Source organism: Panthera onca, chromosome A1 (genome assembly GCF_046562875.1).
Source record: "Panthera onca isolate mPanOnc1 chromosome A1, mPanOnc1 haplotype 2, whole genome shotgun sequence".
NCBI classification, from domain to species: domain Eukaryota; kingdom Metazoa; phylum Chordata; class Mammalia; order Carnivora; family Felidae; genus Panthera; species Panthera onca.
This window is the reverse complement of record NC_138339.1, coordinates 591,442-643,020: the sequence shown is the minus strand read 5'-3', so window position 1 is coordinate 643,020 and position 51,579 is coordinate 591,442. Positions and strand designations below refer to the sequence as shown.

Genomic DNA, 51,579 nt, shown 5'->3' with positions numbered 1-51,579 from the left:
GTTTGCTGAAATTGTAATTCTCAGAAGGGTGGGGTCGGCAGAGAAAACCCGTAATTAGACGCAACCCCGTGTTCCGAAGGCCTACAGTCGGACCCCCGACGGACCGAGCCACCCAGGCGCCCCTCAAGGGAGTGAAACTCCAGCGGGCACGGCGTGGATGAGCTTTGGAAGCACAGAGAAGCCAGTCAGAGGTCAAGTGTCGTTTGGTAACATTTAATGCGAAAAGGCCGGGATGGGCCAAGCCAGAGACCGGAAGTGCGGGGTGGTGACAGTTCCTGGGGCAGGCAGGCAGTGAGAACCGGTGACCGGCCAGGGCACAGGGCTTCTCTGGGGTGGGGGTGGGGGGGTGATAAAAGTGTTCTAAAGGGGGTTGTGAAGTTTGCACAATCTGAACGACGAAAACGAGGCTGTGTGTGTGTGAGCTGTCGGTTCCCGGTGTCTCCCGTGGGCCTGACATGTGGTGGACACACAGCACTGCTGGGGAGCAGAGGCCTGCCCTTGGGGGCAGGGGACCGAGATGTCACAGGCACGGAGGTGGCCGGGTGGGGGGAAGGCTTAGCAGAGCCCAGGGGTCCTGACTCAGCCACGGGCCCGCAGGTACTCACGGGTCAGGTTATGTAGCTGAGAAGCCTGTGTCACACCTTATCAGAGACATTTAGTGAGTCCTGTCTCTGCCAAGAGGGATCCCAGCCCCCCGCCCCCCAGGTCCGAGGGGCCATTGTGTCCTGACGTCATCGCGGGGGCCTTCTGCACGGCCGTGAGCATCAGCCTTCCGTCCGTGCCTCAGAGGCAGCGTCAGCCGGGGCCCGGCAGGGGTGTGAGGGAGGCTGTACCTCTGGTATGGGTGGGGGGGGCGGGGCGCTGGTGTGCCAAGGGCAGGAAGTGGGGGCCCCCGCTGGAAATAGAGGGGAGGCCAGGAAGGGGGCTAGAGGGCTGCCTGTGGCCAGGGAAGCCTAGACTCAGGCCTCAGGGTGACGGGGCCTCTGGACATCGGGAGGAAGGCCCGGGAGATCTTGGAGCCCCGGGTGGTCTGGGCTCCAGGGCGTGTGACCAAATGCTCTGGGCTGCCCTCCAAGCTCCCACCCCGCCTTCCACCTGTGTTTCCAAGCTGGCGGGAGGGCAAGGACGTGAGGACGGGCGGGTTGGGGGACACGGCCGTGGAAAGGCAAGACAACAGGGCACCCAGCGGGGTGTGAAAGGTGAATTCGGGTAAATAAGACCAGAGGTTGCCCAGAACCCCACACATACACACCTGGGCTCTGCAGGTGACCCCGGGCCCCCCTGTGGGACTCAGAGGGCAGGAGGGACCATCTGCACAGCCTTGTCTGCAGTGTCTCCATCAAAGGAAAAATCTGTGACCACAGCAGGAGAAGGAAGTAAAGCCGTGTAACACTCAAAATAACCCCCAGGGGAGGGGGAGGGGGGAGGAACTGACTTCACCCAAAAGAGACACGGAAACATAGCGCGAAACATAGCGCCGTGGCCGTTCGAAGGCAAGGAAGTTGACGAGGCCTCGTCTGGACCGGCAGCCCAGGTCAAGGGTCGGAAAGGTCGCTGTGGTCACTTGCCTAAGGCAGGGGCCCCACGGGGGTGGGTGGGAGGTAAGGCAGGGGTGGAGACCAGGGCCTGAAACCCCGTCCATAACTGAAGTCTTCACTGGTGGAGACCACGAGGTCACCGCTCCCACAGTCACTCGGGACTCGGGATTCATGCTCTGTTGATATGGGGGTCTCTCCTTCCCCGGGCGGGCCCCTCCAGGACTCCCTTGCCCCGCGTCCCAGGCGGGCAGGCACCCCCTCCCTGCAGGGCTGGACTGGGCTGGGCTGCACCGTCCCCTCCGCCCCCACCAGGGGCTGTCACCCACGTCTGGTGCCGCTGGGGCCCCTTTCCCGGTTGTGGTCCTCGCTGGCCACCCACCCCTTGGCTCCGGCAGCCAGGCCCGGGGTCCAGCCCCCACTGGTGCCTCTCCCGGGGCAGCTGGTGCATCATCGCTGACCGCTGAGGGAAGGGCTGCAACTTGGCAGTGGGACTGGTCTGCATCCGAGCGGCCTGTCCCCAGGGTTCTCGAGTGAGACATCCCACGGAGCACGGCCCCCAGCTCACAGCATCTGTGGAGGCATCTCGCTGAACCTTCTGCTTTTCTCTGCTCCTCGTGGGTGGCAGGAAGCACACTCACCACCAGCTCAGAGGCCGGAAGGTGGCTGTGGCTCTAGTGGCCTGCGCCCCCGCCCCTGCCTGCCAGAGGTCATCTGTCTGCCCAGGGGCGCCGCGTGGGTCTCCATGCCGGGAGGCGCCCCACTGTGGGAGTCCCCCGCTGTGCCCGCCCGCTGTGTTGTCCGCTTGAGGATGTCTGTCCCATGGGCACGTGCACCCTGGGTGCATCCCAGGAGGGGGCTGCTCTGCCACAGGGCCAGTGCGTACCCGCGGCACCCAAGGATGGAGGCGGGACCCACCGACCCGTCACCATCTGGGGAAAGACGTGGCCCACGCTCGTGGGGCCACCGTCGTCACAAGTCTAGTGGCTGTCTTTGCAGGGGCCGTGTCTGGGCCTCCCGCCCTGGTCCGCCGCTCGCTTTGGCTGGCCTGGCGCACCGAGCTAATTACCGCGGCCACTCTGTCCTGACGGTCAAGCAGGTCACCTGGCTTTTCATGGTCTCGGCCCTTTGCTTCTCCACTCACTACAGCATCCGGTGTCGAACCACCGCAGACAGCCGGCTGAGATTTCACCTGGGACCAAACCACTGCTCCGAGCTGGCAAACCCGGGCACGCGCCACACCCCTCCGTTTGGATCTTTCTGGACGACTTCCGATAAAGTTCATAGTTTCTGTGTTGAGATCCTATACCGAGGCTGGGAGGCCCCAGGGAGGTCCGTGGGGGCAAACCTGGCCGAGGCCTGAATCCGGAGCCCGGAGCTCTGACGTCAGAGAAGACGGATGTCCCCGCCCAAGGAGAGAGACAGAATTGGACTCGGCAGAGACAACTTCCACTCCGGCCTGACGGGTCCGCTGGTCGCCACACGCACTGGGAGGCGCGGAGTCAGACGCCAGCGCCTCCGGAGACGCCTGCGTGGACCCACCTGGAAGTAATGCTTCGCCAGCTCCCTCGCGCCCTCAGCCCCATCGAGTGGCACAAAGTTAACCATCATACCATCTGGAAAAAATCAATTTCTAACCAGTGGCTGTGCTGTGGAAATAAAATCGCTCTTTGACATCGACTTGTGTCTAGAGGCTTTGCTAATCTTACTCTCAGGCATCTGAAGACGCTTCTGGGTTTTACTCGGTGCCACCTGTGGGGAATCCTAGCGGGTGTGCCGTTCGGACAGTACCTTTGCTTCCGTTCTTTGCCCTGCTGCTCAGAGGCACTGGCCACACACGTTCCCTGTCTCGGATGTGGGCTGGGCTGTTTTCCTGTTCGTTTGCAGACACTCTAACTAGGTCAGGGGACTCTCCAGTTCCTGGCTTGCTGGCCATCGGCTCTGCGTTGTGCGGGGACATCGCCTCAAGAGGCCTCCCCGCCTGGACCCCCTCTCCCCCGTTCTGGGGGCTGTCCGGTCCGCTGGGCTCAGACCACTCCCGGACGCACGCAGCAGGGTGCTTGGTGGGGAAGGGTGGGTGAGGCCCCCAGTGCCCACCTGCGTTCCGGACCATCAGAAAGCGCCCAGACCTTCTGCTTTCGCTGGACCTCTGGGCCCACCGTCCCGATGGCCTCCTCCTGACACTTCCCATGGCAGGTCACGCCCACGCCAGAGGGGGCTTGCGGGCTGCCCTCCAGTGTTCACTGGGCTTCTCTGGTGTGTCGGTGACGTGCCTGGCACCGAGGATGAGGCGTGGGCCCTCCGGGAGCCCGTGGAGCAGAAGCGTATGAGGTCCCTGGCAGCAGGTGTGGGTGAGGCGAGCAGGCTGGCACAGACACACAGGTCTCCCCGAGTACAGACAAATGTGTAAGTTTTAGGCAGAAAAGAGGAAACAAAGCAGGGAAATGGTCCCCTGGTGGGATGGGGTGGGGGCTCCCCCAGGGGCAGGGGTGGCTTGGGGGTCTCCCGGGGGCGGGGGTGGGACGTGGGCCCCAGGGAAGACGCCAGATCCTCGAGATCCCCGCAGACTTTACAACAGCCACGACCCAGGAGGACGTCCTGAAGAGCAGACGGGGGCAGATGTTATCCCGACCTCTCCGAACAGATCCCTGTGTACAGAGAGCCACCGTCTCCACTTGAACCCTGGTCCTCACAGCCCCAGACGTGGTACCGAGTGTCCCGTTAGCACGAGCCAAGCTGGGGACGTAGGTTTTCGGGTTGCTGACGTGTTTGAACTTGAGAGCAGAAACACGGGGAGGAGACCCCGCAAAGACAGAGTCGCGTGTGCCTGCACGTGCGTCAGTTTTCCCTCCACCCGTGCACGCGGCGGACGCGCCCCGGGCCCGCCGGCTCCGCACACCTGTAGCCTCGCGCTGCCTGGGGCGGCGGTCTGCCCGTATCTACCGGAAGATCTCGATTGCAAACGGGGCCCGACGTGTTGCAAATGCACACGCTTTCGTTGTGCCTGAGGGGGGACCTCACGCGTCGACCACTAACGCTTCATCCTCAACAGCGTGCCACGAAGGCCAGTGAAAGCCACCCACACAGACACGCAAGCTGCCGGGGAGTCGGCGTGCCTCTCCAGAACAAAGGAGCAGTAACTTCCTGCCTCGGTGGGAGCGCTGGGGCGGGGTGAGACTTCCTGCTGGTCCACAGCCCTTCTCCTGACGCCCAGAGGGAATGGGGATCATGCCTTCCCGGGGGGGGGGGGGACTTGGCGGAGGCCGGGTCTGCCGCCACGCCGCTTCGGGTCTGCGCCCACCAAGCACGAGGGGCCGGCCTGCCGTCCACGTCTGTGTCCGCGGAGATGCCAGAGGCCCCTCCTGCAGCCCCGCGGCCCTGCCTGGCCTCCCCGCCCCGCCGCCGCGTTTCCTGACGACGCCCCGTCCTGCGCGGCCACCCCCCTGCCGCTGCCCCCTTTGGACTTCCTCGTGAACAGATTACAGGAAGGGCCACGTAACAGGGAGCCCACACCGGACGTGTGGCGTCCGAGCGGAGCCCCTTCAGCACCACAGGGGCCTCGTCTGGAATCACAAACAAGAGTAGATACCGGCTGTGTTTCTCCACCCGCGGAGGGGCGGAGGGTGTCTACGGGTCACGCGAAGTAGCTTCAAAGCTGAGACGCCGGTGGCGTCCCACGTGTTCGTGCGGACACGGCCTCTGTGGGCAGCACGGCGTGGGGAGGCGGGGGGCAAAGGAGGCCCTCCCCACCAGGTCCATCGACGCCACCTCCGCGGAGCCCACGCCGGGGCCGGTGCGCGCGGTTGGCACTAGGATGGGTGGTGCTCGTGGCGCTGGACCGCGGGCACCGCATAGCCCTCCCCCACCAGCGGGGGCGGCGGGCCCCGCACCCCCTCGTGCTCCAGCACCGCCTCGGGGGGCGAGTGGCCCTCCCTGCCCCTCTGCCGGTAGCGCTTGTGGCCGTAGGGCTGCGGCGGGGGCTGGGGGGGGCGGGGCTGGCCGTCCTGGGGGGCGGGGGCCGGGGCCGCCGGCAGGTGGGAGCCGAAGGCTCTCCCGGGCTTGCCTCCGCCGGGCGCCCCAGGTGGCCTCCCTGAGCCCTTGGGGGACCTCAGAGGCTGCTTGTCCTGCCCCTTCAGGCGGGGCTGCGCGTCCAGGGCCCTGGCGGGGTCTGCAGCCGGCGGGGGGTCGTCGGCCAGCGGCTGAGACCTGCGGTGGTGCGCATCGTGTGCGTCCGCCTCCTGCGAGTGGGCCCTGCTCTGGGGGTGCACGGCCTTGCCCTGATGCTCCTGCTTGGCTGGTGCCGGCGGGGACCCTGCAGACACGGGGCACCCCTGAGACCCACCCCTGACACCCTGCGCAGGCCTGGGACGCAGGACACCCTGCGAGACCTCTGCGGGGCCCGGGACATTTCACACCGGAGCAGGGACACCCCACACACCTGACTGGGACGCCCACGTTTGGATGCGGGACTGTCGTGAGCTTTGTCGCAGGGACCCGGGGACCCTTGCGGGGACGGGGCTCCTGTTCCCGGGGCGTCCACACACGGGACTTCAGACCCCGAGCGCTGGTCTCCGGTACCTACCGGGTCCGAACTTAGACGTGTAGTTCTCGATCCCGGCCAGGTCCAGGTAGTGGTTCCTCCGCTCCCTGTTCTCGTCCACGCGGCACGGGCCCCGTGCACAGCAGGGGTGGGGGTCGGCGCCCGGCCTCCTGCGTGCACCGTGGGGATGAGGGCCCGAGTGCTTGCTGCCTCACGGGCCACAGCAGGCCCCGGGGGGACTGGGGGACGCCTGGGCCGGGTGGTCTCCGGATCCCAGGCAAGGGGCCTCTGTCCGGCACCCACTGCCCCGGAGGGGAACGAGAGAAAGGCCCTCGAGGACGGCCAGGTCCCCAGCCAGCCCCGGGGACCCCAACAAGACCCCAGCAGCACCACTGGGAACCCCATTCGGAACTTCCGGGGGCTCCAGTGTCCTCCCGGCTAGAGCCTGCCGCCGGGATCGGGCCACCGCCGTGGGACCTCCGCACAGCCCGGCCGCCAAGACACCACGTGGGACCGCCGGGCGCCAGAGCAGGTCAGAGGCAGGGTCCGAGGCCAACCCACCACTGCCCTTCAAACCTCACCCAGCACTCAGACGCCGAACGTGCTCAGCTCCAGCAGAGCGCCAGCCGCCAGAGGGGCCCCCAGATGGTGCCCTCACCCTGACGGCGGGCAGGGCCAGCATCCCACCGTCCGCACCCAGATGCCTGACTCGGTGGCTCTGTCCGGAGGGGACAGCCTTGAGGCCTGCGGGCGGCAGGGGTGAGTAAGCTGTTCCCACTGAGGACACCCCAGAGGCAGAGCCCCCCCTCACCTGACATGTGCCGACAGCCTCTTCTCGGCCCCCCGGGGGTCCTCGCTGAGCTCGCCCTCTGTCCTGCAGTGAGTGGGCTCCCGGTCTGCTGGGGGGGCAACCCTTCACTCGCTTAGTCGTTGACTCGCTCAGTCACCCACTCACTCACTCACTCGTTTACTGAACAGACAGCTTGCCCTTGGCGGGGATGGGGCACTGACGGTACACAGAGGTGACGGGGAACCAGAGGCTCAGGAAGTGAGCGGTCCGCGCCGTGGGGACGGGGTGCGCAGGACAGGCTGCTAGAGGGAGGAGGTGGCTGCCATCTAAAGCAGGGTCTCGGGGGTGTCCGAGCAGGGGAGCCCCTCACCTTGGCCTGGGGGAGGACTCTCCTTTCTCTTGCTGGACGACTCGGGGCTGACGGTCAGTTTCACACGGAGGGTCCTGCTGCTGCCAGAGGAGTGGCTGACGGAGGCGTCGACGGCCTCACAGATGGTGTGCATCAGGCTGGACACGTCCTGAGGACGGCCATCAAGTCACCAGCACAGGCAGATGGGCGGGCGGCCCTCTGCTGCCTCCGGGCCGTCTGCCTGATTCACACGGCCTCCCACGCAGACCCAGGGACGCCCACAGAGCTTGTCTCAGCGGCCTTTTTGTGCCCCCGAATTTAGCCCAGCCCGTGCACTGGGCAGCCTGGGACAGCCCTGCTGTTATTGGGATCGCATCTCTGGGACCCTTTCCATCTGAAACTGACTCTATGTTCAAAAGACTTAGGAATCAGATAAACTGTCAAAATTTTGCTCTTTAAGCCAAACACGTCCTGCACGCACAGGCCAGCAGAGGGGAGCCCCTGGGACTCTCGGCTGCCCCCCAGCCCTGACCCTCCTCACCGGCCGCCTGGGAAAGGTCCGGGCCCCCCCCCACCCCCGGCTCCCTGCAGGGCAGGGCTCTGAGAGGGCAGGCGGGGAGGGGGCAACCTCTGTGTGTCTGCTGTCCCAGCCTTCCCCGGGGGCCGCCTGGCACCTCACCTCCCTGGTGGCTTTGCCATTGTTGTCGAAACCATAGAACGTGAACGTCCACTCCTGACGGTTGTCCTCCTTCACCGAGATGTCGCACTGGAGCACCTGCAGGGCACACGGGACAGAAGGAGGCAGGCAGGGTCGTCCTCACCCCACACGGGGGGGGGGGGGGCCTGGGCCCTGGGCCCTGCCTGCCCTCCAACACCAGCCCCTCCCCCACTCCAGGCGGGCAGGCACAAACCGTTAAGTCGGGACCTCCTGGGATGGGGGAGCACCTAAAGGGGGGGAGCACCATCCTGGCCCAGGGCCTCCTGAGTTGGGGAAGCACTATCTGGGCCCAGGACCTCCTGAGCGGGGAGCACCATCCCGGCCCAGGACCTCCTGAGGGGGGAGCAGCATCTTGGCCCAGGACCTCCCGAGGGGGGAGCACCATCCCGGCCCAGGACCTCCTGAGGGGGGAGCAGCATCTTGGCCCAGGACCTCCTGAGGAGGGGAAGCACTATCTGGGCCCAGGACCTCCTGAGGGGGGAGCATCATCCCGGCCCAGGACCTTCTGGCAGGCGGGGAGGAGCAAAGGCCTACATCGAAGTTCAGGTGCCTCTTGCCCAGCCCTCGTGGGCCCTCGCGGCTTGCTGCTTTCTCTCCATCAAGCACGCCAAAGAGCTGTCCTGTGCTGCCTCGGCCCTCGGCTTTCTCAGGGGTGACTGCCACTGGAGGGAGGAGAAGGCTGGGAAGGGTCCTTTCCGGGTGGGGCAGAGGGATACGGCAGGTGTGGCCAGGGAGCCCTGGAGTCCTTGCCAGCCTCTGGTCCCCTCCATCAGGGTCCGAGCTGAGAGCCCATCCCCCAAGGAGGCACCAGGGACCTGTGAGGAGGGCGGGGCGGCCCTCACCAGGGTTAACCAGGTGCACCCTCCTGCCTCTGCCCCCCGCACCCCTGGCAGCAGTGACTTTGGAGCCCAGGGGAGGAGGCCCCCTGCAGGTCAGGACAGGGAGGTCCCTGCCCGAGGGGGGCAGGAGCACCATCCGGGCCCGGCCCAGGATGCCCCCTCTCCCATCTACTGGGTCCAGTTTCCCCTGGACTCCAGGACCCAGGGGATGCCTGTGTGCTGAGCGTCAGTGGGAAGCACCCAGTCGCCAAACGAGTCAAGCGCTCGTTTCTGGGCTCGTTTATTCTCTGGGAGAGGAGCTCACGCCTGTCCTGGCTTAGCACCTGCTGGCAGGTGTCCGTGCTGGTGGGAGTGGGGGACGTGCTCAGGGCCTGAGCCCCCGGCTAGGAGGGTCTCGGAGCCCCTCTGAAGGCAGCCTTGCTGGTGAGCCTCCTTATACCCCACATGATGCACATCTGATGATAACCTGTCACGCTCCACGGGCGGACTACCCCACTGTGGCCGGGACTCTGGCCAGTCAACATTTCCCGGCTGACCGTTCCTGGCAGCCTTCTGCTGACACAGGGTGTCAGACCCAGACCTGACCCTGGATTTGCCAAATGGCTTTTATACAAAGCCTGGCCATCCCACCTGCACGCCGGCTCATGGGGATCCAGACGCATAAAAGGTCAGAGGCCCTTGTGACTCCAGCTTTTGCTCAGATCCCTTAGATCCAAAACCCAAGTCCCCTAAGCCACGCAAGGAGCCCTGAGAGAAGTGTTATTTCGAAGTATATTTTAAGGCCGAACTGCCTTTCAGACCGGGGACAGTGGCACCTGCGACAGCCCCCTGGGTTGCCCCGGGTTTCAGGGACATGGCAAGGCGGGCTGTCCCGTCGCCAGGGGCTCAGCTCGTTCTGAGCGCAGTTCCTGCTCGTGCCCTGGGTCAGGCTTATCGATGAGGTTCGGGGAAGGAGACTTACCCTCTAGGGGACACTGGTCCTCCCAGAAAGGTCCCTCCTGCAGGTCCCCGCTGAGCAGCTCCTGCGACAGCAACAGGACAGCCAGATGACACAGCTCAGCAGCAGAGACCCAGGCACGAGCCCTGGGCACCCGAACCGGACGCCGGCCTCCCGGGCTGTCGTATGCTCTCGGCTGAGAGATATGACCTCTCCACACCTCACTGAGCTTCAGATTTTAGAAAGCAGCCCCCACCCCCGGGGTCATCCGGACGCAACTGCACCGTGTCCAGAAGGTGTGGCTGCCTGTGCGTGCAGAGGCTGCTGTAGAATGCGCCCCGCGTGCCCGGGTCGAGTGGCATGGCCTTTGCCTGAGCCCGCAGCATAGCCTTTGCTGTTAGAGGACAGCCCGGCACAGGTGCCGGGCTGCGCTCCCCCTCGGCTGCCAGAGCCCAGGGCGGCGGCGGGGAGGGCGTTTGGGGCAGCCGGACGGCGTGAGAGGACCCCATAGCCCATGGGGGGCTGGAGGCCAGTTACGGAAAAATGGGGAAAGATCCTTAGCACATCCCAGCGGCTTCGGCAGGAAAGCTACTGAATGGAAGTTCGGGGAGTTGCATAAATAATTCACAGAAGCAAACAACGTGGAGAAGGAAACACCAGACGTGACCGGGGAAGCCTCCTTGAATCAAAAGGGCCCCAAGATGGTGTGGAAACTGGCCACCCCAGGAACCAGCGAACCTCCCAGGGGCCTTTGTGGGGAAGTGGCGATTCTTGTCCCTGCGACTGGTGATTTCAGACAGATTCGTCCCGGTTACACAGACGCCCTTAAATCTGTGCTGCTTTGGCTAAAGAGGGGGGCAGAGAGCTTGGATTGGGACACATCAAACCCACCGCAGCCCCTGGCCAGATGTGCTGCGGGCCCTGCCCAGGGGACCCCAAGGGGCCGAATCCCAGATGGCGGGGTCCCATCAAGAAGAGGGCGTAAACATCTGCCCCTCTGGGAGTCCCAGAAAGGGCTCACCTCCCACAGCAGCGCCCTCCCCAGCCCGCCAGGGTGCCCCCACCCCTGCCACAGCGGCGACAGCCTGTCCACACCCTTCGCTCCCCCCCAGAGGCCATGTCTCTTGCTGAGACCGCCCCCAGCTCAGACTCCTAAGCTCCTCGTCCTCCCTAGCAAGTGGCCCCTCACCGGACAGGCCCTGGAGGAGGCCAGGAGAACCCAGCTCCCCAGGGGAGGCCTGCCAGATGCCCCCACCACTGTCCATGGGTGCAGAGACACTGGGAGTTTGGACGAAAAAAGTAAGCTTCCGGCCTCCCCTGAAAAGCCAGAAGGTCCAGCCACGTGTTTCCAAGGATCCCCAGGACCCTCCGCCCCTGGGGATACCCCCACACCATCCCCCACCCCTGGGGGACCCCCACGCCATCCCCCACCCCTGGGGGAACCTCGCTCAGGCATCCTTCTCCTGTGGGGGACCCCCACGCCACCAGAACTGTGGCCACGCTGGGCCAGCCATCCCATGGTGTTAGGTCTGAGAGGTCACGTGCACGTCCTGGCCGGGACCAGCTCCTGTCAAGGCCATGGGGGTGTGGGGGTTTGGGGTTATGCAAACAATCCCCCCAGGAGGAGTCTACTTTTCAGATTTCAGCGTCTTTCTTGGAAACCCATTTCTCTGACTCCTGGAAATACCCTGAGGAAAACCGCTTTTCTAAGACCTCTTCCTTCTCAACCCGTTAAAGCGTGGGCTCAAAAACTGCTCTCTGTGGAATAATGCCGGGCATTCTGGAAGGATCTCATGGGTCTGCTGTAAACACAAGGCCACGGTGAGAACGTCCTGAGCACAAAGGGGAGGCTCAGCTTCCGCCTCAAAGCCAGGCTGCGACCGGAAACGGGGGGCGGGTCGGCTGGAAGGGACAGCTGTGTGTTTGCTCCCCAAGACAGCGCTCTGGGCCTGCCTGAGAGATGGGTTCTCCCCCGGATGCTGGCTGTGTGTTGAGTCCAGAGGAGTGACAGCAAGGACCTGAGCACGTTCTGTTGTGACAAGAATCCAGCATCTCCACGGAGGGCTGGGCTGCTGGGACCCACGGTGAGCGGTGGGCGCGTGCCTCCCTCCACCTCGCCCCTGCCAGCTGCTGCCCTGTGAACTGCCCCTTCTTTTGTGTTAAAAACATGCAGAACTAGGGGCAGCTGGGTGGCTCAGTCGGTCGGGCGTCCGACTTCAGCTCAGGTCATGATCTCACGGCTTGTGAGTTCGAGCCCCACATCGGGCTCTGTGCCGACAGCTCGGAGCCTGGAGCCCGCTTCGGATTCTGTGTCTCCCTCTCTCTCTGCCCCTCCCCTGCTCACGTTCTGTCTCTGTTTCTCAAGAATAAATAAACGTTAAAAAACTTTTACAAGGCAGAATGGTCCACTCAGTGCACCTCACAGCCACCTCGTGACTCCCAACCTGGAGCCCTGGAGCCTCTAGGGTCCTGGAAACACTGGCCTGTTCCTCAAATGTAAGGTCAGGGCTGCTTCCACTTCTGAGGGGCAGGACTGGGAGACGAGGTGGGAGGGAGGTGGGATGGGGAGTCCAGGCAGGGGTGAGAGGTGGGCGAGGGTGACAGGTGGGTGGGGGTAGGGAGGGAGAGGAAGACAGAGATGGGGGAGGGGAGGGAGGGACCCCGGGCAGGTGTGTTGCTGGCATTTTCCAGAACCAGATGCTCTTGGCATAACAGCCACTGGGGCTCCCCAGACCCTGAAATGCCGGGTGGCCCCTCACGACCATCTAGAAGGTGCTGTTCAAGCATCCCCACGAAGTCGGAGACAAGAGGGGTCCCTCCTCGCAGGCCCCACCGGCACGTCCGGGGCTCCCGGCCCCTCCACGGCCACACCACCTGCTCCCCGCCACCGTGGCCCAGCTCACACCAGCTGCACCCCGCGCTGGGGGCTGCCGACCAGCCAGCAGGGTTTCTGACCATCGGGGACGTGGTGACAGGAGAAGCAGGTGGCTCTACAGCAGAGCAGGGAGGGTCTTCGGGTGGCTGGACGGGAAGGAGCCCTCTCAGCCTCCAGCGCGTGGCTCCCGCCGTCGGCACCGCTGACCGGCCACGGGACTCCCAGAGACCAAGGGCCGCAGCGTCAGGAGCCCCCAGGACCACCTCCCCCGGGTTAATCCCGCCGACGGGGGCCACCCTGGGTGCTGGGTGGCCGGGTGGGAGGCCAGGCAAGGAGCTGCCTACCGTGTGGTGGAAGACGGTGGAGTGACAGGGCAGATGGGGGTTTGCGGGCCCAGGAGGGGAGGCCGAGGGGTGCAGGGCAGAGGCCCGGCGAGCGCTGCGGGTGGTGGGGGCCTCACGCTCGGGTTCTCGGGGTTCAGGACACGGGGCGGGATTGACATGGGGTAAGAGGTGGGGAGTCTGGGCTCAGCACGCAGACCCGGGCCTTGTGGGGAAAGGCAGAGAGCGAGGCCAAGTCAAGGGTCAAGAGTGCAGAGCCCTGGGGAGGACGAGGGCCAGGGCGGGAGGCTGCAGGGGTGGCGGGGGACAGGAGCCCCAGCCCGCGGTCCCGTGAGGGCTCCTGCCTCCAAAGCTCTTTGAATGAGAAGAACCCCCACACCTGCCTGCCAGGAATCCGAGGCGGTTGGGGGTCTGGGGGCGCGTCCGCCCACACGCGCCTCGGGACCCGGGGTAGCATTGCCCCCATACTCTGTTTTGACGAGAGGAAGGCAAGAAGGCGGAGACCCGCCATCGGGTGGAGTGTGACCTCGCGGCGACCCGCCAGCGAGTCTGTCTGGATCGCCTCGGGCGGCTTTGAAGTGCGCCTCTCGGTTTCCGCAGCTAAACAGTTTCAGATGTGACACGGCGGCTTCACGGGCTTGATGATTCCGACACGCGTGCTGAGGCCCAGGGGCCCCGCTCAGGACTCCGGACCCTGAGACCAAGGCTCCCGGGGAGGCGGGCGGGCTTCCCGCAGGCGGTGCAGACAGCTTCTGGTTCTTTCTTTCACAATGACAAGGCTTCCAGATCTGAGAGCGGCCTTTCCAGATTTTGTCCATCAGTGCTTCTAGGTTAGGGCTGCTTCATCAGACTTTGTAATCACCAAATCTGGAATTTATGTCTAGAAACCCGGTAATTTGGGGACCAAATTACCCGAAATAAATGTGTCTGTCTCTTCACACGTCAGCTCTCTGCTGGAACTTACTCCCCAAATGAGGTCAGACAACGAAAATGGTTCCGCTCTGTCTCATCCCCAACACGGTTTGCCATAAAATTGCTTGTTTTATTAAGAAAAGACACAGAATGCATTACATGCCCTGCTTCCCCTGGTCTCTAGAGGTTAATAGCACCCACTCCCCCCAGAAAACACCCTGAGACTGTCCCCGAGGACCCCTCGCTTGGACCTTGCTGGAGAATGGTTGCCAAGCGCGTGGCGGGAATGGCTGAGAAACCACAGCAGGGGGGACAGGAGCGTCAACCCGGGACACGCCGCGGAAGACGCAGCCCAGCGGCCGGCCCCAGTGCACGGGGATGTTGGGGGGAGAGGACACATACGTGTGAATATACACGTGTGGGATGGTATCTCCTGTGCACACACACACGCGCACACGGGTATGCACATGCACACACATGCACACACACACTTCTACCCCAGATAATTGAGAAGGGGCCATAAATATGCTAAAATCATCCCCAGGGACGTTAGCATCCGGGAACTGTTTTCAGTCTAACACTAAAGGTTAGAGAACACTTTTCTCAGCTGACCTGCAGACTCGATTTTCTTCTCCCAAACACGCCTGCTACTGTCTCTGTCTTCAGAGTTAACGATTTATAATTTCCCAGAAAAAAGAAAATCAAGGGTGACTGACCTTCCATTTCCTGCTGCTGTCCTCTGAGCTTACTGGCCAGAGGCCAAAAACACAACACAAAGCCCCCCATCCCCTTGGGAAGCGGCTGCACCCCAGGCCAGTCCTGTGTAGACAAGGTTTAACGCACCAGGTTCAAAGTGCAGACCCAGGGGCGCCTGGGTGGCTCAGTCGGTTGAGCGGCAGACTTCCGCTCAGGTCATGATCTCACGGTCCGCGAGTTCGCGCCCCGCGTCGGGCTCTGTGCTGACAGCTCAGAGCCTGGAGCCTGTTTCAGATTCTGTGTCTCCCTCTCTCTCTGACCCTCCCCCGTTCATGCTCTGTCTCTCTCTGTCTCAAAAATAAATAAACGTTAAAAAAATAAATAAATAAAGTGCAGACCCAGAAGCCGGCTCCCCTCTGTCTGAATCTTCCCCGGGAACCCCGACTTCTCCCGTTCTTTCATTTGTATTAAAGCCTTATGTTTCCACTTCACCGGAAGACTAATCCCAAAGCTGGAAAAGAACCCATGGATTTTAGGTCTCTTTTGTTTGTTTTTTACTTTAGAAGGTGCCGTCTGTTCTGTGAAGTCCGTGTGCTGAGCAGAGAACGGGCTGGGAGTGTTGAAGGGCTCCTATCTGGTTCCGGCACACGACCCTGAGGACTGAGCTACTCTGGGGAAGGTGATACGCATTGTTTCTTCCTCTGGAACCTTCTTGCTCGCGTCACGTGCAAACACAGCCCATGAACGGCAGGGACGGACGGCCCCCCCAGCCTCGGGGGAGACCCCTGAGCTCAGAGGGAGCAGCTCGTGCCGGCCATGCCCCTCCTGTGCCCGCACCCCTCCCACCTTCAAGGAGGCCTGCACACGTCTTCGTTAAGCAACGATCTGGAGTCAGAACCGGGAACTGCAAGAGCAAAGGACGAGCCCCGAGTGCAGGACACATGCTTGCCGGGCCGTTGGTCAGGTGACACAGCGCAGTGGTTCCCAGGATGACGACGGGATCCGCACAGTCGCCTGGTCACACTGCCCTCTGGCCCGGGACTCACCCCACCCGGTGTCCCCCCCCTTGCCCCGCTGTCTGACTCCCGCAGCCCGTGAGCAGCGCGGGGCCCGCCTGGGTTGGGTCCCGGCTGCACGGCTCTACGCAGCGCGACCCCGGGCGATCCCCTAACCCTACCGTGCCTTGGTTTCCCCTCTGCGGAAGGGGGAAATGACTGCTGTGACGGGCGGTCCTGACCCTGCCGCTGCAGTGAACGGGTCGCGTCCAGAGTTCGTAGGCGAGGCCTGCAGGTGTCGGCAGGGGCTGCAAGGCCCCCCCTGCCCTCCCGCCACGAGACTGAAAGATGTGTTTGCTCTGCCTGCCTTAAAATTTCTCTCCTTGTTGTTGGTTTTCAGCAACTGGATTGTCAGACATCCTGGCACAGTTTTCTTCGTTTGCCTGAAGGCACGGAGCACCTTCGGTCTGTGGTTTAGAGTTTTTATTACGTTTGAAAATCTGGGGCCGTATTTCCTCAGATCCTTGCCGCTCTCCTCCTTCTACGCTCTCTAGGCGCGTCGGACCAGGACGGGGTCCCGCAGCCCCCGGCGCTCTGCGCACACGGCCGTGCAGGCCCCCCTCTGTGCTCCGTCCTGGCCCACGTCTACGGTGCCGCTGGCCGGGCGCCAGCCTCCCGTGCGGAGAGGTCACCGACGCTGCCCGCCACTGCGCGCTGCTCACTGGGACGCCGTGTCCTCCCTTCTAGAATGTGCGTCCGCACTTCCCACCTCCGGTGACGTTTCCTCTACCTTCGTGAACACGTGAGACGTGTTACCGTTTTCGCGTCTTCTGGGCTGTTTCTCAGCCCTGTTATGGCTCAGCCTGTGCCGATGGATTTTCTTCAGGTCACGGTCGTGAGGTCTCGATCGTTCACAAGACCGAGCAATGTCGATCGCACGCTGCGGGTCGGGCTGGATTCTGTGGGGGCACAGCGCTGTTCTGTCACGCCGTGCCATCCCCCGACGGCCCAGCCCGGGTGCGCTGCCGAGGGGACCTGACTTCCCACACCTGTCTGGACCCCACAAGCCGCCTACACGCTCCCGGCGGCTCCTCCCAGCTTCTCACCTGTGCAGGTCGGCCCCCACCCGGGCCCGCGGGGACCCCCTGCCCCCGCTCTCCGGGCGGCCCCTCCTCTGCCGGTGTCCCCGCTCCCTCCTTCTGCGCTGTGACCCGGAAACCAGCGCCTGCTCCCCGTGCCTCCCAGGGGTCACCGCCCCGCGCTGCGTCGTCTGACGGTCGCTGTGTTCCGCGCCCCGTGCAGTCTCCCTGCTGTGTGAGGCAGGACGGCAAACGCAGTCCCTCCATTGTGACATCGGTTTCCGGGCAGCTGGGTCGGCGCCTCCGGCCAGCCCAGTCCCCGGACCTGCGCGGCCCTCAGCGCAACGCGAGTAGAATCTCGCCCTGGTGCCTCCCCTCAGCCCAGCCACTCGCCGTCTTCACTCCTCGTCTCTAGGGAGAGAGGGCAGCCCCTGTTCCCAACTTCAATTTGCCCTCGTTTTAGGAGGCTCTCCCTCATCCCGTGAGGCACGGGGCACATCACTCCCCTGTGCACTCCCCCGTTTCCACATTTATGCGTCGAGAACGTGTTGCACACCGCACAAGGTAAACCACAGAAACGCTAGTGCTAACGGTCTGATTGGCCTTCTTTCGTCTAAGAGGATTCTTGACAATTTCAAAAGCCAAGCCCACGACACACACACACGTGAGCAGGGCGTATACACCCGTATCGCACTCTCACACTGATCTGGCTGACGACTCCTTGAAACACACGAAAACCGCCGTGACCCACCCCAGCCGCGGAGGGAGGGGACACGGAGTTGGCTGCACCCCAAATGCAGCCTCCCGGGGCTGTGCTGTCCACGTGGCAGCCACGGCCACGGCCACGTGGCCATTTAAATTTCAACGTATTCAAATGGAACCACATTAGAAACCCATTTCTCTGTTGCACCAGCCACATTTCAAGCATGAGGGTGACCCCTGTGGGCAGTGTGGGCACATCCAGTCCAGTGCTACTGGACGGCGCCTAGTCCCATGCCCCCACCTACAGATGGAGAAACTGAGGCCTGGAGACGTGTGCAGGCTCCCCAGGCCACAGGGAGAGCCAGCCGGACCCTGGCCCGCCCGGCCATCCCGCCTCGCCAAGGCCTCAGTGAGCGGCTTCAGGCCAGGACCGAAAGTGGGGCCCACTTTGCACATCCGGAGGCCCTGACGTCTGACCTGCTGCATCGTGGCTAGGAGTCGACTGCCGTGACCCTCACCTCGGCGCCCTCGGCAGAGCGGCTGTCTAGGCCCGGGCCCCACCCTGCTCCCAAATTCAGCCTCCAGGCAAGGGCTGTCGAGGGCACCGTGCCCCCACGCTGGATGCCCCGGAGGCAGGCAGAGGCAGGACAGCCGGTGCCCAGCCCCGCTCCTCCTGTGCTGTGGTTCAAGTCCCGGGTCTGAACCCGGTGTCTGGATGTTTTGGGTCACACTGTGGCGGGCGCTCTGCAGAATGAGAAGGCAGGTGCCAGCAGGTGCCAGACAGAGAGGGGTCCCGGGCCCCATGACGAAGGCCGCTGCACGGGCAGCAGAGGGCAGAAAGGGTGTGTGCGGGGTGGCCCCCGCCCTGCAGGACATCTTGGGACAGCCCCTCAGGGGACCGGGTCTGGGCCTCCACTCGGGCACTCGGTCGGAGAAAAGCTGCAACCTCCACAGCCAGCCTACGAAGGCGCCTGGAGAGAACGCTCGTGTCTCTGGCAGCGTGCACCGAGCCACGTCTACCCCTTCCACCCCATGCCCGCGGGACCGTGGGGTCCAGGCTCCACCCACACCCCAGCCCCCGCCGCACGGCGCACACGCGGGGGGTGGGAGCCCACACCCCGAACGGTGCACACGCGGGAGGGGGGAGAGCCTACGTGCCAGCGGAGTGTGCTGTGGGCCTGAGCGTGAGAGAGCCCGCAGCAGAGGGTCCTGGCCGTCCCCCGACAAGGAGAGAGGCTCCCGAGTGCAGATAAGCAAACAGGTTTGCCGAAGAGCCAATAACACCGATGCACGGTTACCGAGGTGTTTCGAAGCCTGACAGGTGACACGCATGCCTCCTCTGGGGGCACAGCAGACAGCCGGCCTGTGCGCCTCGTCACTGCCGAGGTCCCCACGTGACGGCAAGCCGAACTATGCTCCCAGTTCTCTGCCCCACCTCGGCGTGACCAGTTCTCTGACCGCCCCCCTGGCCCCGTGACACAACAGACCTGTCACTCGTCTTGGTGGCCATCTCACGCTGCCACAACAGGTCCTCGTGGGGTTCCACGGGAAGGACGTGTCGACGCTCATGTGGAAGACAGACACGCTCAGGCGTGACCTGGGGCGTGACCTGGGCCGGTCCAGGCCCTGCCTGGTGGCTGTCTCCTTACAAGGAGCAAGAAGGGGGCAGTTAGCCACCAAGAGCCCTGGACAGACATATGGACGGATGGACCGCTGGCTCGTGTCCCCCTGCAGAGCGGCTTTTGCCTGGGCCTCTCGTGGGGCTGGCTTCCAGCGCTCTTCCCCATTTCCTGGGAATCCCTCCAAGCAACGATCGCTGCATTGAGATCTTTCTGGAAACCCTGTTCCTTGCCCAGAAAACAACTCCAGGACCCGGGCAAGTGAAGGCCAGTCCTGAAGCACCCCCCCCCCCACCCCAGAGCACACAGATCACTCTATGCCTGTGTGCTTCCACTGGATGAGGTCTGCAGACCGGGAGGGGCCCGGGAGCTTCCGTGGCTCAGCCTGCCCAGAGGGGCCTGTGGCCAAGCACAGAGAAGGAGCAGGTCTGCAGAGGCCCAGGATGAGACAGCAGGTGCCCGTCCTCCCAGGAGGGGCCCCAGGGCCTGGTGAGCGCAGGGCAGGCCGGAGTGCAGAGGGCACCTGGGGGGACACACTGGGGCGGTGGGAGGCCAGGCAGGGGGGTCCACGACCACAAAAGACCCGGCTACACTCGGACTCCTGGGGGCGTGGGGAGGCTCCTGTGCAGGGGTGCGGGCACCTGGCTGAGCAGGCAGCAAAGGGGCAGAGGCTGAGTGGGAAGCCGGGGCCTGCAGGGGTATGCGTGGCAAGGACACAAGGGTCTCAGGCTGGTGGAGACCAAGGCTGGTGGAACTGCTGAGTGACAGGGAGACAAGGGCCCAGGGTGGCCAGCCAGTCATCCTGCGTAGATGAGGGCGTGGGCACAGGGCTGGGGAGACACCTCAGGAGTTTAGGCCCAGCACAGCCCTGGGGGACAAGGCCGGCAGGCAGCTGGACAGATGCTCCTGGGCCGGGCAAGGTTGATGGACACTCCTGACATGTAGCTACCAGGGGGCAGGAAGAGACCCCGAGGAGCAAGAGTGGACGGGCCCCGGGACGGGGTGCCGGTCACCCAGGCCAGGAGCCCAGAGGATGGGGCTGTGGGCACCGTCCTGCTCCCGACACTGAGCGTGAAACCCTGACCTCACCAGCAGGAGGCGAAGAACGTGCCAGAGTCCCACAGCCAACGGGCAGCGAACCATCGGGTCTGGAGAGAGGTCAGCACCGCCTGAAACCTTCCCACGACAGCCTGGGCTGTCCACACAGTGGGCAGGGAGCTGGCGCAGGTGGGACTGCCTTCAGAGGGAGGCTTCAGGCTGGGGCTGGGGGCTGGGGGCTGGGGGCTGGGGGCTGGGGGCTGAGGGCTGGGGGCTGGGGGCTGAGGGCTGGGGATTGGGGGCTGGGGGCTGGGGGCTGGGGACTGTGGGCTGGGGGCTGAGGGCTGCAGGCCAGAGTGTGTGGAGAGGAGGGTGAGCTTTGGGGAGCACAGTGGAAGGTGCTGGAAGGAGGGCTGGCTGTCCAGGCCCCAGATGACAGAGAAGGAAGGACTGAGGGGCTGCTTGCAGGGGTCCCTCTGGAGGGTCAGGCTGAGGCAGAGAGAAGGTAAGGAGAGCCACACTGGGCCTCCCCTGCCCCTGAGCTCCTGCAAGAGGCCAAGTCCCAGAAGGACACAGGCTTGGGACCCGAGACCCAGGTTACAGGCAGGCCCAGGTCTGGGGAGGGTCCTGCCATCACGGCGGGGGCTCGGGGACAAAGTCTGGTGGCCTCACCTTCCCGACGGCAGGGAGGGCTACTGAGTCCTGGCCGTGCTCGGAATCGGAGTCCTCCGAGAAGCTTTAGCGGCCGCGCTAACATAATGTCCAGGGTCAGTTTTGGTGTTAAAGCTGGTATGTGGCTTCCCTTCTCTGATTCAGACCGAGTTATACTCTCCTCGGAGGACATCGCAGAATGAAAGGAAAACAGATCCTTCCAGTTCCGGCTGCTATGGGCTGCCCAGCGCCGCGGGCAAACCCAGCTAGCAGAGCAGGCGGGACAGAAGGGACCCAGTGTGACTGGAGCGGAGACAAAGGCTGCCGGCGGGGCCCCCGAGGCTGCAGGGGTAGCACAGGACACAGGTGGGGTCCCTGTGAGGACCTGCGTCCTGTCTTAGCCGGGCTTCTCAGCAGAGGGGCAGCCCCTGCGAGGGTCCTGACACAAGCCAGCTCTCCGTTTCGACAGGTCACCGTCACACACGGTGGAGTGTCCAGAACGATGGCTCTGGCCTCGCGTGGAAATTGGACGGTGCGGCTCTCCCGTTGAAGGCGAGCGACCCCACGCTCCGGGTACCTGCATCTGGGGTCAAGTTGTACAAATGAGGCAGCACTGAGCCTGTGAAGGCCCATGGTCTCCCTGGGGAGCACCAGCCCAGCCCCTGGGAGGGCCTGAAGGTTCCAGGCAGGGGTCTCAAAAGCCTCCAAAAAGGTGACGTGTGAGTAGACACCTGAAGGCGGGGAGGCGGGGAGCCGAGCTGTGGGGATGGGCTTCCAGGCAGAGGGCAGCACGTGCAAAGGCCCTAGGGCAGGACCAGGGAGGAGGCAGGGGCAGAGCGGGTGCCCCTGGGCAAGGTCAGAGGTGAGACGCAGGGAGGGGTGTCAGCCTCTCAGATCTTCCTCCCTGAGGAGGTGCTGGCATCAGCCCTGTGTCCCCAAAGCCCCTTCAGCTCCGAGGTGGAGGGCGGGTCGCAGATGTGTGTGGGCGGCGGGGCATGGGGAGCAGGTCACAGCAGAGGCGGGGAGAAATGGCTGATGCTAACCCTCAACATCAAGAGCCTGAGCTGGCGGGTTTCCCGAGGAACGGGGTGAAGGTGGGACAGGCGGGGGGACGGGGCCTGCTCGCTGGCATGGAGAGAAGGAGGAGCCTGCGTCCTGCGGGTGGTCTGGCTGGAGAGTGTCCTTGCCACCTGGGGACGCTGGTGCCTGTGGATGCATAGCGCCCTCAGGGTCTGCCCGGCCCAGGGGCTTGCTGGCCTGCGGGGGGTTCCTGAGGTCTCCCTCCTCCAGCTACAGCTCCACATCCCTGACTTGGCCCCAAGTCAACGCCAGCTGCTCCGGGTGCAAAGCGACTATGTCACGATCCCTTTAACAGACCCCCCGGGAGGGCCCACCTGCCAGCCGCCCTCCCTTCCAGGCTGGCAGCGGAAGAACCTAAAGCTGACCCAGATGGGGCCAACCAGGGATCTGGGGAGCGCGACTGCTGTGCCTCAGCAGCCGAGAGCTTGTCTTGACACCAGAGGCCTGTCTGTCTGCGTGCGCCCAGCACTGCTCAGTGTTCCTGCTCAGAGAACGCGAGTCTAGAGGTTCGTTCTGGGATCAGCAAATCCCGAAACAGCTATTCAGCTGTGGCTCAGTGTGGACGCTCTCGGGTCAGCCTCAGAACAAGGGCCTCCGCTGACGCGTTAGTGTGAAGGCCGCACCAGCCTCGACGGGAAGCTTTGCTACCCACGGCTGCTGCTAGTCCCTTTTAGGCCAATGAGGAAAGCAGCGCGTTCCAACCTGGCACGTCGTGGAGCTGTACCGGGCGGAACGGTGCCTCCCGGAACCCGCGTCTCCCTGGAACCTCGGATCGAGACCTTATTGGAGAACACAGTCTTTGCACATGTCGTCTGTTAAGATGGGGTCGTGCTGGATCCGGGCAGACTCTAACCAGTGGCTGGTGTCCTTGTAGGAAGAGGAGGGGACACACAGAGACACGGGAAGAGGCCACGTGTGGACCTGGGAAGGGATGGGGCTGTTGCGGCCACAAGCCCAGGGACACCGGCTGCCCCCGGAGCTGGAGGAGACCAGGAAGGACCGTCCCGCAGAGCCATCAGGGAGGCACAGCGCGGCTGACAGCCTGGTTTCGGACTCCCCCCCTCCCACCCCGAACCAGCACAGAATAAATGTCCGCGGTTTTAGGCAGTTTGATACAGCAGCCAATACGGGTAGCCCGAGGCTGCTTTTTTATATGATTATTTTAAAATACTTAATTCTAGGGTGCCTGGGCAGCTCAGACGGTTGAGCTTCTGACTCTTGGTTTCAACTCAGGCCATGACCCCACAGCTAGTGGGATCGAGCCCCAAGTGGGCTCTGTGCTGACAGCACGGACCCTGATTGGGATTCTCTCTCTCTGCCCCTCCCTGCTCACTCGCTCGCTCCTTCTCAAAAATAAATAAGCAGACTTCAAAAAATAAAATAAATAAAAGAAAATACTTCATTCTAAGGCATTCCCAGCACGTGCTTACATTGATCAGCTATCAATCGACTCCGGAAAGATGTGGAACCCGGCGCCCGGTGCCCACATAAGACCGGGGGTCCAGCTTCCTTCAGGAAGAACCACCCACACCCTCCTGCTGGGGTCAGGGGCTGATCTGCTCCAAACTTCACCTGGGGACCCAGGGACCCCACAGCAGTGGGCTGGCCCCTCCTGGGTTAAGCACACACGTGTGGGCGTCCCCAAGGACCAAGAGGATGCCGCACCCCGAGACGGTCAGGGCCCGCTGGGCCTCCCCACAGGCCAGCGGGCCTCCAGCAGGCCTGAGAGAAAAGGACCAGGAGAGGGAGTGGGGGAGAAGGGGGCGCAGGAGGGGCCGAGGGGGGTTTCCCTGAGAAGAGCGGGGGCAGCCGGGCCCCTCAGATGCTCACATGGGAGCCCACGAGTGCAGGGGAAGGAAATCGGTGCTCAGACGTGGGTGTGCTCACCTCACACTCCTCTCTGGGCCCCAGACCCTGTCCCCGGCTGGCACCGGCTGGCCCATCCAGCGGCCCCATGGCTCCACAGGGCAGCATGGACACTCGGGGTTGACACTCGGGGCTTCGCTCAGCAGCGAGACGGGCGTGTGGCCTGTGGGCCGCTGTGGGTCCTGCCTTCACTTCGTGTGGAGACCCCGGCACGGCGCTCCCAGCGTGGGGACCACCCTGGTGCTTCTCTGAAGCTCCCCGAGGGCCCCTGTGGATGAGGAGGCTCCACGCTCCCTCAAGCCGCCGCCCATGAGGACACGAGCAGTCACAAGCCCGCCTGTCCCCGGGGCGGGCGGCCGCACCTGCCAGGTCTCCCGCAGCTTGCTGGGAGCTTCTCGGGAGACCAGCAGCCCCGGGAAGTGCCTCTGCGACCACGGTCCGGCACGGGGGACAGGCTCTGCCGGCCAGACCCCGGCCCCCCATGGCCAACACGGAGGGGTCCTCTGCCCTGGCCCCCGGCCTCGCCTGGTCCTCACCTACCGCCCCGAGGCTGTCCCTACCTGGAACCACCTGGAACCACCACCCTGCCGCCCGAAGGCTGTGCCCCCGCTTTAGAAACAGCACCGTCAAGTGCTTCTGGTGCTGCTGCCCTCGTTCCTCATAACGCCCTGCATGTACGACCCGCGGGACCCCCTTCCGGGGTCCTCTGGGCGGCACTTGCCAGCACCCCCACGTCACGCGGCACAGCCTGGCCCCACGGGGGGCACTTGGCAGAGGAGACAGGTCCTGCCAATGTCAAACCGTAGCGTCTCCCAGAAGCAACAAGGAAGACCGTTCCCGACCTGGACACAGGCGGTTCAGCTGCCTAGAAAATGCTACTATTTACAAGAGTGTTTTAGACGTGCGCTAAGTAGGCACCTGGGGCCAGCATGGTGCACGGACGTTAAATGGAGGAAAACCGACCTCATTTCCTTTATTTTGGGGGAAGAGGGGGACAGGTGACAGGAGGCGGGCACACACTTAATTTCCACCAGGTGGTTCGCCACAGTTCTGGTGACCACACAGGGCAGCTCGGTCGGCACGGAACCGCTGACCAACTGCAGAAAAGGCGCGTGTCCCCCCGGAGCGCGCTGAACACTCCAGCTGGCCTTCCCCGGGCACCCCTGGGGGGCAGGGCCGTGACCAGAGCTGGATGGCGCAGAGCAGAAGGGAGCAGGACGCCAAGCCGTAAACAGGAGGAACGGAGGACCCGACCCCCAAATGTCTCTGACGAGCAGTTTCCAGGGTCCGAGCCCGTGCTGGGCAAGAGCCGCCCAGGCTGCGTTCAGGGACGCGGTGGCCGCAAGGACACCAGTGCTGGAGTGAGGTACACCTGGGCCAGCGGGTCAACCTGAGGCTGGTGCCAAAGGCTCACATCCCCGCGGCCAAACGAGGGAGACACAGTAGAAGCCACGCTGTTGTTTCAAAGCTAAAACGTCCTTCGGGTCATTCTGCTCTTCCTGTATCCTGGTGTCGAGACACCTGCTTGCGCCAATCAGCTTGGGCGACTCGAACAGCACACGCTGGGGGCTTGTAAAGACACTCAGTCCTCACACTTTGGACACCGGAACCCCAAGGTCGAGGTGGCGGCAGGTTCCGTGTCTGGTGGGGCCTCTCTCTGATCCTTAGATGGTGTTTCCTCGGGTGTCCTCCCACAGCAGATGGGACAGGGACCTACCTCTGTGGGGCCACTTCTAAGGGACTAACGCTGTCACAGGCACTCTGTCCACGTGACCTGACAAAGCCCCACCGCCTGACGCCATCACCCCAGGGCCAAGCTTCAACAAACAGACTTCGGAGGAACGCAAACATTCAGATCAGAGCGGAGCCTAGAGGGCCCTTCCGGGACCCGTGGGCCTGGCAGGCCCTTCCGGAACCCGTTGTCCTGGAGGGCCACCCCGGGACCCGTGGGCCTGGAGGGCCATTCCAGTCCCAGTCCCGTGTTTCGTCGGCAACAGCATGTTCTCTGCAAGCCCCGTGGCCCAGCAGAAGCAGGCCGCTTGGTGCTGGGACTGCCCCGTGTGTCACTGCCACGTTCCCAACGAGTGAGTGCGCTCGCCCAGAGACCTCCTGAGCGCACAGAGCCAGGCCCTGCGCCCACGCCCCCAGGCCTGACCTCGATGTGAAGTTACGGGCAGGTGACGTTTGACTGACCACATGCAGGACGGCCGAGCCTTGACGAGGCCCCAGCCCCTTACTGGCACCTCTCTGACGAGGGAAAAAGGCAGAAACCAGCAGTGCTGTCTGGTCCCCTGCACGGAGGGGCACACGTCCATCCAGCGTTATTACGAGGTACCAGAAAATGCCCTCAGTTGCATTCCCTACTTCACGGCACTCCCGGAGAGCACGAATGTGACTCCAGGGTGTCTCCTTTTCAGGACACATCTGAGCCCTTTCTCAGGACCCCGCTGCACAAGTGTCTAAACAGACGTGGAATTTTTATTTAGCAACAGCCAGAAGAACGTCCTTCAAATAAGGGAGCTGATGCGCTCTGCCTGCCGTGGACTTTGGGGGTGTGGGGGCAGGCAGGACAGGGGCAGGGGCCTCGGCCACCTGGGGTGGCCCTCTACAGGGACCCAGTTCACGCCGATGCTGGGACCACCTTCTCCTGCTTGGCAAACTGTGGGTCTACTTTACTCAAGGTCCCCGCGGTACCCCAGGCAGGGACAGTTGTCTGCTTCTAGACCCAACGCCTTTCAAACCCACTCTGCCCGACGGCTGGGTCTTGAGCCCACAGTCGGGGCCCCTGGCTGTCGCATCTGGAGCCTGGCTTTCCCATGAGCCTCCCTGCAGGCCAGTGGCCACCCACCCCACAGACGGGAGGGGCGGTGGTCTCAAACCCCAGTGCAAGCCATTGACCCTAAAGCACCTTGATGCCCGGCCCCCACCCCCGACGCCTCCAGCTGGGATCCTGAGGCCCTGCTGCCACAAGACCCCAGCCCGGGACTCAGAGGCTGGGCAGGGACGGGCTCTGGGCCCAGCTGGGGTCACCCCGGCGGCGGGCCACCTCGCAGGTCCGGACCAGGGGTCACAACTCTGGCGCCCGCTCCCCGGCCCGCGCCTACCTGCTTGCCGCCGACGCGCCGCTCTGCCTCCTCCGCCCCTTTGTGGCCACTCGCGTGCGCGGACACCGCGAAGCTGCCCCTGCGACCGCGCGGGAAACGAGGCACCGAGGAGGAAGGAGACGCGCGTCAGCCCCTGAGCCCCGAGCCCCGAGCCGGGTCCCCGCCCGGCGCGCCCACCCCCATCCCCGCGCGCCCCGGGGCTCGGGGCTCAGGGGCTGGGGTCGGGGTGGCGGGTGGGTGGGACCTGCGCGCTCCCGGAGCCCCCGCGGCGGCGTCCCCGCACCCCGCGGGCTCTGGGCTCGGGGTCCCGGCCGGCGGCAGCCGCGCGCGCTCACCTTCGGGGCTCTCTCTCTCTGGGGCGCTGCGGCGCGGCCGGGGCGCGGGGGGCCGCGGGGGGCCGGTGAGTGGCCTCGCTCGCCGCGCTTGGACTGACACTTCCCCATGCCGCCCGGGGCCCCGCGCTCAGGGGCGGGGCGGGCGTCCGCGGGGGGGGGGGGGGGCGCGTGCACCGGGCACCGGGGCGGGGTGGGTGGGGGCGGGGAACGCGGACGGGGAGGCGCCGGCGGCGGCCCGGCTCCCTCTGAGAGCGCGCGCCCGCCCGCGCCCGGGCTTTACGCGCGGCCCCCGCAGCGCCCCCCGCGGCCGCCGCCCGCAGCGCGTCGCGGCCCGCCCGCCGCCTCCGCCAGGGAGCCCTCGAAGGGGCGCGTGCCGCGTGGGGACGTGGCGGGACGGCGCCCGCTAGAGCGAGGCCCTGGGACCAGCAGCCACGAGGGTGGGCAGGGCCCTCCGTGGACCGGCGGTCCTGTGCGGACTCTACGGAGGGCAGCTCCAGACCCCTCACCAGGCCATCCCCGTTCGGGACGCCCGTTCTAGGGGAGGACCCTGGAGCACCACCCCGGGGCACCGTAGCTGGCGGGGGCGGGCTTTGGCAGGGGGTGGGGCAGGAGGCTCTGGGGCGGGACCTTGGAGAGAGGTCTGAGGAGGGCAGGATGACTCAGTCCGGGCCTGGCTCCTGTGAACCCGCGGGCTTCCTCCCCAAAGCTCGGCCCCAGACCCCGCCTCACGTTAATCAAGGACAAGGAAAGGGGCGCCTGGGTGGCTCAGTCAGTTAAGTGTCCGACTTCGGCTCAGGTCATGATCTCACAGTTTGTGGGTTCGGGCCCTGCATCGGGCTCCGCGCTGACAAACAGCTCAGAGCCTGGAGTCTGCTGCGGATTCTGTGTCTCCCTCTCTCTCTGCCCCTCCCCCACTCATGTTCTGTCTCTATCAAAAAATGAATAAACGTCAGAAAAGGTTTTCAAAATAAAGGACAAGGAAGGAGCTGCCTTGGAGGGACACACCCTCACCCTTCTCCTTTGGCCTTGGCTACAGCAGAGCCTTCCCTGGACTTCTGGGCAATGGTGGAGGGTGTCAGCTGGCCCCGGGGGGCCCCAGGCACCCTGCACCTCAGGTCAGCTGCACTCGCTCCCTCCACGTGAGGCACAGGGCCACCTGCACACCCTTCCTCCACTCCGCCTCCTTCCCGGAATCATCCAGCTGTGGTGCTGGCCCCTCCCCCAGTGCCCAGCCCCTCAGCACCCCCTCTGTTCCCTCCCTGCAGCCCTCACCCTGGGAGGACTCCTCCTCCCCTCACCCTCTTCACTTGCCTCCAGAAAAACCATCCTCTCTCACCCCTGCCCTGGACCCCAGCTCGCTACTCCCACACGACTTCCCCCCTCGTTTTGCCTCAACCTTCCTTGCCCACTGAGCACTGGTTTCAGCTCAGCAGGTGCCGGTAACCCCATGGTCATTCCCACATTTCTGATCTCCGTGGATGTCCTCACCATGGCCCCGTTTGAGCTCTGAGTGTCGGAGATGGGCTGCCGTGCCCAAGGTCACTCACCTGCCCGGGCCTGGCCCACGTCCTCAAGGGGGCTAGGCTTCCCCAGCTCACCACTGTAGCTCCCGCCGCTGCCTGGGTCCTACCTACCCCTCACCCCTGGGATGACTCTCACTGATGGGCTGACATCCGGCCGAGCCCGAGTGGATGCGTTACACGCATTGGTGTCCCCTTCTCAGCCATCAGGGCAGGTGCTGTGCCCCCTTTTACAGCAGCCCTCAGTGCACAGAACTGTGGATTGTGCCACAGTCCTGCTCCTGACCCTGGCAGACCTCTGCACCCGCCGTCGACCAGGCCCCGGGCAGCACACGGGGCGTGAACACGGGCCACGGGCAGTGCGCGGCCTTGGCGGCCAGCCGTTCCCGCCATCCGTGCAGAGCAGGCCACTGTGTGTAAGCAGTGCAGGGCAGGGGCCTCGCCTCCGCCTGCGGATCAGGGCCTTCCACGTGGTGCCCAGCCCCAGTTCCAGGCCCCTCTACCTGTGGGCAGCCCTCCCAGGCTCTTCCCGCCCCTCCTCGGCCTCCCACCCGCCCATTCAGCTTTGAGCCCCCGACCCAGAGTGGGCCGACGGGCCGTCTTCCGTACCGATGACTGCGTTTGCAGCAACGACACCGGCACGCAAAGCGGCAGCTTCGAGATTGAAGCCCGTGCAGACACGTGTGTTTAGGTCCGTCACCAGACACCGGCTCAAGGACAGGTGTGTGCAGACCTGCTCCCACCATCATGTGCAGACCTGTGCCCACGTGGGGCCGAGCGATGATGCCCGTGTGCTCCCACGGGGAGGATGGCTGGGATGCTCTTCCAGGTGTGCTGGCAGGGACTGTGGAGTCTCACGTCTTTGTTGAGGGCGAGAGGGTGGGCGTGTGTCCCGGGAAGACGGGGAATGAGCTGCCCCCCAAACCGGTCCCACGCTGTGCCGTGCTCCGCTGCTCTCCTCCGCCTCCCCGAGGTGGCCCCGGGCCACTGGAGCCACCCCTGAGGCCCGGCCCTGCTCTGGCCGGCATCTGACATCACCTCTGCTTTGCCACGCAGAGAGAGCAGGGTCGCGAAGTGGAAATGCCACGCCTGCTCCACGCCGACCTGGTTTACGTGGCAAAGGGTTTCCATTTCTCCTTTAACAGCTTTATTGAGACGTGATTCACAGGCCCCACAACCACCTGCTCGCAGTAGACAATTGAACGAGTTTTAGTAAATTCATAGACACGTGCCGGCATCACCAGGCAATTTTAGAACATTTTCATCACCTCATAAAGAAACCCATGCCCTTAGCTCTCACCCCCAATCTCCCCGCCAACCTCCTGCCCCAGGGAGCCACTGTCTGCTTTCTGTCCGTGGATCTCACCGTTCTGGACATGTTGTGTGAACGGAATCACACGACGTGTGGCCTGTCACGTAACGTGATATGTCCGGGGTGCCCCTGTCTTGCACCCGCGTCAGTACTGTGCTCCATTTTATGCCGGAACAACATTCCGTTGTGTGGGGGACCCGTTTTGCTTAGGACGTTTGTGTTGTTTCCACTTTCTGGCTGCTGTGGGCGCCCATGCACGAGCCCGGTGTGGAGGGTGTGTCCAGTTCTCTTGGGCGACACCTGGGAGTAACCGGGGGCCACGTGGCACCTCCGTTAACCTCGAGAGGAACCACCTCACCGCGGGCCCGAGTGTTTTCCACAGAGGACACGCCATTTCGCAGGCCCACCGGCCACGCCGGACACTCCCGTGTCCTCCCCACGCTCGTTCCCGCCTGACTTCGTGATTCCGGCCAGCCCGGCGCGTGCGGTGGTGTCTACACCGCGGGGTTGCATTTCTGTGATGACCAACGATGTCAAGCATGGTTTCGGGTGCTGGGTGCCTGCTTGCGTGCCTTGCCGACGCGTCTGCTCAGACCCTTGGCCCTTCTGCGGCGCAAAAGTTCTCATGCACTGTGGATGCGAGTCCCGTATCAAATACACGATTTGCTGAGATTTTCCCCGCTCTGTGGCTTGTCTTTTCACTGTCCTTTGAAGCACAGTTTTCGATTTTGATGTAAAATCCAATGTATTTCCTTTACTTTCTGCTGGTCCTGCATTACACGATGCCCTCCGAACGCCTTGGGTCTCAATGTCTGACTTTGTGCCCCTGTGGCCGCGGGGGGCAGATAGGCACAGCCAGACTCTCCAGAAAGCCCCGCAAGGTTATTGGTGTTGAGGTTCTCCACTGTAAGAAACGTGACTGGGACTCACTGGGCCCCAAACAGGCTGGAGCCATGGCGGTGGAGCGGGGGTGCGGGGGGGCTGACCTGAGGTGGCCAGTGGCCGGGACACTCACCCACCAGGACATTTGGGGCCTTTTCTGCCAGATGTCTCTGGATGTCGTCTGTGGGTGCAGCTCCCAGCAGCCCCATCCATGCCCAGCAGCTCTTGCTGGAGGCCTCCCGGAACCGGCCTGCGTGCAGGGCAGGAAGACAGGGCAGTGGGGTCGGCCAGCAGAAGACAGTCATCTGGACTGACTGGGACAATGGCCATGACCATCACAGAGTCCAAATTCCCCCAGGAGACGGGCATCGCCACGCCCCACCTGCCTCAGGTCTGGGTGCACTTGCTGCTTGAGGCCAGGAAGGGGGTGCCAGGATGCTGGCTTGGAAATGTCGTATCCACGTGTCCTTGGCCCCAGGCCTCTCCTCAGAGGACATTCGTCTCACTCCTTCTCGCTGGACTGGACCAGGGGTCTTTGGGGTCTCGGGGGACCCGTGGGCCCCAACACTTTGGCTTCCGGAGGCCCCTTCTTCCGTAAAAATATGGAAACTTACATCTTACAACGGGGCCAGCCCTGGTCCTGATGTCAGGCCTTCCTGGCCTCCCCGCCAAAGCGCTGGGTCCCGGCCAACACAGCGGGCCAGGCAGCTGTGTGCACGGCACCCTGTGAGGACGAGGCCCGCGGCTCTGACCCAGCCGCTGGGCCCCACAGGCCATCAGTCCCTTCAGGGGAAGCAGTTTCTAGCTGAGTTCTGCCCACCGTGCGTCTCGGCAGGGCCGGAAGCGGGGTGCTATCCCCGGCCCGCCTGCCAGTCCTACAGGGTGCCCCAAGGTGGCAGCATGACTCCCGGCCAGGCTGAGGCTCCTGGGAGAGGCCACCTGCCCGGCTGGCCCTGGCTCCCCTGCTGGCGAGAGGGCACAGACAGGGGGACGGACAGGCCCTTTGTCTGCTCCAAATGGTTAACCAGTTGCTGTAGTGGCTCAAGGTGAGGGAGATGGCGCCCCGACGCCCGGCACGCGCACAGAGCGAGGGACGCGTAGACGGTGCCCCGACGCCCGGCCCCTCTGCGGTCCCAGCTCACAGGGTGACCCCGAGACGCAGTGGCCCCAACACCCTGGTGCTTGCCAGACTTCCTGTCTCTGGCCGCCCTTCCTGGTGAGGCAGAGCCTACCTGGGATCCTTCTAGAATGTGGACCACCATCCCCAGGGCCCCGCACAGCTGCTGACCTGAACTTTCTTGAAGACTCAGACCTGGAGCCCATCGTGACCCTTCGCAGCTGAATGTGGCCTCCTCCCCTCTGTCGTTCCTGTCGGCGGGCGTGAGCTCGGTGGCGGCACAGGTCCCTGCACTCCCGCACCCGGCGGCCTTGCCTTGTTGCCCGCCTGATTCGCGGACATCATGTCTGCACTGGTGCCGCTTCCGCAACGGGACCGCCGTGAGCTTGCCATCTGCTTTCCCCGCGAGCCTCTGGGTGGGAGATGCTTGCAGGTCCCCCTCTCGTGACACTGACCGCGGTGTCCTCTCCGAGGCCCGTTTGTGGGTTAGCCCTCCTCCCACTGTGTCTGCAGGGCAGACGCTCACAGGGGCCTTCGGGGAGGTCTCCTCTCCTGAGATGGGCTCTGAGTGTCCTCATCCCCAGAGACGCCCGGCTCAAGGAGGGGCACTTGTCACATCCCGCCCACCAGCACCCGGGGAGGAAAGGACAACAGAGCGCCCGGACATACAGAGGCCACCACCGGCCCAGGCTCACCGCTGCCCCCACCTCGCCCAGCCTGGCCCCGGCCGGCCCCCACATCGTGCGGGCCCCACGGTGGCTTTGGGAGCGGGAGGCTGAGCCCACACTTCCCTCTGGGTCTTGGAGCCGCCAGGAGAGTCTCACCTCTTGATGAAACTCGGTCTCATCACTTTCAACGGGAAGGGCTGTGTTTTTGTTCTTACCCTGCGGGTTTCCAAGTGCTTCTCACATCAGTGCTCCGGGGCCCCGAGGCGGGCAGGGCGGCTGGACGGTCCGCCCCACGGTGCCAGTTTCCCCGGCACGGCCTCGGGACAGGGTGGGGCCACTTTGTGCGAACAGGGCACCGCACCTTCGCCTCCCAGCGAATTGTGCCCCGCTGTGCCTCCCCTTGACCCTCCCGCCTGCGCCAGGGAGCCAAGCCCTGGGCCCGGGCGCTGGCGGGCTGAGGTCCACTGGGCCACCTTGGCACTCACAGAGCCTTTGGAAGCAAAGTTCAAATGTCCCACTGGAGCACGGCCGCCCGGAGCGGTGGGCGTGTCCTGCCTCTGGTGGTCAGCACTGCGGCCGCCACCGTCATTCCGTCATTAGCCACCACCCTCGCTGAGGGGATGCGAAATGAGGGTCCACGGCGGGATGGGGCGTCCACCCGAGGACCGTAACCACACACTGGAAACGTTGCACAGAAGAGCAGATGTGGGACGGGGCGGGGGACCCTCCCTCAGGTGGGCCGGCCTTGCTCTGTGTGTGCAGACCCTGACTCGTGCCCCGGTGTCCGGACCCCTGGGTCGACGTGGGACGCCTCTGACGTCTCTGCCTGTTGACAAAAACGAGAGACAAGGTGGGGAAACAGATAGCCACCCGAGCCTTTGGGGTGCGCGGCCGGGAGCTGCCCTCCGTTGTCTCCCCGCTGCGAGCTGCGTCTCTGCTCTCACCTACCGCCTGGCCGCCAGAAGTTTCCGGAAGGCACGGCAAGTTGCTTTAACAATGCAGCACACATGGGTCTCTTTGGATGAAGTGTCTCTTTGCACAAAGTTTCAGTGTAAACAACCTGCTCACGTAAGTGGGGCCCACTCCCCCTCAGGACGTGCTCGGTCCACGCAGTACAAGAACAGGCTCCCGAGGCAGCGAGTAAGACCCGGATCCACACACGCGCCCACGGAGCTTGCTAAGAGAGCTGTCTGCTCAGGACGGACAGTGCGCACCGGGGAGACACCGGCTCAGACAGAGCCCCACGAGCCAGGGTCCTTCTCAGCAGACGTCAGCCTGGACGCCTCAGTCACACGCACGAGGACCGTGTCAGAGTCTGAGCGCTGTCCCTTCCGTGGGGTGTGTTCCGTGGTTCGTAAGTGGGTTGCTCCGTTGTTGAGGGCATAAAACAACCTCGGAAGGGCCCGCGAACCCCCGGTCCCGAGCTCTCTGGCGCCCCCCGCCCCTTGCCGAGTGGTGGTGTGGTCCAGAGGGGTGTGTCTGTGGGACGGTGACCTGGGACTGCGGACAGGCTCCCCGTTCTCCCCGCAGACCGCTACTCTCCGCATTTGGGTTCGTTCCTGGGCACGGGCAGGGCTCCACACAGCCAGCGCGACACAAGAGTCTCTGTTTCAAACGTGCTCCCCTCTCTGTTTGGTGCTCCCAGGCGCAAGCGAGCTTGTTGTGAATTACAGACGCACTGTGACAGCCTTTCTGGTGCGTCCCGTTAAAGCCATCAAAGGGAAGCGGGCTGGAGACACCCACAGCTGGGTCCTGGCTGTGTGGACCCTGGCTGTGTGCCAACCCTCACCCACTCCGGCCGTTTGGAAGGTGAGTCACACGCACGGGGACTCTTGACTTAATAACTGTGCTTCTCGGGGCGTCCGGTCACGATCGGACTCAGGTCACGATCTTGGGGTTGGTGAATTCCAGCCCCAACTGGGACTCTGGGCTGACAGCTCAGAGCCTGAAGACAGCTTCAGATGCTGTGTCTCCCCCTTTCTCTGCCCCTCCCCTGCCCACATGCTCTCTCTCTCAAAAATAAATAAAAATTTTTTTTTAAAAAGAAAACTCCAGATCTGAGGGCTTTAAAAGAGTCAATGTCAACTCCGATTCTTTCCCCAAACACACGGAAACAGAACCAAGACTATGGGGAGCCTAAGTCAAGGAGACGGGACTTACTACCTGCTCCCCCTGAGCAAGGACAGAGACCCACGCCCTCACCCCTGGTCTGGCAGTGGTCGGGGAAAGGACGGGGAGCGGAGGACAGAGTCTCCCCGAAGCCTTCCCAGCCCCCAGGAGGGAGAGAGGCCTCCAGCCTTTCATCCCACAGGTTCTCGCAAAGAAGCTGGACAATTACATCTGACTCAGCCTCCGAGGGACCCCCGTCCTGTCCCCCTGCAGGAGCCCAGAGGCAAAATGCTGCCACACAGCAGTGGGGCTGGAGGAGGGGATGCCGGTGGGACTGTTCTCTCCCCTCCTCCCTCCCCTCCTCCCTTCTCACCCTCCCATCCTCCTCCCCTCCTCTCCCCCTCCTCCCCTTCCTCCTCCTCCTCCTCTCACCCCTTCCTCCCTCCTCAGCTCTCCCCTCCTCCCTCCTCCCCCTTCCCTCCTCCCTCCCCTCCTCCCTTCTCACCCTCCTCTCCCCCTCCCTCCTCCTCCTCTCACCCCTTCCTCCCTCCTCAGCTCTCCCCTCCTCCCTCCTCCCCCTTCCCTTCTCCCTCCCCTCCTCCCTTCTCACCCTCCTCTCCCCCTTCCTCCTCTCTCCCTTCCTCCTCTTCCTCCCTCCTCACCCCTTCCCTCCTCCCTCCTCCTCCCCTTCTCTCACCCCTTCCTTCCTCCTCAGCTCTCCCCTCCTCCCTCCTCACCCCTCCCCTCCTCCCTCCCCTCCACCCTCCTTCCCCTCCCTTCCTCCCTTCTTTCCCTCCCCTCCTCCCTCCTCACCCCTCCCTTCCTTCCCCTCCCCTCCTCCCTTCCTGTTCTTCCTCCCTTCCTCTCCCCCTCCTCCCCTCCTCCCTCCCCTCCCCCTCCTCCCCCCTCCCTCCCCTCCCCCTCTTCCCTCGCTCTTCACCCCAACCGTTTGGGGAGACTTGGCTGCCTTCCAGATGTGGGAGGAGCCGGGATGAGACCAGCTGGGAGGGAGAAGAATGTTACCCTGACATACCTGGACCCACATGTGCTACTGTGACACACGTGGACCCACAGAATGGGCTGCTGTTTGCCTCTGGCATTTCATCTGAATTGTGGCACCTTTGTCTTTTGGGGGCCCAGAGCACTAGGACGTCCCCCATTGTCTCCCCAGGACGTTGGGTCTCCCTGGGGAGAAGGGCGTCTTAATCTCCGAATGCTAGCAGATAAACATCCACACTGTGTGAGGCAACTGACAATACTTGGTTATTCACGAAAGCTGCTCATCTGCGGAGTAACATCCGAGGGTCACTAGGCATGCGCAGCCCCCTGGAGAAGGGCTGTTGGCAGCAGGCATGTGGTAGGTTGTCCAGGGAACCTTGATGAGCAGGAGGAAAATACTGCCGTTTCCACATTCCAGTGGGAAGGCTCTCCAGGCAGCTGGGATGCAGGGCCGCTCACTCTGTGCGCCTTCCTGACTCAAGACCAGGGTGGCTGAGCCCTGGCCCTCTGGACAGCAGGAAGTGAGCTTCTATCAGCGCCAGGTGACAGAGGAGGGGGACATGGGGAGATGGGCAGGGCAGGGGTGAGACGCAGGGGAGAGGCGTGACACGGAGGGGGCGTGGCACCGGAGGGCTGGCGCAGGGAACTGGCGGGAGAGAGCTTGGCACCTGGAGGGGACGTGGCTCGGGAGGGGCGTGGCGCTGGGGCGAGTCAAGCACTAACCCCCCCCCCCCCCCCCCCCCGCACTGGCAGAGCTTCCTGGGCGGAGAGGTGCCCTGGGCCTCCAGCATCTTCTACGTGACCCAGCCTGGGTGGCGGGGCAGGTCCGGGCACCCCCAGGTCTCGAGGGGCGTTCCCGGGAGCCCTACTCCGAGCTGACACTTGAAACCCTCTGGTCACCCCAGGGAAGCTATCTGCTCACTGTGTCTTGGGGACAGCTGGGGCAGGGAGGGTCAGCCTGTCCTTGCCCTGGGCCCACCTGCCGGTTAGTGGTCGCTGCTGTCTGCGGTCCCCAGCACAGGCTATGCAAGGTCAGGTTTTCCAGTTTCTGGGGGTTAATTCGCTCAAGGTGCACCATCACCCAAGGTGCCTTGTCCAGCCTGGGTGAGCTGCGACCTGCTGCTGGGGTTGGGGGACGCTCAAGCAGCAGCTCCCGTCCTGGGTGTCCAGGGAGACCCTGCACAGGGTCCTTCCCGCTCCCACGCTCAGCAGGTGGATTCAAGGCACCCCCTCCCCGGCTGCCCCCAATTCTCTTCCCCCCACGGCACCCTGGTGGGCCTTTTGGAGCCACACACACAGTCCCAGCCGAGGCTTGGGACCCTTAGCGGGGGTCCACGCTGCTCCGTGCCGCCAGGTGCTCACCCCGCAGGCCTCAGGGGAACAGTGGGTCACCGTCTTCCCACGGGGCACCACACATCTCTCTTCCCAGCAGCTCTGGGCTGCCCCTGCTGCAGCCAAGCCCCTGCCCACTGAGGGAGTCAGACCCAGGCCATGCACGCCTGCAACTCAGTCTTACAGGCCACAGCCCGGGGTTTTCAGCACGGCAGGGTGGGGGGTGCTGCAGTGACGCTCCGGGATTCGGAGGGAGAGGGCCTGCCCAGAGTCAAGGCAGGGCTGGGGAAGCCCTTGCCGCCCGAGCTGGGATCTGGGAGGAAGGGCTCACGCCTCAGGGAGCTTCCCTCTTCCCCCTTTGGACTGAGCTCAAGTCCGTGCCTATCAGGAGGGTTTGTGGTCCAGCGGCCGGGCACCAAGACCTCACGGTGGACGTGCCCTTGAGGCAGACGGGGTTGCTAGGCCCGTCTAGACGTGGGGAGGTGGCACGGCCCTGCTGGACAGCGGGTCCCCACTCGGCTTGTCTGTCCAGTGTCACCCTCGGTGCTCACCGTGTTTGCAGGAAGAATCCTTTGGAAGTGACCTCGTGTCACCGTGGAGACAGGCTGTGCCTCGGCCTGGGGCCAGCGGGCCTGGTCTGTGCTGCCGGGAGAGCAGCTAGAGATCCCACAAAAACTAGTGCGGAGACTGTCCCCGGCCCACCCTTGTCATGACCTCGAGGCTGCTGGGGTCCCGGGCCCCCCGAGCCTGAGAGCCACTGCCTGGGTGTCCAAGAGCCCAGGGCCCGAGGGCACGTTCCGTGTGACTGCCCTGTGCCCGGGGCCCTGCCCCACTGCCTGAGGGCCGCGTCTTGGAGTCTCCACCTCGTCCAGCTACGGGGCCAGCTTCCTGTGCCTTCTGCATACCTGTCACACGGACCCTGGTCCGCTCCCTCCTTCTCTCTCTCTTTCTCTCTCTCTCTCTCTCTCTCTCGGCTCAGCAAGACAAAGTTGCTGTCAGCTACAGGAGGAAAGTCTGAGAGAAGTAAGAGGGGGTGGCCTTTCCCTCCGGGACCGGCTGAGGTCTTTGCTAGAGGCCACTGGGCCACGGGCTGCCCGGAGGGACAGTGGGCCCTCGCCACCCTGTTTGACGACTCGGTCGCAGAGCTTTGGAGACGCGGCCTCTGCGCCCATCCCCACCCTTAGGGGCCCCGAGTGCCCTCGTCTCTTGGGTGACGCCCGTGCCTGCTGGTCTGCCTTCCGTCTCTGAGTTAGCTGCTCCAAACCGTCCACACACCCTTCCCTCGTCAGAGGCCTCTGTGCCCCGGGGGCGGGCTGGGGTGCGCATCAGGACCACGGCGTGCCTGGACTTGTACCCAACGGTTCTGCCGGGCAAACGACGTGTGCTTGTTCGCTCCAGCTTGACTCACAAGGGGCAGAACCAGAGCGCCCGCCACGCTCGCTGGCAGGGAGGGAGTCCGCGTCTCCGGGGCGGAGTCCGTGCCCAGGAAGCTTCAGGGGTGTCGGTGCCCGCTTTGTGGCATAACACAGAGAACCCACCCGTGAAGGAGAGAGACCAGGTCCCCACGCTGCAGGGGCCGACATTTAGTGGAGAGTCAGATGACGAACGGGCGGCCGAGCCCCGCGAAGTGTTGACGAAGAAGGCACAGTGGGCGGCCCGGGCGAGGACGAGGACACGGACATGTGCCGGACCCGAGCTGCCGAGGCGCCGTGTCGGTCAGCGTCCCGGTGCAGCGCCCGTCACCGCCTGCGGCTGCGGTGACGTGACGAGTCAGCAGAGCTCACGGTGGCTGGGCCCGGCTGTCCGGCTCCACGGGCCTCACGGTGGGGACACGTGTGCAGCCACACGGGAGGCCCTCGGAAGGCAGGACGCGTGCCCCACACAGGGCGGGCGGGCCCCCGGACCTGCAGGAAGCTGCCCAGAGGGCTTTCGGGGACCCAGGTGGGCCCAGCTCTCAGCCGGGGGGGGGGGGGGTGGGTTCGCAGTCCCGGGCCTGGGCCCGTCCAGTGCTCTCGGTACAACGAGGGTCTGATCCGTCTGTACCAGCTGAGGCGCGTCTCTGTGCGGGAAGGTGCTAATGACCCCGCTGCGACCAGCGCGGCCGTGAGCTCTGGCGCCTCGTGTCCACCCGGAGCCGGCGGGCACGCGCGGGTTCTGGGAGCAGCGCTGGGAGCGCAGAACCTTCTGTCGCGGGAGCTCCGCCCTGCTGCCCCCGCGCTGCCCTGCGGCGGCCGCACAGCGTGTCCAGCGCCCATGGCCACGGACGCGTCCCTGCAGCCGCGCCCTTCCTGCCTCCGGGTGGCTACTGGCACCCCAGCACAGTGACGCAGGAGGCTCGGGCTGGGCCGGGGCCAGCAGCGCCCTCTGCGGACAACATCCGGGTCACCTGACTGCGGAAACCGCCTCCAGCCACCGCCGCGAGGAGCAGACCAGACGGCGGGGCCGCCGCCCAGGTCCACCGAAGTGCGACGGGGCCAGTCCTGAGCTTGGCGCTGGCGGGTTCGCACGCCATCAGCAAGGAGGGCAAGGCCGTCGCCTTTCAAAACCACGATCCGCTGAAAACTGCAATCCCGTCTTGGCGCGGCTCTGGTCAAGGGTGCCGTCTGTCCTGAGTGGGGGAAGAGAGAGGATTCCCTTTCAGAAACACCAGAGAAGAGCTGTGCTGTCTGGTTCACAGCGGGTTTGCAACCTCCTGGAAACGCGTATGAACCCCCCCTGCACGATGGAGTCCCAAGCCCTAGGACACTTCACCTCCTGGTTCTTCCTCCCCCCTCTGTTTCGCGGGCTTTGCACTGAGCATGCGCCACGGAACCGAGGTCCCCGTCACCTCCGGGAAGGACACTTGTTCCAGTCAGGCTACTTTTTGCCTTACAGGGGCACAGCTGACGTCCGGGCGAGGCCGTGACCTCCGTCGGCACAGGTGATGTCCGGCCGGGGCTGTGACCTCTGCAGTGCTCTGCCAACGAGGGAGGGACCAGGGGAGGGACTTGCGCTAGGAGACAAACTATGTGCTGGAACCGCCCCGGGTGTACCTGCCCATCAGACCCCTGCTCTTGCAAGAAGGTCGATTAAAGCCTCGCTCCGCGAGCTCCGAGTCTCCGCCTCCCTCCTTCCATTGGGTTTGTTTCTCACACTGAGTGTCTGCAGTTCCGTTTCTGTTTCTGTTGTGGCGTTGTTTTTGTTGACGGGTAAGAGCTTTTCGCATATGAAGGATGTTTTCTCCCTTTCCTCTTGGGTGTGTCGAAGCTTTTCCTGCTTTACAGAAGCCTGACATTTCCAGGTGTGGGAGACACCTGCCCGTGTGTTTCTTCTTTGATTGAGCGGTGTTGGTCCTTCCGGAGTCTCTGTCCATCGGAGCGGGCTGCCTTATAGTGTGGCTGTGGCTGTGGATGGCCCCGGAGTGTCCCCGAGCCCACCGGCCCTGCTGCAGCACCTGGAGGCCCAGCCGGACTGTCCTGAAACTCACAGCGTCCTCAGGAGGGGAGAGGGACGGGGGTCCCGGGCCTCAGGCAGGAGCCAATCTGTAGCCCCCAGAGGGTCTGTGCCTGCAGGGGCAGGTGAGCCTGTGCGTGATGGGCCAGCACGGCCCCGCGTGTGCCGACAGCCCCAGCAGGCAGGAGCCCCGCAGGCCCCAGGGCTGCCTCTGGAGAAAGACCTCCCGTGCGCCAGGCTAGGCCCTCTGCTCTGGCGGCAGAGCTGGCTTGCAGGGGACCTGCTCGCCCGAGGTAAGCACGCGCAGCCAGAGAGGGGAGACCAGGGCGGGCAGAGGCAGCCCCGAGCGCCTGCTCCCGAGAAGCCCCACCCAGAGGAGGTGTGGGCGGAAGGGTGCTTCACGCGTTTCCTGGGGACCCTCTCCGAGGGCGGGCCCGGGTCCACCTAAGACCCCCTCGGGGCACACGGCCCTCCAGGCTCCTGTTGATTCCAGATCGAAACCCCCCGAGGCTGGTGGCGTTCTGACTTTTCTCTCCAGGAGGCTGTGGGGAGGTGTCAGCAGGACATGCCCTGTCGTCCTTCTGGACAGGCTGTGGCAGGGTCCTGTCCCAGCAGGTGCCCGCGGAGTGCTCTCCAGGCGTCCTCACTGTGCTCCAGCCAGGACACCACCCCGTCCCCGGCCACTGAGTCTGTCTCCTGGTGCCCGAGGCCCACTCGACGGCCGCTGCCCTGCGTGTATCCGATAAGCTGCCCGGTGGGGGGCTGCCCACACGGTGTCCTTCCAGGTGGCTGGGGAGGTGTCCAGGTCCTGAAGGGCCCCCACTGTGTCCCCCTGAAGGTCCAGGTGATTTCAGGGGCGCAAAGGCAGAAGAAGGATGCACAGGAGGGTCCTCCTTCACCCACGCCCCTAAACACGCACATGCACACACACCCATATAAACAAGGACACGTGTGCACCCGTGCGTGCACACACACACGCGTCCACAGGCACACACGTGTGTCCACAGGCACAATGCACACCTGTGTTCACAAACACACAGCCTCATGTGTTCGGGGCACCCGTGCCCACGCGTGCATTCACAGACACACGCACACACGCATGCGCGTGGGAAGAGGCACCCTCGGTGTCACACAGGGCCTTGGCCCTCTGCACTCACACCCTCCCCCAGCTTCTGGGCCCAGGAAGTTCTTCAGGACTTGTAAACAAGGGACATTGCTTTTCCTGCTGCTTCCGTGGACATTCCACAGAGGAGCCAGGCCTGTCCTAATGGAAGCCCCGTCCCTGGAGCTGGTCCTGGGCAGGGATAGGTGTTAGCCCGGTCGGCAGCTCCCTTCCCCACCCCTCCCTCCTGTCTCTCCTGTCTCCCCTGCCCCTCCTCCCTCTGTTCGCCCTTCCTTTCCTCCTCAACGACATAGGCTTGAGACCTTGTCACCGCCTCTACCTGGGTGCTTCTCCTGGCACAAGATCATCCTCCGGCTGACCCCCCAAGGGGCCGTGGGGGAGCTCTGACCTTGTCCCCACTGCCAGTCGGTGCTCAGCCCATGTGGGCTCCTGCTGGAGTCTCGCCCTGCGCCAGTCCAGCGGGCGGCACACCTGCTCAGCTCACAGGGAAGGTGGCCCGTGACAGGCAGGGCCCCATGGCTGCTGCCCTCGGTTTCACTGGGGCCTTCCCAGCCTGGGCTGCCCAGAGGGGACTCTGGGTCCGTGGGCCTGGGCGGGTCCCGCACACCCCTCAGACGCCCCTGTGCCCAGCTCTGCCGGGCCCTCGTGATGGTGCAGTTGTGGCCTTTTCCAGCCAGGAGACAGATCATGAGGACGAGGAGGGGCAGCCGCCAGCAGGAAGCCCGAGCTGCCTCCCTCGTGCCTGCCCGCACCAGAGAGCCTGTGCCCAACACCCGCCATGCTCACCCTCCCCTCCTGTGCCCACCCCCGTGCCTCGCCCACACCTGTGGGGCTGGTGCCCAGGGGGGCGGCTGGTGCTGAGGAGACCCCAGGAGCCGGTCCAGCCTTGCCCTGCCCACGCAGGGGACCAGGGTATCACCGTGAGATGGGTCCCCGCTTTGCCTCGGAGCTCACAGGGTGAGCACAGCTCCCCAAGTGGGGACGTCCAGAGAGAGGGCCCCTCAGAAGCAGCCCTGGGGTCAAGCGTCCTGGCCGCTGGGTCACGCCATCCTTGGGCCGTGTCAGAGGCCCCAGGAACGGGAGACCTTGGCCCCCGTGCGGACGCAGCCGACCCAGCAGCCACCTGCCTCACCAGGCTGAAGGCCCAGGAGCATGTGCGTGTCAGGCCCACCTGCCGAGGGGCAGCACCCCTTTCCCTCGTCCGGCCCTCCTCCCTGCCCGACGCTGTCCGGGTGGGTACCACGCCTGCCCCTGTGACCCGGCGCCTCGGTCTCCCTCCTTTCCAAGCACAGCTGAGCTCCAGAGATGACCATTTCCTGGGAACCTGAAAATCTCGGGGCTGAAGAAGGAGCCCACGTCGGTGGAGAAACCGAGGGAATTCCCGGCGTGAGCTGTCGGGGGGCCTGGGGCGCACGTCCGCCTGTCGTGACAGTCCTCTCCTCTGTGGGTCCTGGGCAGGGCAGGAGGAGCAGAGGACCCCTCGGCGTCTGTGGCCAGGGTGGGCTCGTCCCAGTGGGTCTCGGAGGTGCAGGGAGCGTCCAGGGGCACCTCGGTACCTGGGCAACCACAGTGGTGCCATCTGACCCCCAGGCCGTGGGTGGGTGGGGCTCCACCAGCCCACAGCCGCAGCCTTCTCCGGGGCTCCCTGCTCAGAGCCCCAGGAGATCTCCGGCCCCTCGAGAAGTAAATGCTGAAAGTCCACCCTGGCCTCGGGGCCCTGCATGGCCTTCTCCACCCACCCCTCCGACCGGACCCTGACCATGCTGCCCCGTTTCCTCTGCCTCAGCAGTGCCAGCCTCATGGACACGCAGCAGGTGTCCCAAGCTCGGTCCTGCCTCAGGGCCTTTGCATATGCGGCACCTGTGCCTGAAGCACTCCTTCCGCACACCTCGCTCCTACCACCTGCTCCGGGCACCGGTCGCTGGGAGGCCCCCTCTCCTCATGCGCCTGCCTACTGCCCCGTCCACACCGTCTGGCCACTGTCGGTTCCATCGGGCCTGGGAATTTGAGCGCTTGGGCTGCTGCCCAGCCCAGGGCAGGTGCTCAGTACTTACCTGTTGAATGAATGAATGAATGACGAATGAATGAAAAGAGCAAGGGACCCTTCCAGAGTGCATGGTCTGAACTTGTAGCCTCGGATGAAACTTAGGGAATTAGTCTTCCCTGCGGCATTGACAGAGTCCCAGACAGGCCGCCACGTCCCTGCCCGTCGGGGCAGCCACCCCCCGGCACCGCGGGCTTACCAACAACAGACACTCGTCCCTCTGGGTCTGGAAACTGCGAGTTCCGAGGGGCCCCTTCTGGGTGTCCTCACGGGCAGACAAGCCCCTTGCCGACCCTCACCTCGTGACCTCCTGTAGCCTAATCAGCAGAGGCCCCGCCTCCAAGTGCCGCTACACTGTGGGGGGCCTTCCGTGTGGGAACCGGGGGACACAAGCCTTTAGTCCATAACACGCTCCTAATGAGGAGCGTTTTAGATGCCGGGGGTGCTTTGGTCTCAGGGGACCCTCCGGGGACCCTTCCACGTCAGCTTAGGAGAGAAGGCTGTACCCTTCATGCATGGACGCCCCACGTAGTTTCCCGGTGGAAACGTGGATGCATCAGATTTACCTCAGTGAAGGGGGGCAGCCGTCCCTGGTCGGTGCGGTCGGGCTCGGCCGACTGAGGACACCACTGCCTTCCCTCGGGCCCGCTTTTCCCGTTGGGGCCATGGACTGGGGTCCCCAGGAGCGCGTGGCTCTGAGCACCACGCCTGTCATCCGGGCACCAGGGGGCCCTGCGGGGCCCGTGTGCGACTCGCGGGAACGTTCCCACAGACACCCTCGCGTGTGCACGTGTGCGGGTGTGTGCGTGTGAGCGCGGGCCCTGCTTGCAAACAGGTGAAATTGCCGGAAACCGTCTAAACGTCCAGCAAAGGGAACTCGCGCGTAATCACATCCGCCGGGACTCACCCTCACACGCGCTGGCTGAACACGGTTCTGTGTGGTTCCAAGTACGCAGGAATGATCGTGGCCGCGTGTGCGCGGGGACCGTCTGGGAAGACGCCTGTTAGCGGAAGTGCCCTTCGGTACGAGGGGGATGGTGGGCTGTCCCTGTTTCAATTCTGAGCTTTAAGTTCTTATTTATTTATTTTTCATTTTTAAAAAATTTTTTTTTAACGTTTGTTTATTTTTGAGACAGAGACAGAGCATGAACGGGGGAGGGGCAGAGAGAGAGGGGGGGAGACACAGAATCTGAAACAGGCTCCAGGATCTGAGCAGTCAGCACAGAGCCCGACACGGGGCTCAAACTCATGGACAGTGAGATCGTGGCCTGAACCGAAGTCGGATGCTCAACCAACTGAGCCACCCAGGCGCCCCTTTAAGTTCTTACAATAAACACACGGTCTTCTAAAGATGGGCAAGTTGAGCCAAATGCCAGCTTAAGGAGCGCGGGAGGCAGGCAGAGCGCACTTGCACGGCGTTCCGAGCGGCGCCTGGGGCTGACCGGGGTCCTCAAGCGGGCCCCACCCAGGGGACCGGTCAACTGGTTAGCTGGTCCCGAAGCAGCTTCCCTTGGTTCTAAGGTAACTGACCAGCTCGAGGCAGGCGTCTGCACCGGGAGGCGGAGGAAACGGACTCGAGAGACGGAAGGCACCCCGGGGCTTCGGGTCGGCTGTCCCTTCAGGCCCGGTCCCGGGTGCCGGGCGGGGTTGCTTCGTCAGCGCTTTGCTGTCGGGGGGAGACGAGCCCACGTGCATGCGCCAAGAACGGGGTCACGACGTCCCAGCACAGAGGCCCGTGTCTTCCGCATCGGACGTGCGGCCGCAGCTCGGCCACGCAAGAGGCCAGCGGCAGGGCGGCCGTGGCCGGTTCCCTGACCAGCGGGACCAGCCGGCAGTGGACCGGGCGGCGGGGGGGCCTCCGCTGAGAGCAGGCCGTTCGCTTTTTGAGGTGGCTCTTACAGATCAGCCGGCACAGGGACAGGTCACTTTTACGGGAAAGCTGTCCTGGGAAGCCTGTCTTCTTTCCTTCCGGGGGACAAGAGGAGACCAGGGCCCCCCTCCGGCCCTGAGAACGCGGCCTCACGCTCCAGAGAAGCTGAGGGAGAAGCACAGTCCTTTTCTCCCTCTTACCCTCACCTTCTCTCAGCTCTGACGAGCTTAAGGACAGAGGGTGAATGGGGAAGGGACACGGGGAGCCCCACCCAGAGGGCAAGCCCCTCGCCCCCCACGAGCTGAGCCCTTCCCGCTCCCCCACTCCCCCCTTGCTCTGGTCGCTGGCCCGCGCCAGGCTCCTGTGCCCTCTGCCTGAAGAGCCTGCCTCTCAGGCATGACCCCGCGCCCCTGCTGGGCTGTGTTGTCCCCAACCTCAGCCTGTGAACCGGCTGTCATCCCCTCTGCCTGCACGACGTAACACGGCCCCTCGCCCACGGCCTCTGGGCGTGTGCCCACCTACCTTTTCAGAGCTTCCCCCTTCCCGTGGGGGAAATGTTGGGGGCTGTGTCCGGCCCCTCCCTCAGGCTCCGGGGACCCGGAGGAGCAGCCAGACCTGGGGGCTCTAGAGGCAGTTGCCCGGGGGAGGGAGGGGGCTCGGCACTTAACCCGCACTTGTGCACACGTGCTCACACACGCACACAGCACAATGCCCCCATACGTGTGCACGCAGAATGCACCCACATATGTGCACACGCATACACAAGCACACATGCACTCGAATATGTGCACACACAGAGCACACAGCACAGTGCACTCACACGTGCGCACCCACTAACCCGTACACGGACACACCCATGCCGGCACGGTCACGCGGCCAGCAGGCCGAGCTGAGGAGGGACAGGAGGCGGGGCAGGCAGCTTTCCTACAGCGGCGACAACAGTCCCTCGCCCGCGGCCACAGCAAAGCACCCGGGACCCCAGAGCCGACGTGTGTGCGAGATCTGGGGCCACACAAGGACAGTTGTGAACGGGCTGATGGAGGTGGAGACCCCGGACGCCTGGGGAACGTGCTGCATGGGGCCGGAGTCCCGGCCACATTCCCTGCCCCCCCCCCCCCCCCCCCCCCGGGCCCGCTGTGCGGGAGGAAAAGCCCCGCTGGGAACTGTTGGCCTTTGTAGCCTGGGGCTGAGCTTCCTGTGGCCTCCTGGAGGCCACGTGTCCACAGGGAGTGGCCCCGGGGCTAGAGGTTCTGGGGGCTGCCTGGGCCGCTCTGTGCCTTTCCCAGCACTGTGGGCCCGCTCGCAGCCAGGCTTGTGCCGGCCCCGTCCGAGGACCTGCTTGGGCTGCTTATCTCCGACCGTCCCCCCCTCCCCGACTGCCTCCAAGGACCCCTGTGGTGACCCCGGGCCACCCTGAGAGTCCACCTCAGGGCCACGTGCCCTAATGTGGCTGCTCACACGTCTGGGGACCGGGACACAGAGTCTCTCGGGGCTGCATCAGGCTGGGCTCTGTATCAGGCGGGGGCACAGCTGAAGGTGGGCCGAATGCAGGGACGTTGGACATCCCCCTCCCCAGGGACCAAGGGGTCCCCAGAGGACTTTCAGGAAACATCGGTTCTTTCTTCAGCTGGATTCATCCCCAGGCAGGGCCGGTGGCCTGGGGAGGGGCCTGGAGGAGAGCCGGAGCTAGGACAGACGGTGTCTGTAGACCCCACGCCTGGCCCCGTGGGACGAGCCGTGTTCAGGCTGCAGCGACCCTTCCTGCGTGGGGAAGGCCCCTTCGAGACTGCTGGGTAAGGCTCTGGGGCATCGGGGGGCGGGTGCCACGGGGGGCCTGGGACCCGGGCCCGGCGGTCAGTGTGAATGACCGTGTCCCTGGGAAAGTTCTCACTCTGTGCTTTATTTCTCAGTTACTCTTAACCCAAGGGACCCAACCAGCCGGGGCTTTGGCGACACCAGACCACCCCACCTTCCTCCAGGGCGCCAATCTCTCCCAGACACACCTCTGGTTTGGTGCTCGGGGAAGGAACGGCTCACACTGTGGGTCTGCTCCCCCTGAGACGGGGCTGTGATCACACAGCACCACGTGTGTACCCCCCCCCCCCCCCCGCCCCATCAGGGCATCGGGACGGCGGCAGGCAGACGCGGGGTACTGGCCTCTGACCCCGCCGCGTGTGCGGCTGGTCTGCGAGGCAGGCCTGGGTCCAGGGGGGCAGGTCTCACCCTCTAGGACCTGTTCTCGGCCCTGGGCTCGCCCTCCCCCACACCTGCCACCGGGGCCTGCAGGCCCACTCGGGGGGTCTAGTCCGTGTCCCTGGCTGTTTGGATGCAGAGGCCCTGCTTGCGCCCTTGCTGGTCCCTGGGTTTCGAGCCCCTGTCGCGCCCCAGGGGGGTCTTGGGATGGACAGGTCCTTCACCGTCGTGAAGCACCACCCTCCCTTTCTTTTCCGACGGATGCTTTCTCGGCCCGCCCGCAGAACCCAGGCCTGGTCCTCAGGGGACTTTCCAGCTCCTTTCAGACCCTCACTGATTTCATCCCCATGAGGTCTGTGCTCCATTGTGGTGGTGTTTTTCGATGTGAAGTATGGGTCGAGGTTCGTCTTTCCCTCCCGCGCAGACATCTGACTGACCTGGCACCACTTAGCGAAAAGACTCGAGGGCACTTGCGGTCCCGGGCCCGTGCCGCTGAGGGGCCGCCGTGCAGGCCTGCCCCTCGCTGGTGTGGGGCCCTGGCCACCGGGCGAGCTCCAGAACCGGGAGAGGGCCAGCGTGAGGGCTCAACAGAGGAGCCCTGGGCAGGGCAGATGTTGCCCCCCGCCTGCCCGCCGCAGCCACAAAGGGGGGTTCCCTGCCCGCAGCCCCGGGCACCGGGCCCCACAGAGGGCCCTTTATGAGCCACCGGGATGTGCAAAGTGCTCTCGGAGAGAAGAATGCATTGTTTTCCAGGAGAGCGTTTAATGAGACTCGCCAGCCAAGGGAATAAATAAGGCACAATTGAATCTTTATTTTAGAGCCTTCCCGACGCCCTGCCTTTACACACTGTGCTCTGGCACAGTTTTCCTGCCCGGGTCTCCATTAGCTTCACGGCTCTTCAGTGAGCCCCTGGCGTGTCCCTTTGACTGTACTGTTTATTAACTATCGATTGCAGTCGTCCAGTCATAAGAAATGGTTTCTACTGAAGCCAAGAGGAAAGGAAAACAAGTAAACTAGAAGGTTTTTGACTTGCTCTTGTTTTAAAAAGCAGGGCGAGGAGTTTCTGCCGTGCCAACAGGCAGTACCACGGAAACAAAGCCCACGTTTGATGTTTGGGCCGTGGCGTCGAGGTTTCCTAGCTGATGGCCGGCGAGGGGGTGGAGGGTGGTCTGAGACTGGCTCTCGGCATACTTGGCATAGGTGAGAAAGCCTTGGTGGCTCATGGGTACGTGCGTGAGAGCAGGAATCGAAAGCAAAGGTGGAAAGGGAATCTGGCCCCAGGAGCGGCCACGGGACTCTTCAGGGAGCCGTCCACTGTGGGTCCCGGTGGGCGGTCCCGATGTGGCGTGTGGGGCCAACCCGATCTGTGCCAGGAGGGTTGACAGCCGCAGGCCGGCCTCGCTGGCAGCCTGAGACTGGTCGTGTGTGATGGGGTTGGTGGGGGAGGGGGCCTGCGGGAGCACCTGCTTCCGTGGGCGCTCCCCCGACAGCCACGCTCAGTCCCTGCGATTCTCCCCAAACACGCCTGGACCTCTGGGAGGAGACAGGTGTTTCCTGAGGGTGCAGATGTGGTTCCTCATTCTTGAATCTGATTGGGTCTCATCCTGACCCAGGCCCCCAGCACAAGCTTCGGGACAGCGCAGGGACCCCTTCTTGTCCCTGGCCCTGGGGCGCCACGGACAGGCCAGGGCCCCCATCAGATGGGCTGTCCCCCGACAACCCCGCAGCGCGAGGAGCAGCTGTCCTGAGGTGAGCACGTGGCCACCCGCCCCTCGGAGGAGGTGGTGTTTCGGGAAGGAGGGCGGGGTCCCGTGGTTTCCCCAGCGGGCCTACGTCCCAGCCCGGGAGAGCCCGCGACTCGACAGCAACACGGCCGCAGGAATTCCCGTTCATGGCGCATCCGAAAGCACACGCACGGCTTTCTAAAATACTCAGGGAGGCCAGCCGTCGGGGAGAACGCCCGCCCGAGCCTGTGCGGGAAAGTGGGCACACATCGGCATCCCAAGACTCCGAGCCTCCCGTTCAGCTCTACGTCCTTCAGATCAGTCCGTAAATCCCAACGGGAGATTTGGAAACCTGTTCAAAAGTGATTCTTAAGTTTTGGAAGAAAGGGTTCAATCATAACCGGGAAAGTTCGAGAAGAAAGAGTAGCTTTCCCTGTGGGCTCTGGGAGCACGGGGTCCCCGAGTGTCCACGGGCACGTCTGCGGGATGCTCGGGATCCGGGGTTCACCGTCGGTAGGGACAGCACTCCAGACCAGCAGTGAAGAGACCGGTCACTTTCTAAGTGCTTTTGGGCGAACGGACGCCGATCCCGGCTCCATCTCAAACTCCGAGATAAATGCCGCGTGGATCCCAGTGGAGTGAAAGCGTTCAGCCCTTCCTGGCCTCACCGCCGTGCGGCTGCTTCGCAGCACAGAGCTCGGCCGTGGAGTCGGCCGGACTTCTCGCTCCGGGCACGTGGCTTGTCCGGCCGTCCGGTCCTCGCCGGCACAGCGGCTCGCGTGCACCCGTCTGCTCCGCACACCCTCCCACGGGACGGCAGTGTCCCTGCGCGTGCGCCTACACGCAAACGCGTGGCTGCTTCCCGAAAGAGCCCGTAACGGGCACCGATGACGTTCGCCACGCACCTCATTCCCAGCAGCAACCTGACGCGGCGCGTCCGGCCGCGGCCCGGGTGTGTGCTGTTGTCCACACGCCGTTGGCCGCTCCTCAAGCCCGGCTGCCCTTGGATGGTCTGGGCGACCTACGTCGGTCCCAGCCCCGGAGACTGATTCAGTGGGCGCGAGGTACCGCGGGCACGGCAGGGTTTACGAGTAGCCACGTGGCTCCCAGCCTCCGCCGGAGGCTCAGTCCTCGGCCTCTCCTGGTTCGCGGTGTGGCCTCCACCAAACACACCGCCGTGACGTGACGCGGCGGGTGCCACATCCCGCCCTGGGCCCCGCCTTCACCGCTGCCCGTCGCCACCGAACACACCGGCTTCCCGCCCATCTGCAACAGCGCTATCCTGGGCCTCGGGGCAGGGCGGGGCAGGGGGGAAGGCTGCCTGCTCTCGGGACGGTGCAGGACACTTCTGCCTCCCGGGCCGCCTCCCAGACCCACGCCTGCCTCTGAGACCCTGTCCTGGGGTCCGCGCGGGGGACACCCCGCCGGGCCCGCAGCCCGGCTTCCCTTCCCTGGCCACGCGGCCCTCTGAGGACAGGTCCTCCTGAGGGGGCTTCGTGTCGGTGTCGGAGCCCCAGAGCCCGGAGGAGCCCCCCCCCCCCCCACACCAGGTGGGGACAGCGGAGCCGGCCGGCAGCGGCTGCTCCGAGACGCACGGGGATGTCCGCTTGGGCGGGCGCAGAAGGGAATACGAAGTGCCCCTCCAGCCCCCCGGGGGCGTTTCTCGCCGGAGCTCTGGGGTGGGACACGTTTACCGTTGCCCCCCCCCCGTCAGGCTTCCGGAGCCCCAGGGTGGAAAGTCTGCCTCGCACGTGGCTCCGGCTGGATCTCAGCGGAGGAGGCACGGACCTGACCGTGGAGAGCTGTGGCCGGGCTCTGGAAACATCCCCAGAGCGGCGGCCCGCGGCGGACGTCCCCCCTGCCCCCACCCCACCCCGCCACCCGCCCAGGCTCTGTTCCGGCCTCCCTCATATGGAAATAATATTGTGCCTCGGAAAACATCCAGGCTCTTGTTTCAAATTATGAAACCAACATTCTCCTTGGATAAAACCATGTCCGGGCCACGAGTGAGGTTTTGAATTCCAACTTCAAGGGGAAGTTAAATTAGTTCTAAACCGTAGCATGTACGTTTGTAACAAATTGGGTGCCGCGTTTTGCTGCCAGTCGAAAGTAACTGTTGGATCTGATGCTTTGAATTAGTTGAATCTACATGCGCGTCGCTAAGTCAAGGACAGAAGTATGACCTTCAAACATAACTAGTGCAATTTAACGACGGTAAATAAACGTCAAAGCCCAAGAAGCAGCAAACTTCAT

At 64.3% G+C, this 51,579-nt stretch overlaps 1 protein-coding gene across 1 annotated transcript; it reads right to left on the bottom strand.

The window, feature by feature from the left end:
- Window positions 1–2,945: 2,945 nt before the first annotated feature.
- NKD2 (NKD inhibitor of Wnt signaling pathway 2) lies at window positions 2,946–28,914 on the bottom strand. Its single transcript, XM_078447623.2, has 10 exons — window positions 28,818–28,914; window positions 27,282–27,417; window positions 26,667–26,745; window positions 9,733–9,793; window positions 8,467–8,594; window positions 7,894–7,989; window positions 7,236–7,383; window positions 6,887–6,971; window positions 6,118–6,245; window positions 2,946–5,847 (listed from the first exon to the last, which is right to left on the bottom strand). The coding sequence occupies exons 1-10, from the start codon at window positions 28,912–28,914 to the stop codon at window positions 5,345–5,347; spliced, it is 1,461 nt and encodes a 486-aa protein (XP_078303749.2). The 3' UTR covers window positions 2,946–5,344.
- Window positions 28,915–51,579: the final 22,665 nt, after the last annotated feature.

Coding starts and splice junctions, on each gene's coding strand:
- NKD2 (XM_078447623.2), bottom strand. CDS start 28,914: ATGGCGGGAACGGCTGGCCGCCAAGGCCGCGCACTGCCCGTGGCCCGT. Junction 8,595..9,732: donor GGACCAGTGTCCCCTAGAGG/GTAAGTCTCCTT, acceptor TCCTCCCTCCAG/TGGCAGTCACCCCTGAGAAA. Junction 6,246..6,886: donor AGGCTGTCGGCACATGTCAG/GTGAGGGGGGGC, acceptor CGGTGCACGCAG/GAGGCCGGGCGCCGACCCCC.